The following is a 72,089-nucleotide window of genomic DNA, read 5'->3' as shown; positions in this document are numbered from 1 at the left end:
ACTTGTTGTCACTTTCAGCTTCTATTATTTATGATAGAGAAGATTTTCAATTATCAGAATATCTTTATTAGGTTTACAGGAAATGACAGGAAAATACATAAAAAAATAAAACAGAAATGATCAACAATCACCACTTCTCTAAAAAAAATCCTAAAAATTTCTTCTATTGAAATTCATATATCTACTAAAAAGGGTGGATTTTGAGGGAAATTTTACAACACTTGATTTCTTTCTTGTATTATCCACTTGTGGTATCCCATCCAAGCAGCAGGTCCGTAACACACCCGTTTCATACTTTCCAACTAATTCTCTATAGAAACATTTGAAATATTTCCAATTCTGGAGTGCAGATCAGTCAACCGTGGGCGGTCACACACATAACATCACTGGATATTTCAAGTGGATGTGTAACTACTTGAGAATAAAGGACTATGAATAGATGCGACAGGATAACCTATGGGATTATCTCAAGTATATAATTTTGTTCTCTCTCCTTTTCTTACATCTTCTCTGCTCTTATGAAAGTGGTTCCTTGTTATGCAAATGAGAGAGTTTACGCTCCATAACTTTCAGTCTATAATATCGAATTGATTAATTCGAATTAAACAATTGAATACCTGAGTGGAAGAAGGGCCCAACTCCATCAAAACTGTTTTTGAGATATCAAGAAAAAACTTAATATTTGGAAAAGTTTTATAGGCAGAGTGTTTTCATCTTCAGAGGACCTTTAATACATGAACATACAATATTACATACAATCAAAATTATATATGATGTTTCCATGGCAACGGTACAGGTCTTAATACGACCTGGAGTTGGGCCCTTCTTCCACTAATATACTGCAAGTGCCAGTTCCGTAAGCAGATGTGTTAAAAATAGCTACAGAAATTTGATAATTATCCATTGATTGCACATGTAGAAGCATGTAACATGTTAGCAAGAAAGTTTATTGTAGTGAAAAGCAGATTTCAAGGAAGAACAAAATTCCTCTTTAACCTAATATTTGTGGAAGAAGGGCCCAACTTCATGGAGTTGGGCCTTTCTTCCATGAAAACCATGATTAAGTGTACTATAGAGAGTGGATTTTGGCTCATCGTTCACACACAAGGAAGAACAGTCTCCTGGCAATAAAATGCTGGGTCTAACTCATTTTTGTAAAAAAATGGAGTTGGGCCCTTCTTCCACTCAGGTATTCAATTCATTGATGTTAGCACTGGGTAGTAGCCATTACTGCCAGTAGACAGGAAGTCTAGAAAGTTGACCTCAACGCTGTAGGTGGTCTTCCTATACTTTTGAATGGGACAGCAGTAACCTTGGGCATTTTTTAGACCAAAATTTTGGATTTTTCATATTTTTTTCTAAGTTTGTGAGAGCATAACAAGACTATCCGTCGATGGATTTTTATTTCCGTTGGTAGATATTTTTTAAATTAAGTTTTTCATAACATATTAAAAAGGCAGAGACCCTTGATGTATAATACATTAGCTAGGCAAGTTTTAAGTAACCTTGATGAAAATTATCAAAGAAGTGCCTATTCTTTTGTGTGTGTACGGTCCATCACCTGTCACTTGGTAGTCTTGTAACATGTCTAATGGCGCTGCCCATGGCCACTCGATGAATTGTTTAATTCGAATTAATCAATTCGATATTATAGACTGACTTTCACACAGAGATTCCCCTCTCAGAAGTGAGAGGGACATACACAAGCGCACGATACTTACCTCCCACGACCTGATCTATGCACAAAACGAAGTTTGGGACCACAAGAAACCCCCTGTACCACAGAAAAAGGTTTTGGCACCCCCGGAAGAACGGGGATGACAACGCCCAGGTGTGGGTATCGCCCAACACTAACGATATATTGCCCTCACCAACACAGTGAACACACGTTTCTTGCGACCCTCTACGTGATGAGAACGTATGACTTTTTTCAGAGATGTCACAGGCTGACATAAAAAAATCCTGAACTTGCGAAGCGGAACGAGCGAAGCGAGTGGAGCTCAGGCTATGCGGCGTGGGGTCCAGGGGCCCGCTTAAGGGCCCCTGGTGGGGTCCAGGGGCAACGCCCCTGGCGGGGGTCGAGGGGGCTCTGTTTCTTGAGGGGTGGAATGCATAAAACGCGGGAAGGGCTCAGGTCGTGAATAACTCTAATAAATCTTGGAAAAATTTTCACCAATACAAGTTACATAATGTGGCATCAAATGATCGTCTGGCAATGATATCAATTTAGGGTTGTACAAGTAGTTACAGTGTAGCCCACCACTCACTTAGGGGACCACCACTAATTTCAATGCTGGAACAACCACTCAAAACTTAAAGGACATTGTCATAATAATGAATACATCCTAAAAATGCTCAGTATTGGTCAAATCCCCAGGGTAAAATCTTACTAGAAATGTCAGGTTTCTGTAACTTACTGCCCATTATTCAAATTTTGCTACATGTAAGTGCTAGCTACAACCTTGTTGTCAATGTTGACAATGGTTGAACCTTCCTTCCAGTGTGAAGAGTGGCAAAACTTGCATAATCAATCAAAGAAAGCAAATTCCGGATCTTAAAGGGCTCAGTCCCCCACCTTAGCACAGTGGAACCTGAGAGCACATCAGACACACCAAATTACATTCTGAATACGAGAAATGTCTTGATATCAAATACATGTGTAATTTTGATTGTTTGAAATTTGTAACATTTAATACAAATTTTATGGCAAATTATTAAAATAGACATTCTGACATTTAACAGTCCTTGGGTCTCTCAGGTGCCACAAAAATACTGTGCAAAGGTGGGTTACAGATCCCTTAAGATCTTGGGAAAACAACCCAGCCTATTTAATCCCGCCATGATGGGACAAAACATTGGTTAGATGAGTGAAATATTCTCATACAATTCTGCATCAAATATCCAAAGCACTCAATTTGGGGCAACAAAATATTATTTAATGGGGCAAAACATGGTATTTGAGTTGTGCAACATAGGCATGACCCTAAAATGCCTCAGAGCATGAAAAAAGCATTCCAATTATTCATTTTAATTGAATTCATAGAATCCAAGACCGATCAATTATGTGATGCGATCAAACAAAATCAGTCGGAACTCTGAAATATTAAATATTCAGTTTCTTATAGGATAGTCCAAAGCATTTACAAAGCTGCATTTTGCAGAAAACTGAATTTAAATTGAACAACCAGTTCCAAAGATATGAGCATTTCCAAAACAAGGAAATATTTCCTTTGTTTGGTTATATCTCAAAATCAATATTTCCGAGTTCCGACTGATTTTGCTTGATCGCATCACATATCCCATTTAGCTGAAAATAAGAAATTAACAAGCATGTGCCTCTGTTTGTTACAAATGGCTATTCCAATAAGTATGCATACACCCTACTAGAGAGGAAACTTAAAATCACTGGAATTCCACATTTTCTGTTAATTCTATGAATATATTTGGAATTAGCACAAAAAACACGATTTTAATACATGCATGATTGTTATTTCCTGATATTTCTAACATAATTATGTTGAATATCCTGGAAAAATTCTGGTTTCAATTCAAAACCATCAAAGGGCCTATACCTAAATACCAGTGTGCAACTTTTCCAGAGGAGTCCTTCATTCAGTGGGAGCTTGTAAGCTGCCATTGAATGTTGAATGAGGGACTCCTCAGCCAAAGAGCATTAAAAGTAAAAAGCTTTATATTAAAAGCAATGTGGCTGCAGAAAGCTACAGCCCCGGGGGGGCACATCAAAATTTTTGGTGGGTATGCTCCCCGGAATTTTGAGGTGGTGGGTCTTTGGGAGCTCAGCTTGGCTGGGGAAGGCTGCACACTGGTATGGATTCGAATAGGGATGTGCACATATTTTCTGAAAAGACCCATTAGGACTCGAGCCACAAGCTACAGGGTGTCCCAGAATGATTTATACCGTGTTTGAACAAAATATAAAAAATATATAGTCAACAGTGTATCTAATTCTAATAAGTGCAATACAATGCCACACATGTCTCCTACTTATTCTGTGACTTTCATGGAAATAGCTTGATTCGTTTTGGCGTGACATTGCTATTACTGAAAATGGACGAAAACTGCATGTGTGTAATTTATAGTGCAAAGGCATCATAACATATGGATCCTTTATCATATATATTCAATATATTGGAGAAATCCTACATTCTTTGATAGGAAATACACCAAATTTGGCACAGATGTAGAGCTTAAAATGCTAAATAATTCTTGATATGGGATTAAGTGAAACATTTCAATATGACATCAGATATTTAGGTTGAAAAACATACTTTTTATGTGATTTTTACCACAATTTTTACCCAAAAATGTCATTATTACAGAGGATATAACTTCCTCAAGGATCCTCCGCAGTAAATTTTAATCTTCTTCGTTACGTAGCTGTGGGTTTGTCCATATACTGTGGACATATATATGCATGCTGTGACACTAAGGACGAACCTTCTCTTTACTTATATGAACAATCCATATCTGCCGGCATTTCAAATGATGAAACTCACACACCTCAATAATAGTCTTCAAAACTGCAGCCAAAGAAATAATAGTTTAAGGTCACTCAAGCGTAGCAAATCCTTTATTCCATACAATGATTGCTTCGTAACATCATGAATAAACGATAGATATCGACTATTTAGTAGAAGTATGAACAGGACACATCAATATACTACATAACATTACTTTGTGCTGAACGGTTAGTAATTTTACAGATTTTCAAAATAGGTTGCTTTGTCAAAACTTGTAATTCACCATTTTTACGCAATCCTCTCTAACTTCTACTAGAAACGTCCAATTTTTAAAATCTAAAAAATCTGAGAAAGCTAAATATATGTAGAACTCATAATGCAAAACAATATGACCAATATAAATGCAATGCCGTTTATACCTTAAAAATTCCATCTTTCTCGGTATAAATCATTCTGGGACACCCTGTATAAGAAATACCACTTCCAAGATCCAATTCGAAATTGGATTTGAAAACATCAACCATTTCCTGAATTTGGTTTTACCACTGAATTCCTTCAATAACGAAGGGCATACAATTGGGAGGGTTATTCCAAAATTCTGTAAAGAGAATATTACATGTACTATGTAGCAATTTCTATTACCATGATTACATACATGTACATACTTTATTGTTTTGCCAAAACAAGTAGTTGAATATAAACCCAGTGTCTGCTCTTTGTCAAGAGTGAAACCTTTAATATAAGATCTTTAAAATGTGTAGCCTATGAGTTTGGTCGTTTTCTTTGATCTGGGTAGGTTTGATTTTGGTGTGGGGCTAAGGTGTGTTTGCCAGAGAGGGTATCAAGCTTACTGTAAATGAAATATTCAAGATGTGAAGAGTTTCATTGCAAAATGCGATATATCCGTTTTGAGATGCAAATTAAGCTGCCAAAATACAAAGAAAATATTTAAGTGGTATCTCAAAAAGTATGTACTTTGGGAGTTTAATAAATGAAGGGTCATTTTAAAGGCACACATTTTGTACTGTATGATGGTGATCTTAATTTGAAAATTTCAGAAAATGGCTTTTATTGCGATTTGCGATGAAACTCTTCATATCCTCTTTGATGGTTCCAAACTGGTATGCAAAAGTTTCGATGAAAGTCTTACGCTTGGCAAGTTGGATTCTCTCTATCATCTTTAGATCTGCATAGGGATCATTATTCACCCTTTTTAGTACTGATGTTTAGGGTAATATCAGAGCCTCTGCACTGGCATAAGCATAAGAAGTCCAACCAAGGTCCACAAAGCTCCCACAGGATCCAAAGTCAGAATATCATCCTCACAGGTTAGTCAAAATCAGTGTAAATGTAAGTGTTGCATGATTGAGCTGTCTGTAAGACGGTTTTGAGCTGTCTGTAAGTTGCACTTTTCTTCTGCATAATAACTTATATTATGCATGATGAACACTGACAACTTGCTTCCATCACTATACAAAATATTATCAGGCCCCACGACAGGGTATTAATTCCGATTTCGGAGTCCGATATTGGAGTTATCGGAATTGCAATATTTATTTGTACTTATTCTGATATTATCGATATTATTTGGAACAATCCGCAGTTAGTTGAAATTAGTCGGAACAATTTGGAGTTATCAAAATTAATCGGAACAATCCGGAGTTATCGAAATTAGTCGGAACAATCCGGAGTTACTGGAATTAGTCGGAACAATCCGGAGTTACCAGAATTAGTCGGAACAATCCGGAGTTATCAGAATTTGTCGGAACAATCCGGAATTAGTCGGAATAATCCGGAATTAGCTGGAATAATCCGGAGTTATTGGAACAATCCGGACTTAATGGAGTTAGTCGGAACAATGCAGAGTTATAGGAATTAGTTGGAACAATCCGGAGTTATCAGAATTAGTCGGGACAAGATAGAGTTATCGGAATAGTTTGGAACAAAGCTGAACAATTTGGATTGAATTGTAGAAATTAGCCAAAACAACATGTAGGCTTAGTTGGAATTAGCCAGAACAAATCCAGATTTTTCGATTTAGAACAATAAAAAAAATAGAGGGGACCTTTCTCTATCACATTTTTTATATGGCATGAAAATTTCCAACATAAAATCTTTCCTTGAAAAGGCAATTCGATCTCATTATTATGTTATCTATAGGCCTATAATATAGTAATAATTTACAAGCTAGTTGCTACATGTAGTGGCCATGATTCCAGGTCTGGCTGACCTAATGATGAAACTCCCAATGGGGGTACAGGCGTGTGCCTCTCACAGAACAGTAGTAGAGACTTCAGCTTCATGATCTACATTTAACCACACAGAGCACTGACCCTTCTATTTACTGATCTTTGCTAGAGCATACATGTATATTGTCAGCCTGCTATGCTAATTGCCCAAGTCATTTTTTGTAATTTTGAGAACAAAGTACAAAATATGGTTCAAGCATGCATTTAAACATATTTATTCACCAATATTTGTACAAGAACAAATGATAATGATACAAATGAAAGGGAATAATCCCAAATAATTAGGAATATTACGTAACTGATGCATGCTTGAACCACTTTTTGTTCTATATAGGCTGATATCACACATTATTACTTTAAGTTTATATAATTATAGCCACAGGTAGGCCGACTACAAACACTAATTTTCAGGCCTTCTTGAATTTGGTAAAACTGTGTTTAAAACCATAGGCTTAGGAACTGGGGGCTTGGGGCCTCAGCCCCTCAATAATTTTGAGCCCCCCATAATCATAGGTGAAGTTAAAATTGTGATAAAATAGAAGGTAATGGGTGTTTGTGACCTATATTTTGCACAATTTTCTGACTCCCAGGGCAAACCCACTCTAACACCCTCCAATGTGGCCCACCAAAATGTTTTCAATTTTCAGCCCCCCCCCCCCATGTTAAAAATCTTCCTAAGCCAATGAAAACTGAATATAGAATTGCAGCTAATTACATGTAAAAATTATTTTTGAATAAATTATTATCAATTTCTTATTTTTTAATATAATAAGTTAATTTTCACTCGTAATTTTGCAATCTCTGAATGCACTCTCAGCTGTGCACTCGTCATGTGAGATGAGAAGTTTTTGCCACCCGAGTGCGCTTGTTCATGTAATGTACATGTACTGAATGTGTTTTTAATGTTTCATGTTTACATGTATAATTCACCATCAATGAGATGAGCTGAGCATGCAATCTTAGTCTTACGCATCACTGAGTTTAATGAGTTCATAAAGTTTGCATTTTAGGCAGAGAATTATTATAAGATCCTAAAAATAAGGAGCTTTGTTATTATCAATTAAACTTCTAATCATTAGGGCTAAAAAATGTTTATTTCCTGGTATGATATAGCCTAAAACCAACTTTCACTAAAAATGCAGCCAACTTTTCCACAATATTAAAATGTATTGTATGGAGAAGTTAATTTCCCTCCAAATCCCAACATTTCCCTGGAATGAGCTTCCTGAATTCCACATGTTCTGCATTAAGTGACAGATGAATCTAAATGGATGTGGGATATGAACAGCCCCAATTAATTAGGAAAATGAGTTAGTGAAGTTGAACATTTCTTGATAAAAGTTAATTGAAATAATGAGGTAATTATTTCACATTTGACATATATTTAATTTTTACCAAGTGAGTTCGACAAAAAAAAAGTGAGTCCGAGTCCAGACTCAACTGAATGATATATCACTGGGTTTAATTAGCAGTGCACTACATATGTGGAGTTGCCATGTTTGCCAAATTAATAGCTTCAGAGGAATACGGTATGATAAATGCCAGGAAATGAAATTAACTGCAACATGTCCAGCATACCCCCTGGGGGTGGGGTATGGTCACCCAAAGACCCTTAGGGGCTGTGCAATAATTATGAGCCCGGGGGTAAAATTTCCAAACTGCTCGTCAAAATCGCTTCCCCCCTTCTTGGCTTACCAAATATTCCTTGCCCCCCCCCCACCCCCCTTTCGGCTCGCCACAAAATTCTTGCCCCCCCCCCATGTTACCCTCCCCCAGGGCTCATAATTATTGCACAGCCCCTTATATATTCCCATTTGAACAGCAACGGGTGTTCATGGTCATATATCACTGCTTTTGTTATATACTTGGGTTACATGTTGCCAGTGTTCTGGTTGTAGGCTTGTGTAGGTTTTTTTTTTTTTTTTGTGAGGGGGTGTCCTCATTGTTTTGATCTTTGGTGGGACTGTCCTAGAGGTGCTTTGCACCTGTTAGTCCTTGCCTTTCACTGGTGCAAAATTTTATCTATACTTCCTCTTTTTTTTGTATGTACTTTTGAATATTCATGTGCAATATATTTTGATCTTATATTATAATTATTGTATATACCAGTGATAAAGTGTAATAAATAAAAAATAAAAACTTCTTTTGAAATAACAAAGCCATTTAGAACTAGAAAATCGATTTTCAAGGCTTTTTCTAGACTCTATTTTAAAAGAGGTCATATTCTCACCCAACGCCCAACTAATTTAGATCCAAATGGTTCGTCGCTCACCCAATGACCCTATATTTTATACATTTTGCTCTCACCGAATGCCAAAAATCATGCTCTCACCCAATTACTCCATGTGTTTTATATTTTGCTCTCACCGAATGCCCTTTACTGTGAAAGTGCCAGCCCTACACCTAGATGTCCAATTCATTTTGAAGTCCCCCCCCCCTGGCCCCCGGGAGCATACCCCAGCTCTACCATGTCTACGTACTGCTCTTCAAATGCCGAGTTCTGAGAGAATCATTTGGGGTTCAGTTTGCGCTGGGGTGAGGCTAAGGTTTGGCATAATAGTACAGGATCTTCACTTCAGACTTCAGTGTAGCTGGGCCTCAAATAATAAAAGCCTAGGGTTCATGTGGTCTCATACTCAGATTTGCAACTGGCTAGGCCCCACTCTATCACAAACAGCTTCTTACCATGCTTATTGCTTCCCCATTATCCATTTAAATTTATTCTTCCCTTTATAACTCATTGTTTACACAATATTCAATGATTGGATAGCTTATGGACTTTTAAAACACTATTAAAGACTGTTAAAGCATTATTAAATAGCTTTAAATACTGCTAAAATGATAATAGGCCCTATATAATAACTAGTGCACCTTTAATGGCAGTATACACACGCATTCCATCATCATGTTACCATGTTAACCTCTGGCCCCTGAGCTCGCCCTATTTGATCTTTTGTAGTTAAAAGTGGGAAGTTTGAACTGGTTGTGTACTTGCTAGTATTTAGCATGTTAGCCATACTACACAGTATACACATTATTTACACATGCACCGGGCACATGCACTGTAAATAGTTTATAATAAATTATCTGATGAAGTAAATACAAAATCCTGGTACAAAATCTTTATAAAGAACATGGTATTGTGGTTATAATTATTTGACTTTGAAATACACTGCTTCTGGCTTTGCTTCTAAAATATATGTTTAGAGCCCAAAAAAACAAGTGTATACATAAAAGTATGAGTATAATAGTGATGAAATTCCTAAGTGTTGTTGCCCGGGGGCCGGGGTGTTGTTGTTGTTCCTGATTTTCCTGTCATTGTTTTTGGGCATGCTATATAGGCCTATCAGTGCGTATTGGGCAATAATATTTCTTGTCTCACACTGTTGTCTGCTGACCGACATATTCAATTGAATTAAGTATTAAAAGCCTTTCATCCTCAATTTCTTAAACCGGTAGCTTCAATTTTTTTACAAATGTTTTAATTACAGTATTTAGGCCTATAAGAATGCAGGAAGGGTCACTTATATTGAGCAGTTTTTGAATTAGTATTACCACCGGCGCCATCTCTTCAAAAGTAACAAAAGAGCTTTTAAGAAATGTATAGGGCCTACATGGTATGAAAAACAGATTCAACATAACAATTTGGAAAATTATTTACACATGCTATAGGCAGGGCTGTCAACTCTCACGCATTGGCCGTGAGTCTCGCGCATTGGGTCACTTTCTCACGGTCTCACCCCAAGGTAGTAAAATCTCACGCCAATGTAGTAAATCTCACGCAAAAGCTGGAAATTAGTAAAATCTCACGCATCGTCAAAATAATTTGCTCTCGGCCCTCCCTACCCCCCCGCTTTTCAAATTATCGCGAGCGCCGTGGCTCCAATAATGAGTCAAAATGAACATTGTAGTCGGTAAATCCCTGTACGCCACGTGTCTCACGCCAAGCAATTCCAAAAAGTTAACAGCCCTGGCTATATAGGAATAGCTTGTAATAATGTGTAAATTTGGATAAAAAGTCCCCAAAATGGGCTAAAGATAATTTATTAAAAGTACGGACATTTTGACTTAATAAAAGAAGGAATTCAGGCATGAGAAGGAAAGGCAGCATCTCTGATACTGGGAAATACTTGTAAACATTGAAATTAGTAGTACTGGTTTTGCAATAATTTATGTATACATTTTAGAAATAGTTTGTTCATGTTTCAACACATTTTCATATTCTTATCAAATAATTTCAATACATTTTAGAAAATGCCATTCATCCAAAACAGGTACACTCATAGAAATTGTTCGTTGGCATTACTCAGTAAGTTGATGTAAGTTGTTGCGTCAACTTTCCGAGTAATGCCAACACGTACAATTTTGAGTAACACTGACTCGATATCATTATGTTGGTCGCACTCATTTGCACTTACCTTAATATTGAGTTGTTACAACTCAGAAAATGAAACTAGGTTAACATAATTTTCTAGAGGTGTGCTACAGTATACAAAATTTTGCACTGATTACAAAAATAAATATTTGAATACTGCTAATTGTGCAGAAAATGATCCAATTACGTGAATTAAGTAACAAAGTACCAAATTGGAATAACTCAAATCAATAAGTACCAGTAACTTAATATGAACGAGTTACATCAACTTACATGTTGAGTTACAATAACTCAACTAATTGGTTCTTTGAACCTTGTTTATTTTTCAAAGTTCCCTGAACTTGAATTAGAAGTTGGCATTACTTAAAAAGTTGACGCAACGACTTGCATCAACTTTTTAAGTAATTAGTTGATTAGTTGACAGAATTTTTTGAGTTTTTTCAGCATTTTTAAGTTCGGATAACTTAAAAGTCATTACTATGAGTGTATAATTAAATTTATCATGTGAGTGATGTTTGTCTGTGACAAACAGTGTTCGATTTACCTGGATTAGCGTAGCAAAATGCTACTCAAAATTTTGGAATTGCTACTCAAATCTGAAAGTGAGTAGCAGTTTTTGCTACACAAAAAAAATATACGAAAATCGATCACTGGCCACTGCATTTGTCTACGAACTTGCAAGAAGGAGAAAAAAGATGATAGATACAGTTAGGTAGGAATTCCCCTGAAAGTAGGAATGTTTTGGCGATGGTAAAAGGTAGGCCTATACAAAAAAATCCACAAAATATGGTGAAAATAATTGCGACTCACAATTTTGGAATTGCTACTCAAATCTTAAAGTGAGTAGCAGTTTTTGCTACACAAAAAATAGATGAAAATCGAACACTGGACTGACAAAGAAGTTACAGAGTAAAAGGCAAAACATTATTTCACTGTAAATACTGGATAAAAACATTACCCTTCCCATCTATATAACTTTACTGCTTTTTTTCTATAGGAGTAATGGTGAGTGATAATTAGAGTAAGATTTTTAAATGTCCAAAGTGAATACGATATATAATTTTTCTTGAAAGTTGCAACATGAATATGTTAAATATCTATTAAGATGCATTTCAGGGGGGGGGGGGGTAAAGTCCACTTTTTACATGAAAGCCAACTTTCACACAAAACCAGGTCTATATTTCCAAAAATCCAAATACCTGGATGCCATTAATTATATTGCTGCCCACCCAGTAAATTATTTTCCCTAATTTGAGTGCAAAAATAAATTATCCTTATACATTTGTACCTCCGTGCAATCCTTATGCATAAAATGCCTACAATTTCAATTTCGCTTTTTAGAAAAAATTAAAGAGATCAAGACAACAATGTTATATGTCCAGTGGAATCAGAAACATCTTGGATCACAGAAAAACTTTACTTGATTTCTTTTATTTACTAGTTCAGGCTCAAACGCTATTCTCAATTAACTTAAAATCCAGAAAACAAGTTAACTGGGCCACTTTTGACAGTTTCTTTTTTTTAATGTCTTTCTTCCATGGTACAATCCATCTGCGAACAAATTAACTTCTATATAGGCCTAAATGTCACCATTGTCATAGCTGTATACATTATAGAATGTCATAACTTCATGCATCTTGATCCACATAGTATATGGCATTTGAATTACCCGGCCCTGTGGTGAACCTGGCTAGGGGTCAAAGGCTAATAGCATTTTCAGAGCCATGGTAAACCATGGTAACATGTGCAAATACTGGGGTATATTATAAATGAAAAGTAAATTTCCTTTTTCATGTGATGAAAGAAATAACTTTTGAAAATATAACATGTACGTATGCCTATAATCCCTACAAAAAGTAGTAGCTATTGGGAAAAAATATTGGGAAAAAAGAACATCTGTAAGTATATTGTCAGTCATTGACTGGCAATTAATACAGTTCTAACTTACACAAAAATTGCACTGTGTTTTTCTAATATTGGGAGTTTTACTATTGATGATAAATCAAATGGCACAGACAATCTGAAGAAAATGATATTAGACTAGATTTGAATTAGTACATGTACTGTTTTTGTATTCATGAATTTCATATAGGTCTTACGTAGTTATTTGTAGGTCAAGAGTAAATAATTATGTTGTTGCTCTTCTGGGCCAAGTTTTCAACTTGTTGTTGACCCCCCTTTTTCAACTGCCTCTCATCAAATGATCCCCGGGAAATGATCCCTTCAATCAATTCATTTCGTGCCCACTCCTCAATTTCTGGGATCAGTCCATATTTTTTTTCCTCAATTTACATATTTAATTTTAAGGTTAGGCCTATAAACAAGTTAAATTTTCACCATGAATCATTTGCAAGTATTTTTGTAGAACTCTAAAAGAGTCTAACCCTTCATAATCTTAAATATAAAAAGGGCCTCATCATTTTCCTGTTAGATACTGAAAACTGCTAGCACTGTCAATATCACATGGAAACTGCAGTATTTGTTTTCATTTAGCAAAAAAATAAATAAATGTTGGGACGTGAAACAAATTTTCAATTTATGTAGCCTCACCAAACACCCCCTCCCCAATTTCTGATACTCTAAAAAAGTATTTTTCTTCAAATATTTCCTCCTAAAACTTTCCATGGCTTTTTGAAAAAAAAATCCAAACTTCATCAACTTTTATATTTTGACCTCATTGTCCACACTCCGACAGAAAGACCTTCATTTTGATAAAATGTTTCCCATGACTCTCACACCCCTTCCTATTTGGGCCATCTCACGCTAATGACTCCATCTTTTGGTGTCAAGTATCTCATTGAGGCCCCTAGTTTCAAACTGGTGTCTGTGCACATCCTCGTATCTTCCAAACTGTTTTGATTAAAATAAACAACAACAACAAAAATAAAAAAAACAAACAAACAAACAAACAAAAAAAACACGAAACCTGTCAAATCCTTCCATTTGTTCACCATGTATCATAGACATAATGTGTTATTTTAAAAGGCTTCTATATTCATAAAAAGTTGTTTCTTAAATTTCCTCTATGATTACATTCTTGCTAAACTTCTCCTCCTACCCCTCATACAGCCCTCCAACCACCACCCTATGCACCCCTGTGACCCTGTCAATGCATACATGTATGGGCTTATTATCATTATCCCCAAAGTATTGGGCACCCTTATCATTTTTACTGTAGTGGGGTAGTGGGGGTGATTTATGTTTGTATATGTCTGTGCACAGCCTATTCCCCACATCAAAATGTAGATTTTTGTTTGCATCAGTAGAAAACTCATTATTATCATTGACCATATGAATGCTATGTGAAAGTGAAGACCTGAGCGCAAGAATACTGTAAGTCCAAAAATGATATATCAATCAATATTATAGATATATATTTGGTTGATATACAAAATGATTCTTCTTGCCTATAAGTTTAAACGATCATATCTCAAGATGCCAATATGGACTTACCATCTTCTTGCACTCAGGTCTTCAAGTGTAGACATGAATTAAAGAAGTGTTGTTTGAATTTTCAAGCCAATCCTCTGCAAGTTATTTTAGGGACTGTGCATGATTATGTGTACTATACTATAGGGGGTGATTCTTAAATGGTCTGTTAAAAATTGCTTGCTCCTCCCTTTCATTATGCCAAAAAAATCCTTACTGCCCTTTTTGACATGCTGAAAAATCTATGCCACACCCCTTTTGACATGCCAAAAAATCTTTGCCCTTTCATTACACATGTTAGAGTTTGGGGAACCCCAATTAAAAAAATTTAAAACCTGAAATTATCTTTAATCATGTGATCATGTGAGTGCATCAAAAAGAACATTTCATAACATGTTTTTACACCTTTTTAAGGTTTAGTATCGAAATAGTGCCAAATATCTGTGCCAAAAATAGCTTGCCTTCCCCTTTAGCCTGCCAAATAATCACCCCCGGCCCCCCCCCCCCCGTGGCCTGCCAAACAATCTTTTCCTCCCTCCTCCTTATTCACCATCCTAGGGGTATACGTACATTATTATTGAATCACCCCTAAATGCAAGTGCACTGTGCACGTATTTTGGGCATAAAAGGTGAAAACCGCATGTCTGTGAAGAAATCGTACCATCCTGTCAATTAAAGGTGGGTAACCTGATTGACAATCTCATCCCCCACTTTACCTCATCAAAATGCTGATTTTGGTATCAGATATGAAAGCTCATATTTTCTCATAAATATATTGGAATTTGACATTCCAAATCGGTATATTTCCGAAGATATCATCAAAAAACTGCAGAATTAGGCAGTTTTTTGATGATATCTTCGGAAATACACACCGAGTTGGAACTTCTAACTTCAATATGTTTATGTGAAAAATTGGCCTTGCACTTGAAATCAATTATATGATCATGATGAATAGCATCATTAAATAAAAACACTGTAGATTACCAATATCACGCTGAATGTCGGCAATTCCATTAGGAATTAGTCACATTTACAAAAAACATTTACATATTCTTTTTGCATGAGTGCTTGAAAGGGATGACATTTTATGTTACACGTAAGTTTGAAAGAATTTGATTTTCCAAATAAATTATATCAGGTCACCTTCCTTTAATTGTCAGGTCAATCAGGAGATATTGGTCAAATCAATACTTTGATGTAAACACATCATAGCAAACATGACAAAAGTAGCCCTAAACTTTATTGTGGAACATGGAAGACCTATATTTCTAGCAAAATGACGCGTTTGAATACCCCCCCCCCCATTTTTCTCGCCAATTCACCTGTGAAAAGTTGATTAGTGCATGAAAACCTGTATGGTATTTTGAGGGCAGTGAATGTGACACGCGACCAACACAACACCAGCACACGACTGGGCTATATAAATACTATCAATATTTCCCAATGGGACATTTACTCTAGGTCAAGACACTGGCTGGATTTTTATATTCCACAACTGACTATAGTAACTGAACTCATTGACTGACTCATTGACTGGAAAGTAATTGTAGATTTGAAAATAGCTATGAAGTTAAGAAATGTAAATCACTGTAAACATTGACTATATAGACAACATGCTCCTACTTTTTAAATTAATAAATATGATGTTTACAAAAGCTATATACAAAAATACTTGACACTGAGTTGAAATTTAAAAAGGACATTTCAATTAAAATTTATGCAATTTTGGATTCACTATGTATTTGACACCAAGGAATACCAATAAGACAGCGTTAAAATTTTGACTTTCATTTGGCGGACAAATGTGTGAAAAAAATTATTTAGGAGTAAAAACAATAAAAATTCTTGATTGTTTATATGTTTCCAGGATAAAATATCATCTAGTTTCAGATTTTGGCATTTAAAATTCCCTATTTTTTATATTTTTCGAGGAAAAAAAATAATTTTTTGTCCGATGTTGGCCGAAAATTGTCGTTTTGGGGTGACAAAAATTTTGACTTGCTAATTTCTTGTGAGTGTATGAACATGAACACTACCAAATAGTGCCTAATTTTCTATGCTAATTGGGCAACAGCAGTACAATTTTGATATTAAAAGCATTGAATGGGATCCATGTATTGGGCTATTCCAGAAAATAAGTGCACACCCCCTATAGAGGAGTGAATTTAAAATGAGAGAAAAACTCGGATTTCCAAGCTTATCTCTCTACAAAAGTCTGGATTTCCAGTCACAAATAATCAAAGAAAAACCCGGATATCCATATTCTTCATTAGAATGTGAAAAATAAGCCGGAAATTTTATCCACTTTAATGCTGAAGTTGCGGAATTTCAACTACATATTGCACAGATGGGTATAGAGGAGTGGCATTAAATATGAGGAAATCCGGATTTTTTAGTGACAAGTGGGTAAAAGCCCGGATTTCCAAGGGGTATAGAGGAGTGACATCAAATATGTTGAAAAAATCCGGATTTTTTAGTGCAATGTAAAAAAGTCCGGATTTCCAAGGGGTATAGAGGAGTGACATGAAATATGTTGAAAAAGTCCGGATTTTTTAGTGACAAGTGTCAAAAAGTCCGGATTTCCAAGGGGTATAGAGGAGTTACATCAAATATGTTGAAAAAGTCCGGATTTTTTAGTGACAAGTGTCAAAAAGTCCGGATTTCCAAGGGGAATAGAGGAGTGGCATTAGATACGATGTGGTATATTTAATAGAAAAAATATGTTCTAATTGTGATAAAAGCAACAATGGAGAGGGGGGGGATTGAATACAGTATTTGTATTATATTACTTTAGCTACCATAGATCCCGGGGGATTTATCACCCCCCCCCCCAATATTTTGCCTGGGGATGGTCTATACAATCATCCCCCTCCCAATGTTGACGCCTGATAATGAGTTTATGACCAAATTAACCCCATATTTGCCCATTTTAGCCCCAAAAGTGCAAATTTTCGCGCGCTTCGCACACATTTATTCTACTTTACACCATATTTCATCAGTTTAGCTTCAAAATAGTAAAAAAAAGCTTATTCTGTCGCCAAAAGGTGCTGGATAATTGACTATACTTGAAGATTTTTTTTCAAACTCCACCCCCCCCCCATGTCAAAAAGAAATTGAAATGCCACTGTTAGCTACAGCCTAGGCCTACATGGTTGATTTTTTACTGGTTTAAAAGTTTAGGACTTTAGACTAAAGCCAAGAATTTTCTGCTTTACAAATGCTAAATTCCGCTTTTCTCCGCTTTGTAATTTTAGCACATTTCTGACATAATAAAATAATCACCTTTAAATTGCGGGTTGGGTCTTTAAATGGCGTTGTACGGTAAATCTATGACGGATTTTACTTCATTTTGATGAATTTTGAAGACCCATTTCATTTAGTATTTTATTTATTTCTTTTCAATTGTATTTTTTTCTTTTTCTATGTAATTTTTGCTTATTTTTTAATTTTTTTTTCTCAGAAATGCGTTTTCCGCTTTACCTCCGAATTCCGCGATTTTCGCGGAATTTCCGCAACGCGGAAAATTCTTGGCTTTACTTTAGACCTATAATTTATCTTTATTTTTACAATAAATAAATTCCATTTTTATTTTAACATGATTGTGAATTTAATAAATGTATGTGTTGTTTTTTATTCAAGTTATGGGCTACTACTACTAAAATACTATTGAAAGCTTTTTGAAATTCATAAACTGCATGAATTTTTGAATCACTCTTCTGATCTGATAATACATTTACAGGGTTTTTGGCTGTATCTGATCTGGTGTGTAGCTGTTTAATGTTTTGGAAATGGGAGCAGTTGTTTTGCAATGTTTTAACCTTGAGCCAACCACTATTTGACCTCTGAAGCTCTTTGATACTTGTAGTGGGAAATTAAATTTTTTAAGGTTGGGCCCTACAGTGTACTATAGTACTATTGAGTATTGCACTGATGCAAAATACAATGTACATAAATATGTACTTTCTATGATATATAGGGGCCTATTTTAATGAAATGAACAATGTCCATGACATTATGCTTTTGGCATTTTGCATTAATATTTTTTATTTATTTACTCCAGTCCTAATATAATGTTATATGAATTTGTTTGGAATAATTTCCATGAGGAAGTTTTTTGCAAATTGGGGTTTTATAGAAGTTTCAGAGGGAAGTTCTCATTGCTTGAACATGAAGGGTAGTGGCAAGTTTATTTTTAATTAAAATTGCATAACAGAAAGTGCATACAACTGCATAATTTAATACAAAATGGGATTTGGCTTTGCAGACTAAGGATGAGGGGAGTTATTCATCCCTATATGAGATACTATTGAGTCAAAATGATCTCATCTCCTATGGCAAAGTTCAATAACCTCCATTCAATAAATATAGCTCAAAGTTGACCTCCAGTTAGAGAGTATGGGATATTTTACCCAAGAGACTCAAAGGTCATTCTATGGGTATACAAATATATTGGATTTAAAGAACTGTGTACTGAAAGATGTTATTAATATTATGTTATGTGACTTGTGGTATATTTTTGTTTTAACAAACATGTTTTACCCCTGTCCCAAGGATGTCTGTGTTTATATTTATCATTTCAGAATGTCATATAATATGTCTCAATTGAGGAAATGTCTGATAGTGGAAAAAGAAAGGTGTTGTGTTGCACACTTTTGGAGTTAGTCAATTACCGAGGTCAATTAGACATGAAATTGTAGAAGTTCAAGTTTAAAATGTTTTTGTATTGCCCGCCTGCCTGGTAATACTAGTCTGATATAATTGGTTTATGCAGTTTTATGCACATTTTGTCATGCAAAATAAATTTGCAGTCAAGCCTATAGTGAATTGTACATTCAGTCTATAGGCCTACCAGTCTATCATGAATCATGATATCATCAATAATGTATGTTAAGAAATGGGTGTTTGAAAATAATATTTTGTAGAGAGTCAAAGCATATAAAGAAACTAGTGGAAATGGGTCGAAATGTGAAGTTATAAATGGAAATGGGGTCCAACTATTTACCAAATGGAAATTGGTGCAAACATACTAGTAGGTATTTGAGTACCTATGGTGCAAATGACCTGAAATAATTATTATAATAATTATGATGACGATGATAAAGTTTTGTAACCTTTAATAGGCAGAGTAAAAATTGTTCTTTCTGGTAGGTAAGCCCCCTGTAATGAAAAAACCTTCCAAAGGGCGGCTATATTAGGGCGGCTATAAAGCATCTCAACTTCCTAGACATCTTTAAAAAATGTTATAACTCAATTAAAAAAAAAACAATAAACAAAATTGAAGCAACCTAAAAAAGGAAGCGGTAGGGGACGAGAAACATGTTTTAGTTTTTATTCGGCTTTATACTGACTGATATAAAATGAACATTTAATTTTAAAGTTGATTTATAGTTGAATATATGAACTGACCACAAAGAAAAGGTCCATTGTCTTCCCCCGGGTGTTCCGGGGAGAGCGGGAACTCCCACTTTGGAGGTGACGTGTAGGGGAGACTGGGGTAATTGTGGCCTGGGGTTAATGTGGCACCTTTGTCTTTATCAGGGTGACTTTTTACTAAGCATTGGTCTAGGTGACTTAACTTTGTATTGTATGAAAGAGTGGTCTTTATGTTACTGTTTGGTGAAAAAAATATTCAAATAGCATTAAAATTTTTATGAGGGTAATTAGTGGAGCGACATCGCAAATGGCTTTAAAAAAGTGGCAAGTCCACTTTTTATTCATAGGGGTGGTACTTATTGGCTGTATCACTGACTTTTTTGTATGTGTTTGACATGAAAAGTAATCATAACAGTTCCCATTGATATAACAAGTAAAAAAAATGTTTATTTAATGAGCTAAATTTGCATATTATGTAATACCCGGCTTGGGGTAAATGTGGCCCAGTTCATGTCTTATGCAAATTACTTGCATCTGACCCCCCCCCCCCCTAAAAAGCTATTTTTGGTCATTAATCTGTTATAATGTTAATCAAATTAGTCATTTGGGGGTCATTATTGAAATAACAAAAAAGACATATTTAGTAAGTTTTCAAGTCAAAACAAGGAAGTGTAATGAACAGTCAGATCCGGCCGCAGTTTCGGCATGCAAAAATTAGCATAATAACAAGTATGTTACAAAATGCCTTAAAACGCCTTTTTTCTGGAAAATAAACCAGTTCAAATTGCCTAGAATTATTGCAATGACTATAAAACATGTTATTAATAGTTATCAGGAAGAACAAAAATTCTTTATTTTGTTCGGGGGCCACAATTAGCCCCAACGCTTGGGGTACTTGTGGCCCGTAAACTAATTAACAATATGTTAATTATTATGCAAATTGTAATATATTTTCCAATTATATCTGTCACATTATTATAGGTACCCATTGCCTCTATCCACTCATGTAGAAATTTAACTTGAGTTCATACTTAAAGAACTACATGGTAAAAATGAAAAAGGGGCCACAATTACCCCCAGTTTCCCCTATGTATTTGTAGAGCTGTTAAGACCCCTTTTTTCAGCATCGCTGTCACCCAAAGACCCCATATTTTGTTATGAGCACATCATGCTCTGTCACCCAAAGGCCATTAGGGGACCCTAGTTTCCATTTGATCTGTCACCCAAAGAACCTTAAATTATTATAACAGCAACAAGTCATCTATCAACTAGAAATTCAAACTCACATATCATAGGGAATTTCCATAACCTGACCACCTTTTCGCCAGCCCATTCGGGGCTGGTACCTGTTTCAGGTTTGGGGTCAGTTTACTCAAGAGATTATATTTTAGTGGTATTGGATGATTTTTTTTTTTACTTTTTGTGGTTAAATTTTTTTTATTTTTTTTATTTCGTTTTGTTAGGAAATGTAAGTATGTTTTGCCGTTTCAACGAATGAAAACGAGTGAGTATTACCAAAGTTATGTTTGAATTAATATGACTTTAAAAGTTTTAGGTATAGGCCTAAAATGTAACAATAATAGTTAATATACAGCATCATATGGTCAGCAGAAGAAAAGTATGTCATTTCAGTGTCTTTGACCCGGGGTCCTTGACCACTGAACAGCGTGATATCACAGATGTGGTGATATCATGTTGATAACAGATCTAAGAATCAAAATCTTCATCATATGGACCATATTGATGTCAAAGTAATTATCTATCCTATCCTGTGTCGTTTTATGGATAAAAATGACTCAAAATGCTATTGATGAAATAGTTGCTATCATGAACATCAGTTTTGCCTTTTCAACGGGAAAAATCCGATGCAAAATAAAGTTTTTAGGGCCTAGCTATAATATGGGCATAATTTATGCATGTAGGCCTATAGTATTGAACAATGTACCCATTTGACATGCACTTATAGATAAATAAATTGTCTTACTTTATTAATTTAATAACTTCTATGTTATAAATAAAATGACACATAACGTAAGTGAAGCTACTTTCTATCTTTTTTATTTGATTCATAAACTTACAGTCAAAACACACAAGAGTGAAGATTGCAGTGAGTAATCAGTCCTTTATAAATGTTCTTGCCACCATCTATCATATAGTAAACTATACATTGCGAATTAATATCAAATTATTTTAAAATAAAAAATGTACATGTAAGGTGAGTTTATATTATGTTATATGGCGAATTTAAGGAGTATTTCGTGATCCTAGCATCCTCTTTTTATGACATTTTCAGTAGATATCCACAAAAAAGCTTATTCTAAAAATTTCAGTTGATTCCGATTTTGCCTTTACGAGTTATGCATGGTTATGTGTACACAATGTGTTGCAATTTTGTTCTGGTATACCAGAACGAAATTCAAATTTCACGATTACTTTGCTAACGAATTAATCTGCAAGAAATATTTTGTACATAAACATTATGTAGCCAGAGGTTTCCAGTGATATAAAAATCTCAACTTTTTTTGAGAAAAGTTAGGGATGATGCTGTGGATCACGAAATGCCCTTTTAACTAAAACCTGCAGTCAGTGCAGTGTAGTATTTGTGACGTGGTATATCGAAAGCAGACACTTTTGGGCAGGATCGTAAATGGAGAAATAGCCAAAAATCTACCCGGGGTGATTTTTTCACGATTTGGGTTTATGATGTTATTAATGTTTAAAATATTGTCTGATCGTTTCAGACCGGAATATAACTGGCATGTTGTATTTTTGAGACATTTTTCAAGGTAATTCCTATACTCTCAACATTGTCAATAATATTTTTAAAGGCAGCTTATCTATTATTAATATTAAAGGCCCATTCAGTGATTTGCTCATCCGGACGATCGTAAAAATCATCAAAATTTTGGTACCGTACCTTTGTTATTACATAGATGTGCTAAGTCTGCGAATGGTTCAGCCAAAAGCCGTGTAGGCCTATTTAAGACAAAATAAGACATTTTACACGAATCTGTATTTTTAGATACTGACAGTATCTAAAATTAGCTACAAGTATTTGAATGGCGGGGCTTGAACTTCGTCAGTACTGCTGTTTTCTTCATTTTTGCCAAATTTGGCATTTCAAAAATACCAAATGACAATTTGAATGACTTAGGCCTATCCTTCTCTTTTAAGCAATTTATAAACAATTTTAATTTTTTACTCTTGCACTGGGATCACTGAATGGGTCTTTAAGAAATGTGGCGTATCATGTCAAAAACAGACATCTTTTGGACAGCTTATAAATTTGGAGGCTTTCACATAAAGAGCTATTTTGCTCCACAACGCCGTTTTCCCCAATAAAATCGGACATTCCTAAGCGAAGAAATTGAGTTCGTAAGTTATGGTATTAAAAATTGGAAATTGAAATATCGTGGGTAAAAAGCTGAAAAGACAAATAAAACCAGAACAGAACAATTTAGAGAACAATAATGAATTAATAATAATGAACAATAATGAATTAAAGAGTTGACAGGAGATTAGGAGTTAATGTTTTCTGCAGTTTCAGTGTACATCTTCTCACCGTTGATGGTTTGGTGGACTGTCATGTAACATGGATGTAGTAAGCCGTGATCCTAAAAATGCCTTTCACATTGACCAAAACTAATTACAAGACCTCTTCTACATTGAGGCTGGCTTTCCCTTTTAAAGGGAATTTTTATTATGCAGCAATCTGTATTTAGCAATTTAAAAAAAAGCAAAACGCCTAGACGTTGATCCACAAGCCTCAGCACACTTTACAGGTTGTCGCTGACCACTACGGCCCCACATCATTCCACAACCCATTAAACAACAAATCAGGGACTTTATTGCTTCAAGAGCGCACACCATAGACATTCCACAAATAACCATTGCAACCAGGTTCACTCAGCCCCCCGAGTTCGTACGGTTACAACGAGACAAATTAGCAGTGAGTTCCTTGTCCAGAGGAATTTCAAGCGTACTAGGCACTGCAAGAGTTCGAACCCGCAACCTCTCGCACCACAGTCGAACGCCTTATCGATTGAGCTAACTTGACTACTTTGCGCGAATTTTGGACTATTTTCACATTTTTATAGCAATTTTAGATTAAAAATGGCAATGTTCACAACATTTTTACCCAGAAAGTTATTTTTCAGGGGTCAATGACACCAAATTTTTAGTGCTTGCACACATAACATAATGAACCCAATTTTCTTGGAGCCGCCACTTAAAGCCTTAATTTTTACGTCAAATTTTAATTTTGTTATTCTCTATTCAAAATGTTGAAATTATATTAGTAATAACTATGGGAAGGGTTGCTGTCCATTTTAAGTTGAAATAACATTGTAAAATGAAAGAAACCCCACTGGTTATTTTGGACATTTAACATGCAGTTCTATGGGAGGAAGTAATTAATAAGTTTTTATACCTCATCCAGGGATGAAAATTGTGCGGGAGCGGGAAGCACCGCTCCTAGGAAATGAGAGTCAACATTGAGGAAATAATGCCATGGGAAGAAAAAAGGAAGAGAGGAAAAAGGAAAAAGAAAAGAGAAGAGGAAGAGGAAAAAGAGGAAAGAAAAAGAAGAAGACTGGGTACAAGATAATAGGGGATGGCTGTGAGGAAGTGAAGCTACTGAATGAAAGAGAGGACATCTTTAAAGACACTGGTTGTGCAAAATTTGGAGGAATTCACATTATTGTTCAAGAAATAAGAGCAAACAAGAGGAAGGTGTTGGTGTTAGAATATGGAAATGGGATATGAGAAGATTTACAATTCATCACCATAGCAGGTACTCAATGTAATTTAACAGAAAAAAAAGAAGTTGAATGAAGACAGGGGGAAACATGGCACATATCACATAGAGGCGGCAATCATACCTGAGGAAATTTATATAGAGGTAGGCTAGGTAGCAATGAGGATTTTATGGGAACGAAAGTCATGAAGGAATTCAGTGTACTTAGTATCAATACTAATGCCACTGAGAAGAAGAAGACAAAATGGAAAATATTAAGGAAATTTCAAAAGAAGAACCATATAAAGCACTAAATAAATTGTGCTCCTCTGACAAAAATGAAAGAGGGAAGGGGTTAAAGGAAAATAAAAGGGGAAAGGAGCCTCTGTCCGACCAAAATTGACCCCAAACTAGTGTAAAATACCAAATTTTTGCTCGCTATGCGCGCACATTCTCATCATAAAGCCATTTTGAAAGCTCGAAGACCTAACATACAGTCACTCTAACAATTCACGCAATGTAATAACATTCTTATCTTTGGAAGTGCAGAATAAAGCTATTTTATGCATGGTATGATTGAGGAAATGTTGAGCCTAAAAACCTTGCTCCTGAGGAAGAAATCACAATTTGCACCCCTGCCTCATGCCTTTTTAAAGATCTTAAGCAGTAAACTAAGAATTAATTGTGAAAGGCCTTAATATTATTTACTTCAATAAAATATTTTGGGTAGAAAATACAAATAATATTATGCATTTGCCTCTCTTCACTACTGTGAAATAGTAGGTATGAATAGTTGAGTTGGTAAAAAATATTCCGACACGCAGACCCACCAGATTTGGGGGCAACACAACAATTTGAGAAAAAATGATACTTTTAAAAATTGTGTTTCCAAAAATTAAAATACATAATCTGAAATTACTTTTAATACTAGGCTTGATTGCCCGCTTGTAAAGAATTGTAAAGCTTGTAGCTATTTGCCAAAACAGGATATTATTTATTTTGCCAAAACAGAATAATATTTATTCTATTACAAAAAAATTAGTATTGTATTTGTCAGGAGTCCGGGATTATTGGGATTTTAGATTCAAAAACTCAACATGGACTGTAAAAAAGAAAAAGGTCTAGTGTAGATTCATGGCAATTAAAGCCACAAGACATTCTGGGAATTTACTGTGTACTGAAGGGCAAAAAATGCAAATTATAGAAATTAATACAAATAAGCCTGATCCAGGGGGCGAAGCACCCAAAAGGCCTGCCCGTAAACTCAAGTCCTTAAAAAAAAAGAAAAAAAAAAAAAAAAAAGCGCAGGGATTTATAGTGCGCTACGCACAGGCACAACGCCTAGATGTTGATCCACAAGCCTCAGCACACTTTACAGGTTGTCGCTAACCACTACGGCCCACATCATTCCACAAACCATTAAAACAACAAATCAGGGTCTTTGCTGCTTCAGAGCGCACACCCTAGACATTCCACAAATAACCATCGCAACCAGGTTCAGCTCCCCGAGTTTCGTACGGGTTACACGAGACAAATTAGCAGTGAGTTCCTTGTCCAGGGGAATTTCAATTTTCTTTCCACGTGAGCGTACTAGGCACCGCCAGGGTTCGAACCCACAACCTCTCGCGCCACAGTCGAACGCTTTATCGATTGAGCTAACTTGACTGCTACAAGAACGGCTTTGTGAGAAGTTGAAGTGGGATATATAAGCAAATTTATATATTACAATTAGGCCTATATATAAATATTCTGTTATTAAGTGATAACATTCAACTTTTGTAACAGATAAATCTAAATATTAAGGGGCCGTCCATAATTTTCGCCATTTTCACTTACGTACAAAGCGTACGTAAGAGGGAGGGAGGGGGTAAAAATCCTGGGCATGTGTACGTAAGAAAAATGGCGATTTATTTGAGCAAAAATTATGGCATTTTCCAATATTTTATTCACAATTTCTATAATTAATAACATGCCATGCAAACAATAATTTTCTCTCTAATTTTGAGTCTAATATGCACAGTTGTCCTATTTTACATTATGCTTCATTTATTTCATTTATTTCATATCAAAAAACTTACAAAAATAGTATTTTGTATATGCGCTAGGATCAATGGCAGCAAAGGCTCTAGTGCGGATTGTTACTGTTGCGACAAAAGACATGAAACCCATAGTTGAATTGCAAGAACATACACCAAACATGTCAAAGGGATGTCCCCTGTCCCATCCCCCTATTATGATGTGATCCCGGTGGTTCTTAGTGGAAAAGAGAGTATAGGATGTTCAGCAGATTTTGGAGTGCATTAGTAATTAGGCCTAAGTTTAGATTCGGGCTGCATTTTAAGCTATATTTTAATTTATTGATGGCTTGTTTCAAGAAAATATGGTTTAAAAGGGAAGTTTTTCAGCATTTCTCAACTTATCTGTAAAAACATAAATCCAAAACCAACTGTCATCATGGAACACTAATATAACCCTAACCCTAAACCTAAACCTTTAACTTAGACTTTAACCACAACCCCAATCCATCTCAATTTTGCTATTAGTAGTAGGCCTACTCTTGGAAATCCTTCGCCATTTTATTTGTACGTAACTCGAGGGAGGGAGGGGGGTAAAAAGTTACGTACGCTTTGTACGTAGGCCCCTAAGTGAAAATGGCGAAAATTATGGACGGCCCCTAAATCATAGACCCCTTTGATTAAATTTAGTGGATATCTAAATAGAAAATTGGCAAATTAAAGTGAAGCCAACCAATTTAGGATCAAATGAGTCGTCTCCAGTGGCGTAGCTGGGATTTTTTCCAGGGGGGGGCAAGCCTGTATGGGGTGGGGCCCAAACCACCAAACAAAAATTTGCTGCCCTTCCTCAAAAGGTTGACCCAATTTTTTTCGGTGGTTTGAAAAGGTGAAGAGCAAAAAAAAAAAAAAAAAAAAAAGGAATAATAGGCGCTATAGCTAGTGCCATTTTTTAGCAAAATTTTAAAATTGTTGAAATTCTATCCGCACCTTATATCGTTGGCCTATGGATTCTCTCTTTCTCTTTCTTTTCCCCTTTTTTTCCATCTCTCTCACTCCTTTATTATTTTGCCCTGCGCTAGGGGGGGGGGGGGGGGGGGCCCAAATAGGCATTGCCAGGGGGGCAATTGCCCCCCCCGGCAGCTACACCACTGGTCGTCTCTGAGTTTGGGTAATTTGTTGGGTGATGGTGGGGGAGGGGTGGTGGTCCATAAATAGGGATAGTACAGGGCCACTATTTTTATGATCTTACCTGTTTTGAGCCCCCCTGCAGATACTATATAATACATTTTTATGACCCTTTCAATACACAGACACAAATACCCAGTTGACTATTTTGGTCAAAAATTGTGCTGGGATAGGTCGTTTCAACAGACCACATTTGCCTTGCGTTATCTGTTGACCTAATGAGAAAAAGTATTTATAAGAGAATCGTTTTTGTAGTCAAACCTTTTCATATTAAAATGACTGCCCCCTTGTGTCCGAGTGTGAATCTAGCCAGCCAAGTCTGTTTGTGTCGGACGGAGTCCGAATCCAACAAAAAGTCTGAGCCCAGACTCAATTCCGGAGCTTGGATATATAGAAAAAGTCTGGATATCCAAACTCCTCTATATAGGTCGAGCAAATGGCTATGAGGGGAAAATGTTTGAAAAGTCCGGATTTCCGGAGCTTGGATGGACAGAAAAAGTCTGGATATCCGAACTCCTCTATAGGTCGAGCGCGGCCCTATCGAGGGAAAATGTTTGAAAAGTCCGGATTTCCGGAGCTTGGATGGACAGAAAAAGTCTGGATATCCGAACTCCTCTATAGGTCGAGCGCGGCCCTATCGAGGGAAAATGTTTGAAAAGTCCGGATTTCCGGAGCTTGGGTGGACAGAAAAGTCTGGATATCCGAACTCCTCTATAGGTCGAGCGCGGCCCTATCGAGGGAAGATGTTTGAAAAGTCCGGATTTCCGGCGCTTGGATGGACAGAAAAGTCTGGATATCCGAACTCCTCTGTTTGAAAAGTCCGGATATCCGGAGCTTGGATGGATGGAAAAAGTCTGGATATCCGAACTCCTCTATAGGGGGTGTGCGCTTATTTTCTGGAATAGCCCATTTCTATATTTTCGTAGCATGAGTAGAAACTCAAAGGTTCCGGTAGACTTCTCCGTAGTCCACTTGCCCATTTTGCATACCGGTACTCTGGCTATTACATTTAACCATAAAACGCCGATTTGTATTAATTTGTTTGTGTGCAATTGATAGATTTTAACATATCTGATATTTTCAGTCACCGTACTCCCTCTGTTTGCTAGCTTCCCAAGTGGGATTTTTTACTCGGGCTTTCGCGATCAATTTAAACTGGTAGATTCCAAGATCAGAATTGTTCAATATTAAGTGAGCAATTATAATTATGCAAGATATGATATTCAATATTCAATATAACTTTTATTGTCACTAACCATCTAATTATATAAACTCTTTATGACCATTTTACTATTGAACAATTTAATTTTAATAAACATCAGTATAATTTTGAGTTCAACGGAATGCGTTCATCATGATTAATAATAACATATTTTGTTATCAAAATTCGACTATGGCATAGTCTAAGGTTCGGGTGACAATTGATTTGGAAAAAAAGTATTTCACCTCATTTTCGATTTGAAAAGGCCATATCTCCACAATGGTATAAGCTATAGGGATGTTTTAAGGGTCATTTTGCTCAGTATTTCAATAGCTAAATGGTGATATAACAAATAAGTAAGCTAGATTTAAAGAAAAGAAAATAACTTGCAGTATGCTACCCCCACCCTAAGAATTGTGAGGGCATGAAAAAATTAATGAATTTTGTTAAAAAAATAAGTCCTTCAAAACTGGGAGGTATAAGGCTAAACAAAGAACATGTTGCTCTTACCAATATCTTTCTCTAGAGCAACATGTTTTTTGTTTAGTCCTAAGTATCTCCATTTTGAAGGACTTATTTTTTAACAGCAAATTTTCGCTCAAATTTGAGGATTTGGGGCAGAAATGTGCCTGTACAGTGCTATTTGGAAAATTTTCAAGTTGATAATTATGCATTTTTTATGTTAGATTCAGTTTCTACACAAAATTTCACCCTAGAAAATGTTCCTTAAGTAGGATATCTTTCACTTTAAGTTTCCACCACTCTGTCTGATCTGCCAAACGTAAGTCAAAGCTTGAACGCTGTCATAAGTTGTCAGAGAGATTGGAGATTAAAATAAGGATATGATGTCACAGAAGTCATAATGTGACACGATCTGGTCCATATGGGCCAAAGGCGGCAAATTTGAAACGGAGATAAAGGTAAAAATATGGAGTAAAAAACATTAACATGCATAAGAAAATAAACATCAAAAATTGTCATAACTTGAAAACCGAGTATGCTAGACCTTTGGTGTTTTCAGTAAATGATAGAGTACTGTATGCATACGAGGGTCATTCAAAAAGTTCTACCCACTTGTCATAACTTTTGTTTTGTTAAAGGTAGCTACTTGAACATTTGCATACATATAGTTCGTAATGTAGGTGACGGCCTGAAAAACAGAGTAAGATATGGTTCACCAGAAATGGTCAAAATATGTACAATATTTATAGAGGCGTCTCAAGTACAGTGTGTTGAAGATCCCATAATTATTGCATTTGGTCATGATACTGTAAAAACTGTACAAAACACAAGAATAATCATACAATTATATATACTAGTTAAAAGGTTGCCACAAACTGAAAATGATGGGCATTAATATGCACACAACTAATAGAACAAATAGCCAGTGTAATAAAATTAGTATAAATGACCACAAACCCAGTTTATGAAGATATTGACTTTAATAAATCATGCTGTAAAATGGTGGCATTGTGTCGCTTTCTTTGGAATAAAAAACCCCAATAGATCACAAAGGGAATTAAATTTACTTTTTTGACTGAAAATGTGTTATAGTAGCTTTAACTTTTGTATTTTATCTAATAGTGCAGTTAGAAACTCACACTGTAGAGATGGACACTATGCTGAAGCTGATTATCATCACCTGAGATGTTACAAGATATCCCTCCACAAATTGGAATTCTGGGTAATTTCTGTCCATCAAAATTTTACTTTTTCAGTCACAGATGATGTTTTGGACTGTAAGGTGTATATTCATTCAAAATTTATATTGTTACCAATATGATTTGTTTGTATAAGAGGGAAGTTCGTACATTGGCTGCACGCATGTTTTCAAGTTCAATATCCAAAGATGCATCACCGTTTCCGGTGTACCATATCTTACTGTGTTTTTCAGGTCACCTACAAAAATCTGAAAATGATCTTGACATAATTGTTTCACCACCTGTAGAAGACATTACGTACTATATGTTTGCAAATTTTTAAGTAGCTACTTTTAACAAAACAAAAGTTATGACCCAATGGGTAGAACTTATTGAATGACCCTTGTATTATGTAATAATTACAGTAAATCAATTTTCAAAAATGCCTCCTTTGCCCCCCATGGACCAGATTGTGTCACAAATTACATGTATTTCACAGAAGTCAAAATGACTTCCCAGAATTGCATTTGAAGGTCCACATGTCCAGGACCCCAAATTAAACCACTTGGACGTGCAAACTTCATCTATCTGTATCTGCAGTAGATAGCAAATACTTTCCATGTTGTTTCCGAATGTACTACCAGGTAGAACCACACCCTACAGTCAAGATTAATAGGTAAATTTTCACGGGAAAATTTTCTGGACACGTGACCAATGCGTATCAATGTGAGTGTAACCTCGAGCCTGATATCTGACCCCGGCGGTGACCTCGCTATTCAAGTCTTAGTAATTTTGAATTGGAATAGTATTTTTGACCGCAATTTTGATAGAAATTTGTGCATTGCAAATTTATTAAATATTATGTTATCTTAATTTCTTCACAATATCATCAAAACGTAATTTCAAAAATATCTATCTACGGAAAAAAATATTTATCTACGGAAACTCTTACCATAATATTATTAAGTTGCGACAAGTAACTTATTTTGCACCAATGGAGGAATTCTTCCTATTTAAATACATTGGAAGAACACCCGCTGTGCTCGGGGTCACAGTCCATAATGCTAATATGTCTGCGCCCATGGGTGTCACGTGTCCAGAAAATTTTCCCGTGAAAATTTACCTATTAATTCTGACTGCCCTACCCCATGTATGTATTTGTGAGTATAAAATATACAATGGTGTCAGATAGGGCCTACCCATCTCAGGGTGAGACTTTCATCCTGTACCTATATGTGACACGATCTGCTCCATGGGGGCCAAAGGAGGCATTTTTGAAAATTGAGTTACAATAATTATTACCTTACACAAACATTAGGCTATCATATACTGAAAACACCAAAGGTCTAGCATACTTGGTTCTAAAGTTATGAAGTTTTGCGATGTCTATTTTCTTATGTATTTTATTGTTTTTTACTCCATATATTTGCCTTTATCTCCATTTCCAATTTGCCGCCTTTGGCCCCCATTGACCAGATTGTGTCACATATGTCAATCGATCAATCAATGGAGAGTGCTATCTTGGGTAGATAGCAAGTTCACTTCACTTGTAGGCCTATTATATAGGAGTCTACAAATGTTACCAAAACTTGCAGGTTCACTACCTTCCTTTTTTATCATTACAACCACTTGACCTTAGAGTAGTCTATACTAGGCCTAGTGGTAATGGTTAATACATTGAAAACAATATTGAACACAATTCAATAAACAGACACATTATGGAGGAAAATGCTGGAAGGTGTATGGCAGCTCTTCCGTAGATATTATAAGTTACCAAACAATGAAACTTGAAACCTAAATAAAATGCAAGACAACAACCAATTTGAGACAATGATGATGCTCAATGAGGACAAATTAACTGTGTTTTATATTCATTAACCATAACATGAGACAATGGTGCTCAATCAGGACAAATTAATACATACAAGTGAATACAAATTTGAAAGTGAGAGTAGATCTACTCTCACTTCCCAGATGCATGTTAACTCCTCTCCTCTCAGTTACTGATCATAATCAAAACAAATAGGATGGGTTTGGGTGGTGAGTAACATATGGATCCACATGGATAACTCTTCACATGGATCCACTATCCATATAGCAAGTGCCCTAAATTTTAGGGCCCAGGGCCCAGAAAAACTTAAATCTAGCCATGGCTGCACAAAATGTACATATTATGCTACACTCTGTGTAGATTGTGACAGTCTCCACACTGCAGTGCACACTTTATGCCATGCACCCATACATGTATACATGTCGCATTCACACTCTGATACAGAAAAAACCAGCAAACTGGAAAAACATTTGAAGAATTGTCCTTTGTGGTGAATTTCAAGTTATCATGTTTAATATCATTATTATAGCTTTTATTCATCATTTTAATATTCCCCATCCCAATACACTCTCCTGCATGCACAAGTGCACACATGAAGAACTACATGTCAATGTTTGTGTGAGCATAGCTCTCCGCCACATGCTTGTGCATCGGAGTCAAATGAAGAGTTCCTTTACCGCCATGTTTACAGAAATTTATGATTTACAGAAGCTAATAGGTAAAGTATTAATAAAACTTGGATATAGTTGTCCAGATGTGCATAATTAATGATATTATTAATCATATTAAGCTAACGGATAATAAGGGATGTGTGGATGTGCATGAAATGAACATGATGAAAGGCTCTTTATTCGGAAAATTGACAAAACAATTAAATTAGATGAAATTACTAAATGTATGTTGAAATTATTATTTGTGCAGTCTGTGTGTCAATACACATGCAGACATAGTTTTTTTTTCACATGATGATTTTCACATCCCAATATATGGCTCGATTCACTAAGACCACATCAAATCTCTTTTGTACTTGATTAATTCCACCACAGATCCTGGAAAAGGATCTGATTCCACAAAATTAAACCAGTTCTACATTTTTTTGTAAATGAGAGTACTTAGCAAATAAAAATGTCTCAGGAACTCATGGTTCACAAAACAACTTAAAACTTACGTTGCATATGATTATGACATAATACATTTCTCTTTGTAAATGTTTGTTGGTGCGGAATGTAGTTTTATTCATTTATGACATCAAGAGTGTATTAATAGCAATTAACAACAAATTAATGTTTACACCAATAGCAATAGTTTTGTTTATACCCATACCCATAATGGGACCCATACAAGTATTAAGTCCCAATTTCCGTACCTGATGTACCCATGGCCTGTATCCTTACCCATACTGGGACCCGTGAGGCCTACCTGCACCCGTACTTTCGAGTCCCAATTTACGTACTCCATACCCGTGGCTCCGTATCCGTACTCAAGCACCCTATTTTGGGTTCGGACCTGCACCCGTGGCTAGGAGCCGCACTCCATGGCCTGGGACCTGTACCTGTACCCATGGTCTGGGCCCGTGCCCATACCCGTACTCATGGCTTGGGACCCATACCCGTTTTCAGGGTCTCAATACTACAAGTCTGTGACATACTTTCCCATGACCAATGATACTGAGTCAGTCATCTTGTGTCATCTTTTTTTTGAAGTAAACACTATCCACTTGAGGTATATGCATGTCTATTATAATGCTGCAATTTAATCGTTGTAAAGAAAATCTGATGTTGAAACAAAACGAGTTTATATGTTTCCTCATTCCTTTCTCAACAACACAATCATGTTTCTTCTTCTTCCTTATAAGTGCCTCCCTCATATGTATGAGTATTATTAAGACCGCGCATACAGACAAGCTGTACTTATTTTTTACTCTGGAACCTAGAGTACATGAGTGTACTTTTGAAGTACAGTCAACAGTACCGGATGATCCCCTGCACTTTTCGAATAGCCTGTGACGTTCTTTAACGTTGTTTGTACTCTATGATATTGAAACTGAAGAGAATATTCATCATTCCTCTAAATTGATCAATTAAAAAGCCCATTGAAATGTTTTTGAAACGGGCAAAGCAGTGCACATTGCGAATATTTAGAATCATGACCATGTCCATGTAGCCCAGCTTGCTTGCGTAATGTATGCCTTATTTGACAGGTAATAATTCGCTGTTCCCATCAACAATGTAATCCATTCTCCTCTGTCTTCAGCTGTTCACTTTAACCATAGACCCTGCTTTTCAACTCCACAAGCGTTCTTAATCCCTTCCCTCCTTCTGCTGTTCCATCTATTCCAGTCCAATTCTTCTTTCTGATTGTATATACATATTATCAACCTCTCTTTCCACAGTATTGAAAGAGAGATGACAAATGGGTAAGTGTTAAAACACTTAGTCTTCTGTCTTTCCAAAGTACTTTTTTCTCCACACCCATATTTCACAAGCTTCCAGTTTCATAACATGTATCCTCATTCTGCAGTGTCCATGTCTCAGATCCATGTCAGGCCACACTCCAAACTACTGACTTTTTACAACTCGCATCTGTTTATGTCCTTCTTGTAAGCTTTGGAAAGCAGAGTTTTCTTTTGTTTGTCATGCCAATCTTTGCTCTAGTATTCGGGCTCTAGTACGACTCTTCCCATGCTGAGTTACCTGCTTTTTCTGCTGTCCATTTAATGGTGATGCTTAAAATTCGGCCCTCATCATGTCTCCACTACTTTGAACTTCTTTACATGAATTTTCATGTCATATTCTTTTAATCTTCCATTCAAGCCTTCCATCAATCTTTGTAGACCTGTACCATAGGACTACCATACTTGCTTGCATGGCCATCTGCAAATAGCACATCATCCAATAACTCCCCTCCAAAAGTACACACTCTTGTGTTCTCCCCATCCTATATACTCTATTTACATCTATCATCAATTAATAATATAATGCAGAAGAGATCAGTTACAGTCCTGGGTTACAGTGCACCCTTGACACACTCTTCTCCCATCTACTTGGGTTTGGAACTCCGCTGCCACTTGTCCCATGTATTGTTGGATTTAATATATTCTGCCATGCACTTCAGTCAACATGGCCAACTCCAATCCCCTTCAGAATGTCAGACAATGGCTTACAGCTACTTGTAAACATGTGCAAAGTCCCATTGTAGACATAATACTCCTCATGGGTCCCGTCATGGGTATACAAATGTAGATGCATTAATCATGACAAGTTTTTGAAAAATATCAATATCAGACAAAACACTTAAAAAGTTTAAGTGTTTTTTCAGGTTTTTTATGTTTGAGTGGTTTGGTGTACCTTAATTTTTGTTGGTGTCCCCGTATGTTAGCGTATGTGTGCAATGAATGTGTGCGTATGTTAATGTTGGTTGTGAGGGGGCGGGGTGTAGCGCACATGTGTACTGTTTGTATTGTGGTGTGTGAGGTTGGGGTATGTGAGTTTGTTGATGGGGTGTCGTAAGTTGATGGGTTGTGCAGGGTGGGGCGTGTAATATATGTAAGTCGATATCCCATTGAATTAGACCTATCAATGCATTATTTCAGTGTAACCGTAACCTTGGGGGAATAATACAGAACATGAAATGCTTTATCTAATTGGTAAGACATGGTTGGGTGTGTCATTTTGGGTGCCCGAGTTGGGTGTGTCATTTTGGGTGCCCGAGTGTTTTGTGTACACCGGTGTGTGCACAACTATATGACATGTAAGCTTGAATTTTTAATCACATTAAACATACAGAGATAATTGATAAAAAAATGTGCCATTTTTTTCAGAAATAAAAGATATCGGTACTTTAAATGATGTCTGTGTATATGGAGTGGGGTTGTCAACTTGTCTGTTGGGGTGACGGGTGGGATGGATGTGTGTGTGTGTGGGGGGGGGCTGAGGTGCGACGGTGTTGGGGTGACATGTGGGGGAGGGGAGTGTTTTGGGCCCATGTATCTGGGTATGTTTAGGGGTGCATGATGTCCCTGTGATGGTTTGTTTAAATTGCCTGACTCATTGAGATTCAAAATTTTGAATTATATGGACTTTTTTGGAATATTTGGGAATTAACATGGACTTTTAGGGACTTACGGGATATATTAGGAGTTATTTGGAATTAGTTTGAATAATACGGACTTACAGGGATTTACCGGGCTTATTTGGAGTTACTCAGAATTAGAGGGATACTTGGGAATTAAGTGGACTTATATGGACTTACTGGACTTATTAGGAGTTATTTGGAATTAAGTTCGGAATAATATGGAATTATAGGGACTTACCGGACTTATTTGGAGTTACTCGGAATTATATGGACTTACTGGACTTATTAGGAGTTATTTGGAATTAGTTCGGAATAATATGGACTTATAGGGACTTACCGGACTTATTCGGAATTAGTTGGGAATAATATGGACTTACAGGGAACATTTCGGAATTACTGGAATAATGGGAATTACACCCTGTCATGGGGCCTATTATCATTAGAGTATAAATACAATACTAAATATATTTGAGTTTCGTGTTATTTTCCTATTCTTTGGACCATCCATTCTTGTTGACATAGCGGGCATCTGTTGTTCTGTTTCACCCAGAGTGACATACAGCAGTTGTGAAATGAATGGTTGCACTCTCCCCATACCACTGAAAAAATAAAATATAGAGAAAAGATTGTTACTGCTGTACTGCAAGACTGTTAATAAACTTTTTGGAATTGCTTGGCGTGAGATGTCAAACAGGGGCATACCGGGACGGAATTATTGTGTGCTGACTAAAAGTGTTAATTGTTGACCCCCGATTTATGTCGTCAGGGAGCTCGAGAATAGTGGGGCGGGGGTGATATTTTAAACATTTTCTTTTGATGATGTGTGAGATTTTGCTACCTTGGCCCGAGAGCATGAGAAACTCTAAATATGTGAGACTCGCGTCCCATGCATGAGAGTTGAGTACATTTGTCATGGTTGATTGAACTGCTCTGATTGTGTCCTAAAAGATACACCCCTCTTTTCAGATGTCGTATTCAGCCTGAGGTAGTGTCCACAGGGTTATCAACTATCACAATGTTTGTTCCTTTTTCTACAGAGCAGTTTCTGTTTTATCTCATTGTTTTATTTACGGTACTTATTTTTATACTAATCTTTCCATGGGTCATTATGTAAATTACGTATGGTAGCTCTTTGTTACTTTGGTCCACTTTGTGTGACAGATGTTTTGTTTCTTGAAGGACTCAGAAAGTACATTTTCCTAGTATGGTATCTATTAAAACAAATTTCATACATGTAGGGGCTATTTTATTTTGTGATATTAGAGGGGGGGTAAGGAAGCAAATTGCCCTTCAAAAAATAACACATGTACATGTACTCATGCATGCCACAAAACAAGATATGTTTGGTACAGGAAAATGCCTGAAATATGATAGGGATTAGAATTCAGAGCTGATAATTTCAAGAAAAAAATTATTTTTTTGATATATAGACATGATAGATGCAATTGCTATGGGTGTTCCATGCCTTGGTTCCCACACAAATTAACTTCTGTAACTTTGGACATATTCTTTAGCACATGAATGATGTGGTTGCATTGTTCAAATGATGTACCGGTAATAACAAAACTGCATGCCTGCCCTCGTAATTAAGCCATATTTTTTATACCAATTATTAAATTTGTTTACTATACCAAGGATATGAGACTGACTATAAGGCCTACTTACCTACACACTCTTCTTGTTTATTTTCTGTCTGACATCTTAAACATGCATCTGTTAAAAAAGAGAACATATATAATTCAGTTATAAGATATTGTAATTTCTGTAAAACTCCTAGGAGCCAAATACTAGTGTGACATGACTAACATTTCCAAATTGATTGTGAATTTCAAAAATTTTGGGAATCATTTGATTTTTGCAAATCAACTTCTGTGTAAACTACAAACGTTTGCAGGAATCAACTTTGATTCACGCAAAACTGTTTACGAGAATCTTTGCGAGAATCGATTCTCTGATTTACGCCGAAAATTCTGACCCTGGATTTTTCAATGTATCACTGCATGCTCTAGCCTTCGTACAGAGTGGAGAAGGCTAGACTAGAGAAACTCAGCTACAAATGTCAAATTTCAAGACGTGAACCATGAGCATGAAATTACCATCACGGACCATGGGTCGTGAACTATGGTGAGACAATGAATACTATTTTTTTTTTATTTACATGTGTAGGAATTGCAATTGAATGAACGCAGCTTTCAACATGACAACAGCTACTCGATCCAACCGTGATCGTATTATTGCGTACCGTAAAATGGGGTGACTTTGGACACTGGGGTGACTTTGGACACACATGGGAAAAACTATTATTTCATGTAGGCTGTTTTACCTTTTAATATTTCTAAGAATATTTTTGTATGTTCTTATGTGGTAATGTATGGACATAACAAATGACTAAAGTTTTCCAGTATAATGTGTTATCTTATATGTTTTTCAGAACTTTTTAGCGGGGTCCATAAAATACAGGATTTTTGTGGTGGTCAAACTTTCGGTACTCCACCGGAACATAAGAGTGGAAACTCAAGCCTGTTGGTTGGATAGTAAACACAGATGAATCAAGAACCTACCTGGACAGTCATGATATCTAGCCACTCTTAAGAATTTAAAAGCAGGCTGTGTCCAATGTCACCCCAGGGTTTGGCTTCCTTTCCGGGGTGACTTTGGACATAACAAATGAATACAAAAAATTTGACACTTTGTTAAAAATACACCACAGTGACCATGCCCTACCACAACAGTGTCCTCTGTGCTCCTACCCACCGCACAACTGCTTCCACCCGCTCCAGTGCTCTACTCTTCAGGTCGGGGTGACTTTGGACATGCATTTGATTACATGGTGTCCAAAGTCACCCCAAACCCAGGGGTGACTTTGGACAAACTTTGCCCCAAAAAAATTATCGTAAAATAAAATAAACTCGAGTTGACCTTATGGGCATGAACTAGGTATGCTAGGTGAATTCAAATTTGCCATCAAACTGCATCATTTCATATATCAAATTAAAGCCTTTGAGTAAACAAAGCCAAAACTGAAAACCATTTTTTCATAGCACTTTCCGTAGCAAAGTTACATCTTGTCAAAGATTGACTTTCATCAAAAAGTTTCAGTTAGCAAAATTCCCCAAAACGGCATTTCGGGGTGTTTCTAGATCTTAAGTCTCATTATGATAGCAGCTTTTTTTTAATGGAACTGCTATCCAAATCCCTCTAAAATTCCATGTGCGGGTGACTTATCACCATAAAAAATCACATATTTGGGTCAAGTGAAGTATAGAAAACATATTTATGTAGGTTTCTTTCTTCGGGCACTTGTTTTAAATTTCTATGTAAAAATGCATTGACATTGTCGTGAATTTGGCTGACTAGCAAATGTGTTAACTAAGGTTTGCCTGGGTTACCTACATGAACTGTCCTCTATTGGTACTTGCCAAACCCAACATGAAACTCAGAATTCTACTGATCATTATAAAAATATTTACGACAATACATCAAAATTGTCCAAAGCCACCCCATGTTACGGTACCGTATTTCAAACTACAACACGAACGCACAATCTTGGATACAATGCTATCCAATTACGAGTGTGTTGGCATGGTTGGATTCACTTCCGTTAAGTTCCGTGTTACTCACGCACAGTTGAACACACTGGCAATGGCATATACCGCGCAGCGCGCAGCAGTGTCAGTGACACACACAAAAAAATGCCACTGAATTGAAAGCTGCGTTAATTCCTACTAGTAAGAACTTACCCATTACTTGTACTCTACATATTGCACATGTATCACATTCTACATCCCAGCTCCACATCGCTACAATGTTCCATTTCTTCAAAGTAAATGGTTTGTCGGATCCTGGTGGTGGTCCGGCGGCTATTCCTTTATCAGCTGAAGATTTTTGGGCACCGGGAACTACGCCAGTTTCATCCTTCATTTCTACGGAATCATTCATTTTTGAAGCGGAATGAATTGACGACTAAGTTCACGGGAGATTACAGATTAATGTACGTGTTTTTCGTACCGACTTTTTCACGGAAAGTTTAGTAAAATTAGTTGATAAAAGTGGCACTAATTTTACTTCCTATTGCGAAAAAAATAAACAAATCTATTACCTTTGACCTCACCTTTGACCTTGGAATACAAATTTCGGCAGAGGGCGTTTTTATACCTGTTGATTTCTGTTAACAATATTATTCATTAATAAATAAGTTATAATTTTATAAATTCTCTATTTTAATAACATTTATACCAGATAAAAAGGTAAATTTATTGATTTCAAAATATTTATAGTTTTTTTAAAAGTTATCTTGGATAGATTTATAAATATTTGGAATTACTATATTTTGAAATAATTGGCTAGAAAGAAAATATTCACTACGTACTCCGTGTTGCTTGACAACGAACGTTGAATTGAGGCAGGGGAGTTGAATGAATGTTTTGCCAGCCTGGTTTTGCACCGTAAAACTTCAATAAAAGATCCAAGGATATCCAGTAGTTCTGGGGTGTACAATATGGTAATATTTTGTCTTTATTTTCGCTTATGTTATAAATATGTACATTTGCAGTTTAAGACAAAAACTTCGTAGCAGAATACCTGTTTTCACTTGTTTTCAAAAAAATTATTTTAACCTTGTTTTTTTTTTAGTTTTACGGTTTACCCCATAAAAAACAATTTAAATTTCCCTCATTCATGCATTATTCGAGGCCCTGCCCTCCTTCATTAAACCTTGACTTCCTAAGTGTTTAGCCCAACACATCATGGCCCTATTGGTTCCTTCCTCGCCATAGGGCCATGACTTCCGTAGACCCCCCTCCGTAGTATTGTAAAATTGCGGGGCACGTGGAGGCAGCCGAACCCCGGGGCCGAACCTAGCTCGTTCATGTAGCGTATCCGTTACTGCGTATTGTTACTGCTGTACTGCAAGACTGTTAACTTTTAGGAATTGCTTGGCAAGTTCACATACCTGTATACCTGTAGAGTTGGGCACTGCAAAAGGAAGGCTTTTTAGCCTTATAACGCCCATCCATATTCACACATAACTTAATGCAATTCTGTCGGTCGGACATCTGGGCTATCGCTAGTCTCGGGGCCCAAACTGCATGTGGCTCACGGTTTGTTGTGAACAACAGAAACCGGCTGTGAAGGAGGCTACATAGCGATGTTGCTGGAGTGACATTCAATTTCGGAAAAACGACACTTTCGACCATGGAATTTAATTTTAAGTTTGTCAGTATATAAACGGTAAATCAAGTAAGTTTCTTTCACTCTGAAGACTTAGAAACGGTTGTTTGATTCCACTGACTATTTGCGATCGACATTTACATTACACCAATGACAGAAATCATCAACAAAAATCGAATCAGGGACTTGTTTTCACTCGAACATCATCAACCGGAAGTGACGTGACACGGACCGACAGAATATAGTACTGAATGCAATGGAAGGAGGGATATGTGATGTGAGAGCAGGATTTATCTGGATGTCCACATAATTTGGTCCTGTGCTGAAAACCCGGAGAAGCTAAACATGTCAATATGTTTGGTGAGAAACTCATCAATACCATTCTTGAAGATGTTGGTGGATTGGGCATGAACAACAGCTGCTGGGAGTTTGTTCCACACATTACACACTCTCTGTGAGAAGCAGTTTTGCCGTAACCTCGAAAAACATCTCTGCTTATTAATCTTCAGATCATGACCTCTCAGGCCTTCTACATTTCTCGTCATATCAAACATCTTGAAACTTCAATATCTTGTAGTTCATGCAGAATCTTGTATACTTGGATGAGATCACCCAAGTCTTCTATAAGCCAGTGTCGGTAGATCCAAAAGAAGCAGTCTTGTAGCATATGGTATATCACGTAGTGATGGTACAATTTCGTTGCCCTCCGCTGTACTTTCTCAAGTTTATCAATATCTCTCTTCAAGTAGGGGCTCCATACACTATTCGCATACTCCAAATGCAGACGAACCATGGACTTGTATAGTGTCTTGAATACATGCTCATCCATGTGGTCAAAAGTTCTCTTAATCACACCAACAACTCTGGTTGCCTTATTTGCTATTGTTCCTATGTGCTTACCGAAGGTCAGTGTCTTATCAAACTGGACTCCAAGATCTTTTTCCTCATCAATTATCTTCAGGTCTCTCTTATCACTGCCATCATTCATAGTGTAGGTGTAGTTTTCAGCATCTTTCCCATAGTGCAGTATGCCACACTTACTAACATTAAACTGTAACTGCCATCTAGCAGACCAATCACAAAGATGATCCAAATCTTCTTGCAGTCTATGACGATCAGCATCATTATTGACCGATGTGAACACCTTGGTGTCGTCAGCAAACATCATTACTAAACTGCTCACCACATTTGGCAGATCATTGATGTAAAGTATGAAAAGTATTGGCCCAAGGACACTGCCTTGTGGAATACCGCTTTTCACTGAGGCCCATGCTGACTTCTCTCCATTTACCGATACTCGTTGTCTGCGTCCAACCAGGAAACTTTCAATCCAGTGAATCAACTTGCCGTTTATCCCATGTGCTTTGGCTTTCTTCAAAAGGCGCTGATGGGGAACTGAGTCAAAAGCCTTGCGGAAATCTAAATACACTACATCAATGTTTATTGTTAGCACCTTCTTCTAGTAGTTTTGTCCAAATCTCCATAATCTCTAGAAGTTGAGTTACGCACGAACGGCCTTGCCTAAACCCATGTTGCTCGTCTTTGATGACATTATGCTCCTTCATGAATGCCATGAGCTGGTTTCTTATCATTGATTCCATTATCTTACACACAATTGAGGTTAGACTGACTGGTCTATAATTTCCTGCATCAGCTGCACTACCTTTCTTAAAAATAGCTGTGACCTCTGCTTCTTTCCAAGCTTTAGGAACTTCTCCTGCATCCATTGACTTCCTGAAGATTACACTCAGTGGATAGGCAATCTCATTGCTTACTTCCTTCAACACTCTAGGGTGTAGGCCATCAGGCCCCGGCGATTTTGCAGGCTTAAGTTTCTGTAACTGCTTCAAAACTTCTTCGGCTTTAAAATCTACATCCTGGATTTTCTCTTCGCTAAATATGATATCAGGTTCTGGCATGTCATTTAAATCTTCATCAGTATATACACTTGCAAAAAATGAGTTCAATATCTCTGCCTTTTCACTGTCTGCATGAGCGCATTGAACCATCATCCTTTTCAGGTCTTTTACACCAGACTTCACTTTACATTTTGACCTCACATATTTCCAAAATGCTTTGGGGTTATCCTTGGTTTCCTTTGCAAGCTTGCTTTCGTACAATCTCTTGGCTTTCCTTACAACTTTGGTCGCCTCATTTCTTGCATGAGTGTAATCCACATAGTGCTGGTAGTCCTTTGTTCTGGTATAGCGCTTCCAGGCATTGTATTTTTTCTTAACCTTCTGCATAGTATCTTTGCACATCCATAGTGGCTTGAACTTCTTCTGCTCTTTCTCACATCTGTTAGGTTTGGTCTTAGGAATGTGATTATCCATTGCATTCTTAAGTTTATTCTCAAAGAATATCCACGATTCATTAACATCAAGGTTGCATAATTCTTCGTCCCAGACAATATTGCTTAGGTCCTTTCTCAGTGAATCATATGCACCTTTGTTATATAAAAATCTTTCTTTATCTGTTTGGTCAGCTTCAATAGAGCAATCCATCGTGAAAAATAGGGTGACATGGTCACTCTTTCCAAGTGGGCTGCCGCTGGTAAATTACTTATCAGCGTGTCGTCATTGGTAATAACTAGATCCAATAGGCTGCTCCTTTGTCCTATGCGGTATCTAGTGTCAAAATTGGTTATCTGGTGGAGGTAATTATCCTGCAGGCAATCTAGAAACAGAGAGCTTTCATGGTTGTCTCCTGCACTTGAAGTCCAAGACTCCCAATCAATTTCTGGGTGGTTGAAATCACCAACAACAAGTAGGTGGGAAAATGTCCTTCCACATACATCATTGATGAGATCCCATAATTTCTTATTATTTATGTCAGTAGAGTTTGGGCTTCTGTACACACATCCAATAAGAAGTCTATCTTCACCTTGCAGTCTAACTTCACACCACACATTTTCCTCAAAATCTGAAATCGTCAAATCTTCAACTAGCTTTGCATTTAAACTCTTGCTTAAGAGCCAGTCTCCCTTATTATGTACATGAATAAGGGGGGTTGTGATACAAAAAAAAATAGAATTGTCTCTAAAAAATAATTTTGGTACATATTAGCACCAACAACTCACATGTAAAATATGAGCGTGCACAGCGCCTCGTTCAGCTTAAAAAATTCTTGAAATTTCAGCCTCTCTGAGCCTTACTTGCAAATGGTAAACTTTGGAGGTGCATAACATCGCATGCGCCATCATCATCCCAACCTGCATTTTGCATTTTTTAAAGTACCAAATGGTTACATTACAAAAACCAAGAAAAAAAATTGGGATCTTGATGGCGCACAAAATCAGCAAATCCAATGATTTGATGAAAAGCGCCCTCGTGCAAACTTTAAAGCATCATAACGGGCTGCGCCATCAAGATCCCAAGTCCGAACAAGTTTGAAATTAAAGACCTCCATGGCAAGTTTAATTTTTCAGCAAAAATTTTTTGGGATTTCGTTGGCACACCGAGTTAACAGAGGTCAAAGGTCAAAATGTCCTATTTTCGCACATATTTGCATGCCTGTATTATCGCGCGCAACGCCACCTGACTCTCCGAATAGCATTTCATCAAAGAAGAGGTAATTCTCTGCAAGAACTGAAAAAATTAGCTTGGGATCTCTTGATCTTCATATTTTTCTGATTTTTTGAAAATGGACTTAGCCTCATTTTGGAGGTCAATTTGACCTCTTTCCCAATCGAACAATGACGCGCAGCACAATGTGGGCTTTTTACTGCATCACAAAAAGATGCGCCAACAAGATCCCAATTTTATTTGTCATCGTCTAGCTTCTTTGGCGACCAGTAGATAAAACACAAAGCAACAGCTAATTGGGATCACGTGGGCGCACTAATATAAAAGAGGTCAAAGGTCAAGCTTTGTGCCAAAGTGATGCATATTGCCTATGTGCAGCACGAAAGTGAAACTTTGACCCGTAATAAAAATTGTGCGCCAACAAGATCCCATCTTACTTTTTGGATGATTGGATAAAGGGGCTTATGTATAACTGATAACAAGTAAAAAAAAAAGTGGGATCATGTGGCGCACTAATTCAATAGAGGTCAAAGTTCATACTTTGTGCGAATTGGCATTATTTTGCCTATATGCAGCACAAAAGTGGAACTTTTACCGCAATAAAAATTTGCGCCAACAAGATCCCATCTTACATTTTGAATGATTGGATAAAGGGGCTTATGTATAACTAATAACAAGTAAAAAAAAGTGGGATCATGTGGGCGCACTAATTCAATAGAGGTCAAAGTTCATACTTTGTGCCGAATTTTTTTTCAATGGGGATCACCAGACATGTCTCATAGAAACTTGTGTGAGTGCATTTCAAATGGTGCTGATTCCATCATGGTAGTTGGTGAGAGTAAAAAAAAATTTTGTCAAAATACTTAGTCATATTTTGCACAATTTGAGTGAAAGGTTGCTGAATTCGGCAACTTTAGGCTAAAAATCGGTTAATTTTGTATGAAGTATGAACTTTGACCTCTATTGAATTAGTGCGCCCACATGATCCCACTTTTTTTTTACTTGTTATCAGTTATACATAAGCCCCTTTATCCAATCATCCAAAAAGTAAGATGGGATCTTGTTGCGACATTTTTATTATGGTCAAAGTTCTACTTTTGTGCTGCACATAGGCAAAGTAATGCCAATTTGGCACAAAGTATGAACTTTGACCTCTATTGAATTAGTGCGCCCACATGATCCCACCTTTTTTTTTACTTGTTATCAGTTATACATAAGCCCCTTTATCCAATCATCCAAAAAGTAAGATGGGATCTTGTTGGCACACATTTTTATTGCGGGTCAAAGTTTCACTTTCGTGCTGCACATAGGCAAATATGCATCACTTTGGCACAAAGCTTGACCTTTGACCTCTTTTATATTAGTGCGCCTACATGATCCCAATTAGCTGTTGCTTGTTTTTTGTCTACTGGTCGCCAAAGAAGCTAGACGATGAAAAATAAAATTGGGATCTTGTTACGATCTTTTTTTTTTTTTTTTTTTTTTTTTTATTCCCTGTGCTTGGAACTGATGGAGGGAGAAAAGACATACATAATGAGCCATCAGTTCCCAACGATCATAAACAATAATTGCATAATCAAAATATTCTTTTTGAGCAACAGGTACAAAGAGAGACAGACGAAGCAAAGACTATGGACGAAGACAACGAACACTCACACTCAAACAAAACATACAAAAGAACAGAAGACAAACAAGAAAAAAAAACGATTCATATTCTACTCACACCCTTAAAAAAAATCTAGCCATGATACATACATAATATACATAATATAAAAGTTGCTTGAAAAAAAAAAAACACAGTCAAATTTTATCGATGTCGAAAGAAAACTTTTTAAAGTGCTTGCCAAGATTGCCATTTTTCTCGGCAATTTTGTACTCAATGTTGAATTTAAGCTTAACAAAATTGCGGAAATTCTGAAGAGAAGGAGCCACCTGTTGGCGCATCTTTTTGTGATGCAGTAAAAAGCCCACATTGTGCAGCGAGTGGGAAAAAAGAGGTCAAATTGACCTCCAAAATGAGGCCAAGTCCATTTTCAAAAAATCAGAAAAATTTGAAGATCAAGAGATCCCAAGCTAATTTTTTCAGTTCTTGCAGAGAATTAACTCTTCTTTGATGAAATGCTATTCGGAGAGTCAGGTGACGTTGGCGCGCAATAATACAGGCGTGCAAATATGTGCGAAAATAGGAAATTTTGACCTTTGACCTCTGTTAACTCGGTACGCCAATGAAATCCCAAAAAATTTTTGCTGAAAAATGAAACTTGCCATGGAGGTCTTTAATTTCCAACTTGTTCGGACTTGGGATCTTGATGGCACAGCCCGTTATGATGCTTTGAAGTTTGCACGAGGGCGCTTTTCATCAAATCATTGATTTGTTGATTTTGTGCGCCATCAAGATCCCAATTTTTTTCTTGGTTTTGTAATGTAACCATTTGGTACTTTAAAAAATGAAAATGCAGGTTGGGATGATGATGGTGCACGATGTTATGCACCTCCAAAGTTTACCATTTGCAAGTAAGGCTCAGAGAGGCTGAAATTTCAAGAATTTTTTCAAGCTGAACGAGGGCGCTGTGCACGCTCATATTTTACATGTGAGTTGTTGGTGCTAATATGTACCAAAATTATTTTTTAGAGACAATAAAGTCATAATAAAAAATTATGACTTTATGTCGGACCAACAGAAAATCGTCCCGTTTTACTACAACTCGGCCGAATTTGACAGTTTGCTCAGAGATTTAAGTTAGAACATGTGTAAGTATTACAAATATGCCAAAAAATCGATTTTGAAAAAAAAATAAAGGTATAAATTCTAAAAAAAGATCGTACATTATGACTTTAATGTAGCCTTTTTTTTTAAATTGAAAGTTAAACATAACAAGATTACCTAAATTCTCTCGCCAGCTTTTGTTACTTTTCAGCTTCTTTAAGCAGAAATAAATTTTTAATGACATCAATATTTTCACAGACTAGAAACACGTGCTATTACGTAATTAATGGACTTAGGCGAAAAAGCTGGCGAGAGATTTTAGATAATATTTATTTACAATTTTTCCAATAGTAAAAGTTGGAATCAGAGTTGGAAGTTTTTGCTAACAGTAATTATTAGTCGTAAAATTAAGGTTAAACTAATTAATTGATATTCATTAATTGATGCAAATTAGCAGCTCAAATATTTTGTGGTTTCAAGCATTGGGATGTGTAGTTTACTCATAAAAATCAAGAGGTGTGCACCAGGAGGCAGAATATTTTTTATAATTTTTTCCTTGCCGACGTGTGGGAACCGAGTTTCCTACCTTAACGTGCATAGTTTTTTACCTATGCACGATCCTGGAACCTAGGATTGATTGCAGATATCAGAACCGGGGATGGTCCCCCTTCTCTTTTCGAATAGCTCTGACCAGTGTTCGAAATAAGCACTTATCCTCTTGTCCGCTTGTCCAAAAATCACTGGGGATAACCAAATTGAGCTATGTACTTATCCCCTGGACAACCACTATATTTATTACCTCCAAAAATATGACACCTTTTGGGGACAACCAGAATGCTTGGAGGACAAGCAGAATTTAAGCTTTAGTTGTCCTCAGGACAACCTCCATAATTTCCTTATTTCGGACACTGGCTCTGACACTTTAAACGTGCACAGGGTTTGACTCTTCCTGTACACGGGACCAACGGCTTTACGTGACTTCCGAATCACGGACGAAGCACATACACTACCTACCTATATCTGCACGTGATAAGCAGTGTATGGGGGCGAGAAGAAATTCTTCAAGGTCGTGCGTCATGAATTGGGGGCCAAATGCGTTACATGCTCAAAATGAGAAAAATAATCAAGCTTTCACACAAAAATTATTGTAATTCATCTCGTGTTTGTCAGAAACCTACAATTTTTATATCATCATAAAGCTGAAAGTGTCAGGAACACAATTTTGCAACTTTTAAGTTGATATACAGGGTGCCACAAATATCATATAGGGTGGAAAAGTTATATTTTGGTTCAAAAAGTATAAAATTTTGTTCCTCTCTTACTTCCTAACATAAACACTTGTTCTGATAAAACCTTTTTAGATGTGCTAATAACATTGTAGGCTTTCAAAAAAAGCTAACTGAGATACTTGGGTGTTCAAAAGTCGTACATAATTTTTATGATTTTTATGACATAATCAATCAAAACTTTTTTCCTTCATGCCCTACACAAAAAATAATGGCATATTTGAATTCCTCATCAAATTTCCTTCTAAAAAATGTTAACTTTTACAAAAGTAAGGTTACTTCTTCAAGAAATATGACAATCGGAACATTTTGGAGCATAAATGCATTAGTACCGTACACCTAGAACCCATGACACAGAATGCAGCACACTTACAACAAAACTAGCATGGAGTAAAACTGGTCACATTTCCTACCAGACATAAATACTTTCCACAGTTTTAGCTAGATAAATTAGCAACAAAATGAGACCATTTCTAATTCACTACCCCTCAACATTCTTGACATCTGGGACGAAACATCCTGAAAAAAATTGAAAAATGTAACGCCACCACCTTTTCCTATACCCCAATTCATGACGCATGACCTCAATTAAATTCTGAAATTAAATAACTGAAATTAATTTCTGACCATGTATAGGAACTTTTTGGGAGGGAAGAGAATTTTCACCTAAGGCAAGCCCAAGGCTCGAACCCTCGTCGATCGTATCTCCCGGCCGGCAGCGCAACGCCTTAGCCACTCGGCCATCTCGCCCACAGCGCATGTTTTAGCTTTGTAGCATCAACAACACGTTAATTTAAAAAAAGAAATGCGGAAGTAAAAGTATGAACGAAAATTTGCTTAAGATTGACAGACAGTGTCCGAAATAAGGAAAATATGGAGGTTATCCCGAGGATAACTAAAGCATAAGTTCTGCTTGTCCTCAATACATTTTGGTTGTCCCCAAAATGTGTCACACTTTTGGAGGTAAAATATAGTGGTTGTCCCAGGGATAAGTACATAGCTCAATATGGTTGTCCCCAGTGATTTTTGGACAAGAGGATAAGTGCTTATTTCGAACACGATTCGGACCAAAACTGACACAGAAATTATATGAGAAAAATTATCATAGCGAATGGAGATGGAATATCACGGCAAAAATGCACTTTTATTTTTTTTAACAATCAACATTTGATGAGGTGTAGACCCAGGGTATGTGTGTATCGTGAATTTCAGATGGACGCACAAAAATCTTGCGTCACTACGGGCGCACATTTTTAAAACCTTAACGGGAACCCTGGTCCCCGTATAATCCTCGATCTCCCGTGTGAATTTAGACTATGCCATAGTCGAATTTTATTAAAAATATGTTATTATTAGTCATGATGAACCCATTTCGTTGAACTCAAAATTATACTGATGTTTATTAAAATTAAAGTATTCAATAGTAAAATGGTCATAAAGAGTTTAAAATATCAGACGATTAGTGACAATAAAAGTAATTGAATGCAACATTATCTTGCATAATTATAACGGATCACTTTAATACTGAACAATTATTCTGATTTTGGAATCTACCAGTTTATTGATAGCGAACCCCGAAATTTCGACTATGAACTTTGAATTGTAAGCAGAACTTTACCCCTGGACTTTGCTCTCTAAAAACACACTGTCAAGCATACTTGTTTATCAGTCCATTAACCACAAGTACTAAGCATGGACGCGCTAGATGTTTGATGAGAGATTAACTTTCGCGTCAACACAAAAGCGCCGCAAATACCACAGACAGTTGTTTACGGTGTAGTTAATGGTAATGGCGTGGGCCCAGACGATTTAAACCATAGCGAGGTATGGGCGACCAATCACAAGGCAGATCCATTTAAAGATGCATTACATCCACAGAATTTAAAACCAGAGAACCAGGACTCGACCACCATCTTGATACAGGCATAGGAGCAAAAATTGGGGGTATTCGGTTTCCCTCGGAATGCGCCGAGGCATTCGTTGTCATGCAAGCGACATGGATGAAGGGCGATTTGTGAGACGCGACTCGATGCGACTCTGCACGCGAGTACCAAGACGCTTCAGATGAGGCGCAGAATTGTTTTCGTTCGTCTCCGCGCACCGGCGGCAAGGACCCGAATACCCCTCATTTTCTCCCCATAGCTGACGGCGCGATTGTACGTGGCGGTATAGGGAGTCCCGGTTCTCCTTCTCTAATTCTGTGATTACATCATGGACAATTTTAGTTAGGCCAGAAATTGGCCTAACTCTCCATAGAGTCCCGTGTTAAAAATCTTAACCGCAAGGCAATGTCAGTAGTCCACTTGGGAAGCTAACAAACAGAGGGAGTAGGGTGACTGATCAGATGTGAAAATCTATCAATTGTGCACACATTAATTAAATCAGAGTTTTAAGCTTAAATACAATATCCAGAGTATGCACAATGGGCAAGTGGACTACGGGGTAGTCTAGTGTGAATTTGGCAACATTGGGATCGAAACTGATGGAGCCTTTCATTCTTCATACTAACACACTAGCATTTGATGCTAGAGTGCGTTGCTATTCTTTTTCGGTCGGACAGCGGTGCAATTTTTTGGACCGAAGGTTATTTATTTTGTTAATGTTGAAATTTGGAAGTTATTTCGATGAGTCAACTGCATCTTTTGAGCAAGATTGCCTATTTTGGACAGTCTAAAATTTTGCTGAAGTGTAATTTTAGCAATATTTTTTATTTTTTCGCCTGTCGTGATCGGCTGTGTTTACTTCTGAACCTCCATTGCTTTACACGGTGTCATGCTTCAGCGAATCCGACTAGATTTTGAATGCAAAGGTCTCTAGCCTAGAATGTGAAGCTATCGGTGAGCAAATTCTTGGCTAGACTTCTCGAGCAACTTGCGTCCACTTAATTTTATAAATCGCCAGGAAACAAAATAAATTAAATTTAAAAGATATCTAAATGCATATTTATTTTAGAAGCAACACCCGCACCTATAATTGGCGAGTCGAGGTGGAAACCTCGCACTATAGTATATGCTCGCGCGTCTGTCAGCGTTGCTATATGGTAGCTCCGCGTCCGTCCGTGCAATGGAAAAATGGCTATCGCACGTATGCGGCATGCAATAGTCCTTTTGCCGCTAAAAGTAGCGGAAATAATAGTAGTTGGCCAATCAAATGACAAGAAGCTTTGTATGAGTTATATAACATAATTTATCAAGTATAAATCTTGTTGGTGTTTTGTTTTGAATCCAAAAATCACCAGCCCCATCATTTTCCCACATTCCCAGGATCAGCGTTGGAAATAGCTGGTATCGCGTAGCAAAATGCTACACAATATTATCAATTTGCTACACAATTTTGGAGTTGAGTAGCATTTTTATGCCATAGACTTACACACTGTAGTATGTGAATGAACCAAGAGAAAAGTAATGAAAGCAAATTCTCGCTATTACTTAATAAGAAGTTGCGATAATAATCGTGATGTATCATGGGAAAATTCGACATCAAGTCCGGCATAATCTGAATATTACCATGCTATTACATAGGAACATGTGACAATATTTTTAGTTTGTCAATATAACGGTATTACACGCAAATCGATAGAGAAAAAATTAATTGTGCACATTTCAAATCACATTATTAAGTATTATTGAGTATCGATTCGCGTGTAACACCTTTATTTTGACAAACTAAAAAATATTGTCACGTGTTCCTATGTAATAGCATGGTAATATTCAGATTATGCGGACTTGATGTCGACCTTTTCCCATGACACATCACGATTACATCGCAAACCGCTGGCGGCGCCCTTATTGCGAATAGCGAGAATTTTGCTACGCATAAAAAAATGCTTAATTCCAACACTGCCCAGGATGTGGGTGAGGAGAAGTATAGTTGAGTATTGCATACTTTGTAAGATATTTTAAAATCAGGTTTTGTGTGTTTCTTTTGTTCATTGCAGGCTCAAGATACTAGATACGCATTCCAGGCAGAGTGGTATGACCCAAATGCCGCCATCATACGCAAATATCAGTTTCTCTTCTATCCAAATGATAGCACAGCGGAAATGGTAAGTGCTTCACCCTGCAAACTTGATTTAGTTACCGTACTGATGCGAGTATAGTCCCACCTTCGAGTAAAGTCCCACCCCAAATTTTTGAAAAATTTCAGAATTAATTGCATTGAATTTGTATGCATTTTGAAATCATTAATAGATAATTTTTTTTTTTTTTTAATCAACCATGAATGATCCTAGCATTTAGGTCTAGGTCCAGGGACACTCCAAAGCCGAAAAAATAAATAACTTAAATTTTTTTGTTTTTGTTTTTGTTTTTTCGAAATTCGAGTATAGTCCCACCCCCAATTTTGAAAAATGTTCACCCAAAAACGGGGTGGAACTATACTCGGGTCAGTACGGTAATTAAGATCTGGATTTAGACAACCTCTCTCAATGGTACAAAGCAACATTGAACAGAGCCCAGAAAATTTCAATATTACATCCTTGGGATTCGTTCTTTGTACATTTGCTGCAGATGGCCAAACCACTGATTGAAGCCATGCAGGGCAAATGGGGTTTGAAATAATGATCCTCCATCAAAGTACATGTATGTACAAACTTATTTGATGGGCAATTCAAGCGGGGGAAAGGGTTCCAATCAAGAGAGGGGAACAATCAGGGGAGGTTTCTGTCCCCCCTCCCACTATTCAGGTTCAGGTTATATCTTTCTCAGAGGGTTTATGAAATTAAAATGGAGGTGAAAATGTGTTCATTCCATTTTAAATTCATACTCCATCTGTAGTGTGGCTTTTAAATGGAATATAGTATGTTATGTGATACAGATGACGCTAAAATATGACTACATTATGCTCTGCAATGGGAATAAAAAAAGCCTTTTTGAGTATATATCCGGCACCAAAGGAGAGGGATTACCTTGATTTGGGTTAATCTTTTGTCAGCTGAGAAACCATACAAAAGATTACCCTAATCAAAGTATGCCCTCTCCTTTTATGCCTGCCATATATCAAAAAGCAAATGCTTTTTTGTAAGGGTTGTTTTTCATTTCGCTGTTTTTTTATTACATTGTTTTTGCTGCTTTAATTACAGTATGATATCAAGAATAGACGGATGTTCCTAAAAAGAACTAAGTGTGATTCAGTAAGATTTGAAGACCTGTATGTGAACAGCACCATCAACCTTCACTCTAGACAACTAACCCTGGTAGACTATGCTGATGACTTCACAAGGAGAGCACTCAGCACAAGGAAAGAAAAGTAAGATCTTGGGGAGTGTGTTTAATTAGCCATTCAAGTTGAAGTACATACACCCCTATGGAAGATGTGATCTTTATCATCCACACAAGAGGTGTACACCTTGGTCTGGGGCGGACATTTTAAAAATGAATTTAGGAGAGCAGCAACGGCATCACTTGCATTATATTCCAGATGTTAAGTCTACATCATATGCAAAATTTGAGGAAATTCAAGACGAGTCCGCTTTTATTTTAGGGCCATTTGTCTATAACTGGTCTTTACATGTAGCCCTATGGAGAGAGTGCCCGTTGAGGGCGCTTATAACCCCATTTTAGGAACAAAATGTGATTTAAAAAAACGGACTCGCATGAATTTTCTAAAATTTTCAGAGTATGTAGTATGAACATGTAGAAATATAATCAAGTAGTTGCCCTATCTGCTCTCCTCCAAAAAAATAAAAAGTCCTATACCTCAATGATAATGAAACCTAGGTGTGTAGATTTCAAATGGAGTCCCCCATTCAGGAAACCCCATTTGAAATTAACACTGTGTGGAAGACTAAGGTCATGTCATCCATAAAGGGTGTTTGGATTTCAACTGGAAATAGGAGAGCAGGAGGGTATAGTATTTTACACTTGAGGAGTATGTTATTGCTTAAATTTCATCGGGCACAAAGCTCTTCAAATTGCATTTGCACATTTAAAGACGCCACATAATTGTGCGCAAAACAGCTACCTGAACTCAACATATTGACATCAATGACACACCTAGAGTGAAATACTATAGATAAGTTGTAGCTCTTTTTTCTTTGTGTGCTCAATACCATATTTCAGATTTCTGATGGCAAAAACATTCAAAAATAAAATTTCATTTCACAATTTTTATACTTTTTTTAAAAAATGAAGACAAATTGCCTTTGGTAAGACATAATGGGCCAAAACTGGTGCGTTTACTGAGTTTTCAAGGGGGTAAACCCCTGAATACCTGATTTATTGATAAAATAAAATATAAAAAATGCATACCGCATTAGATTTCAAACTCCCATGGGACATGAACCACACTCATCATAGCATGTAATCAGTTGTGTGATGCAGTTTCTTTTTAGTGTCAAACCATTCCATACACAAATGTGACACGATCAAGGGAAATGAGTCGCATGTCGCTGATATTGATTTTGAGATATTGGCAAAGAAAGTGTTCTAATTCTTTTGTTTTACATTGTTTTCAGCGATTGATAAATTGACATAACTTCGCAAAGGAAAGTCACATCAACATGGGGTTTTCAGTTTCTGAAAGCTCTAAATGTTCTCTTTAGGAGCCTATGTAAACTCATTTTCGACCAGGGCCTATATGTGACTCATTCCCTTGATCATGTCACAAATACACAGTATTGTAGACCAATATGATGTCCTCTCATAGTTCCAACATTCAAAATAATACTTTATATCACAATAGTTGTGACACTCAATTCTTTCAACCAAATGTGCATTTATAACATTTTGTTATGATTTCCTCTTTTCAGAACTCTTGCAATGATCAAACCGGATGCAATCTCAAAATTTGGTAAGTTCACCATTTCATTATGCTATCAGGATTCCATTTTCAAATATTCCTGGAAAACAAGTGTCAATTTGTCCAAATCTAAATTGCAGAATGATGATGAGCATCTGAACTCCCATATGAGATCAAGTAAATAGAGAGCATCACCATGATAGTTGTTGGACATAAAATCATCTTTTTATGATAGTTCTTCATTTGAAGTATCTGTGATTTGCACTCATGAAATGTTACCAATGTGATTCTTTCCCTCCTTTTGATCTTTCCAGTTTTCTGACCTTTTTTTTCTTGTCCCATCATATGAAGCTAAAATGAATGGATCTCTGTTTTTAAAATCTGTATTTTTAAAAAAGGCAAACAATCCAGGGGTGTCAACTTTTTGGAATAGCTTGGTGAGATACAATGAGTGGCGTATTGGGACTGAATTATTGTTTGCCGGCTGCAATTGTTCATTTTGATCCATGATTATTTGAGCCAGGGCACTCAAGGATCTTAAGAAATGTGTGTGTGTGTGGAGGGGGGGGGGGGTAGGGACCCCGGGGGTAGGGACAACAATTAATTTTGATGGTGCTTGAGATTTTGTGAGATTTTACTACCTTAATTGGCATGAGATTTTCTACCTTCGCATGAGAGCGTGAGAAAATGCCTGAATGCGGGAGTCTCCCGGTGAATGTGTGACAGCCCTGAAACAATCATTGATAAAGTTATTCTTTTAGAGCTCCAATTATAGGCAAGATATATATCAGTACACGGCAAGTATGTATGGAATTAGCCAATTTTTCTTTTCTGAATTTACAGGTCCAATTATAGACATGATATATCAAGGTGGCTTCTACATTACCAATGCCAAGATGACCAGATTATCACGCAGGGATGCTGAGACATTCTATGCAGAACATGAGGGCAAACCATTCTATGAGTAAGTCACCTTTTGTGATGATAATGGACCCCAGTTTGAACTTTTAAGCTATTCCATACACCTCTTATTTAAGCCATGACCTATGGTGATTGGGTGATTTCGTATGACAACTCCTAGTGTGTAGGGGGTAAAGACCTGTATTCCCTAGGGGATAGTCCATTGTGGATTAAGCGACATACAAGATTATTATAATTTAATGATCCATAATTCTGAAGTACAAAAGGGTTTGTTATTCAGAAAGGTTGTAATTTTGAGAATCATAATCCCATTAACCTCAGGAATTACTCACTCTAGAATGTTCAAACAAGTAATTTCTATTCTTGAATGAGGACTGAAAAGAAGGTAGACAAATAAGGCCAGGGAAATGCATAGAAGAGGAAAATAATGAAAAGGGGAAATAGTATAGATGGTGGAATTAGGAGATATAGGGAGAAAAAGAAAGGCAAAGATGTTACATTGGTTGATTGGAATGTCTTGATTTCACTTCATCTTATGGCTTCCCTACCCCAGTTCAACATGTATCACATGTCCTTGTCAAAATGACTTGGGAAAACTCAAATTTGGCAAATTCTTATGTTGCATTCGCTCTCACTTCTAATCCATTTCCCATGCAGCAACTTGGTTCGTTTTATGACGAGTGGACCGATCCTAGCTATGGAGTTGATGGGTGAGAACACAGTGGCAGCATGGCGTAACTTACTGGGACCCACAGACAGTAGCAGGGCTAGAAGTGAAGCACCAAGAAGTATTAGAGCCAAATTTGGAACAGGTATGATATAAATCAAGAAGGAAAAATGAATTATTTATTTATTACTTATAGCAAAAAAGCACAGCCAATACCCAATAGTGCTTAAATCCAATTGAAGAGCGTTTTTCCAAAACTCACTCAGTCCACCACCTGAGTGAGTGAGTCCACCACCTGGACTGAGTGAGTTTTGGAAAAACGCTCTTCAATTATGTCTATATACAAAGGTTACAACATAGCCGTGACAGTAAATTTTGCTGGTGTACGTGCCAATATTTCTCATTTGATTTTACCAAATCATTCCCGCTGCTGTTTTGACCTCACTCCAACATCCTGGTACCATGATGGAGGTCACTATTGTATGCTGAAGAAGCATCCATGTATGCTGGAGAGGCGTCTGTGTGCGAGTCCGTTGTACTCGTTGACACGGTAGTGTTCCAAATACGCAATGACATGGTAATGGCACTTACGCTTGACTAATGCGTTGTGTGAATTTACACAAGTGTAAGTCCAGACTTTTTTGACTTGTGCAATTACAAAAACCAAATGATTTTTGCCAACTTTAAGCTGAAGAAACTATTATTAGTTAATGGCCATTGCAATGAGAATTGCTTGATGTGAATTACCCATAAAGGTTTAGGCTGATTTATGCTGCTATTAAGATCACCAATATCATCATTTTACCCCCTCACTTCTCTGTTACATTCCACCCTATAACTATTGTGTTATTTTTCAACCCCATATAACAGATCAAACTCAGAATGCATGCCATGGATCAGATTCATCCATGTCAGCTGACAGAGAGACCAACTTCTTCTTTGGACCTGATGCCCCTAAGATGAGAAACACAGCCAAGTTATCAGAATGTACATGCTGTGTTATCAAACCCACTGCAGTCAAAGAAGGTAGGACCATTACATTAGGAACTGAATCTAAAGAAGAGGTTACGGGATGTGCAATAATTATGGGCCCAGCAAGTAATTTTTATCAGGTCGGGGGCATCTTTTGGCATGCCATGGGGGGGTCATTTATTGCACAACCCCTTATATTGGAGAGTGCACTCCACATATCTCACACTATTGTGCCATAAATTGAAACATACATAATTTGTAATGTAACACTAATACTTCATAGAGATGTTGTCGACAAGGCTGTCAACAAAACAATTTTCCTGATTGTCAACAAGCATTGACTAATTCTCGACAAGGAATAACAAAAAAGTTAATCCTTCCCAAGCCTTTCGGCCATTGGGCGGCGCCTATCTCCGTTTCATAACCCTAGGCCACATATGTCTGCAAGCAGAAAAGCTACAGTAGGGGGTTAGTCCACTGGTAGCCATGTGTTTAACTTTCCCTACTCCATTCTTTCAATGCCGAATGCCTGGCAAGAAGGCAGTAGGTACCATTTTTAAAGCCTTTGGTATGGCCCGGCCAGGATTCAAACCCGCGACATCCCAATCGTGAGGCGGACGCTCTAACCACTAGGCCACGACGCCGGAATAGTCATTTAAAAATATTAAAAATATTAGAGATAAGCTTATGATCAGCATTATTTACCATGAAATAACTTCTAGGTATAAAAAAGCTAATAATTGAGCATAAAATGACAATGATATGTTAAATTAACAGACTTCATTTTGTAGCTGGTAAGTTTTGATGCAAATTGCATAATGTGGTCTCTGAACTTAATATTTGGACTTTATTGATGTATTGCTCTGTCGACAACTTGCCGACGACGGATTTTGAGTTCTACTCAACAAAAATAAGAGAGCTTGAACCAGGGGCCACTTTGATAAAAAAAAACTGGCCCTTGTTCACCAAGATTTGGAGTGAACCAGTGTCCACTTTGGATGAAGCTCGGGGCCCTTACCCGGTATGAAAATAAGGAGTCGTGAACCAGGGACTTCTTTTACATAAAATGACACAGGTGGTTCAACAAATTTTAGGAACCAGGGTCCATTTTCAATCACCAAGGGGCCAATGAAACTAAAGATGTGCTGGATGAGTTAAATAAGCATTAGCGCATAAGCACATACGCTTTGAATTTGATATATTTGGTTCACTAGCCAGGGGTCCAGTTTTGTGAGAAAAGAGTCCCCTGGTCAACTAAAATTGAGATGGAACCAGGGGCCATTTCAGAGTTTCTGGGGTCAAACAGCTCCCACCTCCCACTTTATTTCACTCTTAGCCCTAATACTTCTTGTATCTTAACATTATCAGGTAAAGCAGGTCAGATCATGGCAGCCATCGTAGAAGCAGGCTTTGAAGTGTCAACAGCTCAGATGTTTCACATTGAGAAGGCCAATGCTGAGGAATTCCTGGAGGTCTATAAGGGTGTGGTGGCAGAATATAAGGTAATTAACTGTTTACTCTGTTAAAGTTGATAATCTTTCCTATGCCTTCAGGGGAACAGGCATGTAGTCAGCCTGTTCGTAGGTTAATGGGCTAGTTGAAATCAACTCCTATATGTTTAACCAGTTGGTCACCTAGCATCAGAGTAATTATGAGAAAACCACAACAATATCATATGTACCTCAATTAATTTTGTACTCCAACATAAAATGACTTTCTTATGAATCCTATATGCAAAGATGATGGACAAGGATTCTCCCAATGTTTAGAGTTTTACTTGTGTATATTTAAGAAATAAAGGGTAATGCATTATCCTTTACACGCAAATAAATAATGTGTCCGAGGCAGTAAAAACGTAAACAATGGGTGAGGCGCAGCTGAACCCATTATTTAAACGCTTTTACTGCCGAGGACACATTATTTGCGGTAAATGATAATGCTGCACCCTTTATTTCTATTCTATTACCACAAAATAGTGCGATTTAAAGAGAAAATGTCACATTTTTTGTCCAAATATTTCAAGTTGTTTACCTCATGGTGGAGCGCCTACGCGTAGCCAAAGCGTAAGTGATAGCGAGTATTGCAGAACACGTAACCAAGCGTAGTGCTTTGCGTAGAATACGTAACAACGCTAATATACGGCATCGCGCTTTGCTGTGCGCTGTGATGCGAGAAGAACATACAGTTTGTTGCCCTGGCCACTTTATTGCTAATTAATGGTCTTTCACGTGACGCGTTTCAACAAATCACAGTGCGCGATTTTGAATAATGGGTCGTGGGGGTAATAGAATATTCAATAATTGTGCTTTTATTCCTATTCTGTACAGGAAATGGTATCAGAACTCTGCTTAGGTCCTTGCTTTGTCCTTGAGGTCACAGGTAAAGGAGCAAACACAGCACAAGCCTTCAGGGAATTTGTCGGTCCGCATGACCCCGAGATAGCACGCCATCTGCGTAAACACACCCTCCGCGCCAACTACGGGATCGACAAGGTGAGGAACTCCGTGCACTGCACCGATCTACCGGAAGATGGACTGCTTGAAGTGGAATATTTCTTCAGGATCTTGTCGGAATAAACTGATCTTACATAATTATTTTGTGTTGTTGTTGACTAAATTCTACAAACTATGTTCTACATACACCAGAGGTGCCTTCAAAAGTAGTTGCAGACTGTTCATGGGGTGGGGGGGAGGGGGTGTATTGGATCTTGATTCACCTTTTCAGTTAATCCAATAAGCCTTTCTGTTTGGACCCGATGTTGTTGTGCCGATGCGCACATTGTTATTGCACACTTCACCGCATTGAAATGTGCAGTAACAATGTGTGCTACTCATTGGCATAATGTCAGGTGATGACATTGGAGTTCAAAAACAAAGGCTGATGGAATTAACCGAAAAGGTGAATTGGGTTAAAATTGGTGATTTCATTTGAAATCCACACCCCCTGTGGGAGATTATGTGGCTATCTCAATTGGGCTGTTCCAGTTAAAATCCATACACCCCATAGGGAAGAGATGACCTTAATCTTCCACACAAAGAGTGTGAATTTCAAATGGGGGTGCCTGTATGGGTGGCTGCATTGCAATAAGCTGTAAGCACCTCCTGTAGGCCCCTGTGTGGGAGATTAAGGTTGTGTCATCCATTTTAGGGGGTGTATGGAATTCAACTGCAATAGCACATTCTATTTGCTCAGGACTATGATAAATTCAGGTAGAATTTGTTGTTCATATTTTAAGCTAAATACAATTTCAGTTAACTTAGTTGGATTTTGCACCATTGCAAAATCTTGCACGACCTTTTTCACTGCTTTTAGATGAAAATTGTTGGATCTGGAAATGGCTGAACAGGGTCGTAAAATGTGGTCATTAATTCTGCTGACTCTTCCAGTTGAAATCCATACACATATTACACCCCTTATGGATTACATGACCTTAATTGCACCCAAAGCGAATGTAGATTTCAAATGAATACACCCATTTGGGTAACCTGCTTTGAAATTCACACTCCCTGTGTGGAAGATTAAGGTCATGTCTTCCATAGGGGGTGTATAGATTTCAACTGGAATAATCCATGTGAAGTAGATCCTCACAAATTTTATTAGGTTTTATTACACTTGTTAAATGGAAGAGAATCAACATATTCTTGAAAATTTAAATTTATTAATGAACCAATCAGACATGCTGTAACAAAGGCAGTTGTTCTTAAGTGGTTAATATCAAGTCACATATTATTTGTATTTTCCTCCAAATTCTCAGATGAAAATAACAAAGATCTTTCTTGCTTTAGTTTGCCTTACTTCATTATTCATCTGATCACAGAATAATTTTCTGTTAAAATGTCTGATAAAGTTAAACACCTCAATGAACTGAATCCAATGGTTACCTAATGTAAATAGTTGAATACATTTTAGTACTTTTCTGTATATAAGATATTGTATCTTTCTGTATATAAAATATAAAGATGTGTTTTGTGTAATATGTTGAATACATTTCTTTATCAACATTTTTAAGTTGGGCTATTCCAGTCAGTGTTCGAAATAAGCACTTATCCTCTTGTCCAAAAATCACTGGGGACAACCATATTGAGCTATGTACTTATCCCCTGGACAACCACTATATTTTACCTCCAAAAGTATGACACATTTTTGGGACAACCAAAATGTTTTGAGGACAAGCAGAATTTATGCTTTAGTTATCCTCGGGATAACCTCCATATTTTCCTTATTTCGGACACCGATTCCAGTTGAAATCCATATACGCCCTATGTAAGGCATATGACCTTAATCTCCAACACACAGGGTGTAGATTTTAATAAAGTCACCCATTCAGTAAACCCATCTGAGATTAAGGTCATAATGGATTTCAATTGGAATTCAGGCCTTGTCTTTTAAAAATTGCTGGCGAGTGACAACTGACAAATCACTCTCCTCAAAACTTGTCAGGAGAGCTATAGGTGAGTGATTTTAATCACTTGTATTAGTATTACACCAAATGTAGGCGAGTGATAAAAAGCTCTCCTCATCTTCATTTTAGGCGAGTGATGGCCTCACTCGCCTCAAAAGACAAGGCCTGGGAATAGTCCATTCCCTCCCTGTCTGAGAGCCAGATTTGGAGGGGGGGGTTCTCAGTACAAACAGTTTTGTGGGGACTTGACTAGGCACATTACGAGGTAATTATTGACCAAGATAAAACATACCTGCTGCGTCCATGTAGCGTACTAAGTGTATACAGAGTAAAACGTGTGCATTCAATCTATTGGACCATGTTATACGGGCATGTTTTTATTGCCCAGAGCTACAAGTGTGCCAACTATTCAAGGTTGGCCAAAAATTGCCTAATGCTGAAGTTTTCTGATAAACAGTTTAATCCTAACCATGCTGAATCTCTAGTTACAAAAATCAAACAAAGCAAAACCATTGTGCAGGCATGCATCCCACATGATGGGGTAACACAATCACCATAAGTCATAGGCCTATACATGTAGAAGTACGGTTTTGTTGGCTAGCGGACGGAGATGTACTGCTTGTTACACGAGGGATCTTGGGGTTGAAACCCAGGGGTACCAAGCATATTCTTTGTTCATTTTCTCTCTTTTTCAGTACCGTGCTTTAAAATGCTTTCCTTTCCGATCGCAAAAAACCACTTGGAGGGCTAGGGTTAATAGCTTTATTTCTGGATTCCGAGATACTGCAGTTATACTTGTATCACATCAAGAATGAACGAATGCTGGTATTAAAACCAATTTATACACTAAACACTGTAATTTCTTGTATGATTTTTTTTTATTTCGAGTTGAGATAATTGAAACCATTTTTGTAAAATTATGGTCTTTGTGTTCAAACAAACTCCTCATTGCTGTTGGTTGGTAATGCAGCATAGAATTACGGTCTTTGTGTAAAAACTAACTCTTTATTAGGCGTGCTGTTGATTGGTCTTGCAGCATAGACGTGTAGTGCAGTTGTTTCAGTTGAAGTTGTAAGTTTCCCCCCTTCCCCACCCTCCATCCCATCAAAAATACTTGCTGCACCCATGAAATTTAACCGGTATATAAAAAGTGATGTATAAATAATAGTTGGTCCATTTTGTCAGTCTTTTCAAGTCTATATACAATTTTGTTTCCCACTCAACCTGAGTCAAGTGCGTCCGGGAGTGCGTCTCCCATTACTCATCATATTTCTGTAGAAGTAGGTGAACGACATCTGAATCACTATAATTTTTATCCCTCGTCTTATCAAAGGCTGCCGAAGTATTCGTTCAATCCTGGAATAGGGGTGTGAAACAGACGAATGTCAACGATTAATTTAACTATTTATATCCTAATGTAACTTATGCAGTTAAAGAGGAAGTGCTGCCAGAGCAGTTCTTCTGGGGTGAACCAAACCTGACTGGTTATCAAATTAATCAGTGACAGGGTTATTTTTGAATTTGACAGGTGCTAATTGATGTTTAATGTTATTGCATCAATTAGCACCTGCGAAATTCTGAGATAACCTTGTCACTGATTAATTTGATAACCAAGCAGGTTTGGTTCACCCCAGAAGAACTGCTCTGGCGGGGCTTCCTCTTTAAAGCCATAATGAACGATCTTTTGAAATGAGTTTGGTCAATTCTTTTTCCAACCTGATTTACACATGTCCTAACTTACATCTTATTGGATTCAGCCAAATTCATTGTTTTAGGACAACAGAGCAAGTCATAATCCACACTACCCTGTGGAAGATTTAGGAAATAACTCTTCCACAAGGGGAGCATGAATTTCAAATTAAATGGACACGTTAGGCAGCTCCATTTGAATTTCATACACACTCCGAGAAAGATTCAACATCAATCTTCCACTGAGGGAGTGTGTGTTTCAAATGGAGCTGCTAATGTGTTAATTCCATTTGAAATCCATACTCCCTCTGTGGAAGATATTTTCAAAATCTCCACAGGGGTAGTGTGGATTTTAAATGGAATAGCCCATTATGACTTTAAATCCCCCATAGAACACCACAGTTAACTGTGGCTAAGATAATAAGTGAGTTTTCTTTCATTTTATCACATTAGATTGGCTTAAAAACACCAGAAAACTTTCCTGACAGTAATTTGTTACTAACAATTTATTAATAATACATAATTTTATATTTGGCAACAAATAACCAAATTAAAATTTGACCAAAATGGTACATTATTAAGGCTTTAAATGTTTCAATACAAATATGAAAAGTGTACTATTTTGAAATTACAATAAATTACAATCAAAATTAAATCAAGATTTATTGCAATGAAATTGATTTCTTTTTATGAAATGATGATTGAGTTGTGATCTGTTATTTGTTCTTTCAATGACAATTTGTATGATTTTTCTAATTCAATTTCTGTTATATCTTTCAAAAGCATGGCGATTACAGTCATACAAGAGTTAATTCGTCAAGTTTGACTTCTTTCCATTTTAACCCTATGAGAACTACCTGCCGATTGGCCAAAAAGAAGTTTTCATTATCAATTGGACCAATCAGCAATATTGTTAGTTAGAATAATTTCACCACACAAAAAATTGGGGTGAATAATTTGCAAAGCTTCATTCTGATTGGTGATTAAAGTGAAGATATAATGTAATTGACCAATCAGAGGCAATGTTTTAGAGTGATAGACTTTCTTACCATGAGATAGTTTGGATAGTACCATCTTCATCATTGATCAGCGCGCCAGTCACGTTCATGTCATTGATTCCCATTTGAAGACCCAAATCAGCTGGGCATGTCTGCCTATCCAGAAACAAGTCAGCAGAATCCTGCAAAAGTATACATTTAAATGCTGTTTAATCATTCTGAGCTTTTCACCCGCAATTTCACCCCAAAACGGAATAGAATTATTTGATTTAAACAAAAGCATCAAATGATTTCACCGACTAGTGTTCTTGTCAGGCATGTCATGCCAGTCACTTTCCATGGACTTGGGTGGGTTTTGTATACATGTATATTCAGTTGGTGGAGCGGGAGCAGCTATTTACCAAAAGACCGGTCAAGTGTGCCAACAATTTTTCCGTGATTGTAGCTTAGAGTTTGACCATAAGTTGTGGAATATGAATTGTTACACTCATTCGAAGGTCATATTCTAAGTACAAACATACCAGAACTACAGAACTTTGCCCAGACAGATGAGCATGTTTCAGATCATGATTATATCTGCATCCTTGAAACATCTAAACCCTACCTTCACACAAAATCCATCTCTATTCTTGTGAAGACCGCCAATATCATCAGTCGATGAGCTGGTGTTGAATCCATTTCAGGGCCGATGTCCTCCTTGGCTTCAATATCATCAGTCGATGAAGTGGTGTTGAATCCGTTTCCAGGGCCGATGTACTCCTTGGCTTCAATATCATCAGTCGTTGAACTGGTGTTGAATAAGTCTCCGGGGTCGATGTCCAAGTCTGCATGGACTTCTTTCTTCATGGTCTTGTTGGAACCACCTGACTCGTTTCTGTAGGATATATCTCCAAGAGCCGATTCCAGTGTCGACCGTGCGGGTTCCATCATATGGACTTCCGCGGTCATATTTTTATCCACTTCGCTCCGAGTTGTTCCATTTGAAAAGGAGATTTCCTTCACGAGGGTATCTGTTCCATTGCCATGTTCTTCGTTCTTCTTTAAATAAATATTGATCTCTGTAAGTTGTGATACATGATGATCATAAATTGGCATATGGCATAAATAGCGCAAAATTATGGAATGTCAAGAGGTCCATTCATTCAGCGGTTTGATGTGCTTTATTATAGTAGGCTATCATGTATGTGATACTGCTAACACAGGACATTTTACTGCGACCTATAAAAGAAATTAGCTACATATATTTGAGTGAGACTGAGGCTTCAACTTAACACTACTGCTTTCCCTGTTTGTTTGTGTGGTGTTTTTTTCATTTAAAAAATACCTAAAATTGTAAGACAATTTATGACTTGTCCTTCACTTTAAAACACTTTTTACACCATTTTATTTATTTTTTACACTTTCGTTGGGATCACTGACTGGGCCTTTAAAATTAGACTGTATCAAATGAATGAAAATATCTTTTTTTGCCAAATGCTTTATTTAAAAAATACCTAAAATTTTAAGACAATTTATGACTTGTCCTTCACCATTTTAAGTTAATTTTTTTACACTTTCGTTGGGATCGCTGATTGGGCCTTTAAAATTAAACTGTATCAAATGAATAAACAAATATCGTTTAAAGTAATACGCTGTATTGTTGGTCGAAGCAGCAGAAAAAAGGTAGTTCACAGCATCCCGGGACAGCATCTTGCGAATGGTAGTGAGCTTTAGCAAAAATTGCATTGCTCAATTCATAGCGAGCATGTAGAAGAATTCAAATATCACAGATACACTTTTGTAGGTCCTGTGGTTCTTGAGCTATGTTGTAAAGAGGGCTGAAACAACAACACTTTTGAAAAACGTACATAAACTCATGAACAACATGAAGTACCGTAAAACCCCGTCTACAAGGATATACCCAAGAAACGCCCTCAATAAAATTGGTTGCTTGTTGTATTTGGAGTTTGAGCAAATATATACTGGCACTGGGTGGCTATGCATTCCATCTAAGTATGTTGTAACACCAATCAATTGTATTGACATAATAACGACTGTTTCGTATATCAGGATCGTATAGCTCAATTGATAGAGCGTCAGACTTTGGAACTGAAGACATGCTGAAGAGAGCATGGTCCGGGCACCGGTTCCGTTTTTTCATTCTCGTTTAATTTTTAACTTTTGACATGTTCTTTTTATCTTTCTTCAAATCTACCTTTCTACTTTTAATTTTAGGTGCGTTTTTTTTTTATAGTTTTTTTATAGTTTTTTTAGTAATTTTGTGGTTTTATAGAAACTAGTAAAAGCATTTATTCTAAATAATAGCGAAACCCACGGTTAGACAGATGTGTTGTAACTACTTGTCTGTCCTCGTCTTTGCAATAAAAACTATGTTGCACCTTTGTGCCATCCCAATTCTTGAGGTAGGGTGGTGCGTTTTTGGCTTAAGCACGATTTTGTTTCTACTTGAAATGAAATCAAAATAAATATTGTTCTGTTGTAACAATTGCAGTTTTTTTTTTTTTTTATTTATGAGGAATAATAATTATTCCATATTTGAATCTATTGTCCCATCAAGAATAGAGTGTCTTCAAAACTTCAATCAATTCATCTGACAAAGGAAACTATTCTGGTCATTCAATTTTGTTTCGCTTGCACCTGTTATATCACAGGCGTTGGTAGAGAAGGCACACTTCTCTTGTCTTCACCGAAGTAGTGATGTAAACACTAACATGATTAATTACCATAGCTAGCAATGGACATACACTATTTTTGTTCCACTTGAACCCATACTATAGGCTATTCGCTGTCGATGTGACGTAATTAATCGGATTAACTACCATAGCAATTGATGAATACAATTTCGAATATATAGCCCTGCACTTCATCGTTCACGTGGCACCTATGCATTAAACCATAGTTGTCAAAGAAATGCTAATCACTCGCCATGTAAGATTAGTATTTATGAAAAGAGTGGTATTCAATCTATGTTTGGTGACATACGCGGGTGATTAGTGCAATCTGCTTGATGGTAGTTATTGCGATTATTACGTCACTTCGACAGCGAATTGTAGTATAGACGAATCCAACAAGCCAAGTGATGGTCAGAATTTATTCGGCCATTATACGCTGGTGAAGTTGCGTAATTAATCGGATTAATTACCATAGCAATAGGTGAAAACAATTTTGAACATATCGCGCTGCGCTACAAGCAGGTTACACTCATCACCTGTACTGTGTATGTCTGCAATCATAGATTGAATACAATACTGGTCTTTTCAAAGATCTTACAGGTGCAGCATGATATGGTTCAATGAAGAGGTACCGCCTGAACGTATCAGTGTATAACGCGGTATATTCAAAAATTGTTTTCACCTATTGCTATGGTAGTTAATCCGATTATTACGTAACTTCGCCAGCGTATTGGAATAAAACAGGAGGATGTGAGTTCATAAGGGCAATGTCGGGGATAGGTCACAATCGATGTGGAGAGATGAGAGGTCCGACCAACAGCCATAGCGATTCAACTAATTCCAGCGGACGGTCTGTGGCTAGTAAGGAATCGTCTTTGACCACATGCGCAGATCTGTCTCGTCAGGAAGATATTTAATATCCCGAATTTATAATAGGCCTATGCCTACCAGTTCCATCGTATAACCGATCTGCTAGAGAATATTTGTTACCATGTTTAATAAATTCGTATTTATCGTATAATAAAATGTAGCCAAATGTATATTATGTGTCACACGGTTTTCTGCTGAACCACTAGCAGGCTATGTTACCACATCTATGACAATGACAAAGGTGAATTTTGATGATTTTTACGATCGTCCGGATGAGCAAATCACTGAATGGGTCTTTAGTTCCTCCTCTCCTTATCCTGCCAATATTATATGAATCAAAGAAAAATAAAGAAAAAATAAAATTAAACAAGAAAAAAAAGACAAAGAAAAGAAACAATAAAAGAAAAACAATAGAATAAATTAAACTAAATATGAAAAAAAAAAAATGATCACGAAAGGAGTCTTTAGAAAATGCAAGAAAATATAAATGAAAAGTTTGAACAATATTTTGTTTATAAAAGTTCGTGTGACCGTGATGAGGCTCGAACTCACCATCTTCCGATCTAAAGAACCAAAGTCTTATGCCTTGCCAAGTGAGCTATGCTCGTGAGATGCGAAATAAAGATAAAATAATACATTGTATACCTGCTTGTGTCGGTAAATGATTTGCTCAAATTCCATAATGATATAATATTGTGGAGGCGCTAGCGTGAAATATGCTATCATCACAGTCGCTTCTATTCCTTATAGACGGGTTTCTACGGTATATGATTTGTAGAATGAACTTTTGCAAAACACCTAAGTGTTATTTTTCAATAATAAAATTATTGATTCAGATAATGAAAATCGACTTTTTTGGCTGCTTCGACTAACAATATACCTCGTATACCCTTAAACGAGGTAAGATATGGATATAGGAAAATAGGCGCTTGCCTTATCACAGTAAAATTTATTTTAAGCAACCCGGTTGTTCAGGTTCACTATACTTCAACAACTTGTTTAAAAAATAAACTACATTTATATTTCAAAAAAACTTGTTAATTTACGAGGTGTTTGAAATGTAGGTTTTTAAAACAATTTGTTGAAGTAAGCGAACCCAGTGACGGCGCCACGCGAAGGGGGGGGTTGCAGGGGGAATCCCTAGTCAGAACTCTTGTCACCCCCCGAAAAAACCCAAAACTACGAAAATGTCCAGTCTAAATATGATGTTGACTATTTAGAAACTGTTTAGAAATTAAACACTTTTCCAAACGCATTCTTGCCTTTAAATAATTCAAACTTTAAAGATCATACCTGGCAATTTGGTGTCCGGCATGGATTGATTAAGAAAACCCGCACTCTTATTTGCTATTTCAGTACGATTTGTACCGTTGCCATGGTTGCGGTTGATTCTTGTGCGTCGGATGGCCTCTGCCTCTGCAAATAGTGCCTCTGCAAGTATAAAGTCTTTACTTTAGAATAAGCTATTACAAACATTACGAAAGAAGGAAGCGATCGATATTTATGGCAGGGGGATGGTAAAATTTAGGGGGAACACGAAATTTTTTTGGGGTCTGGGGGGACCTGAAATCTTTAGTGGAACCAGGAGGGGGATTGTTGAGTTTTGAATGGGGAACGCGAAATTTTTGTCGATATTTTTCCAAAACGCCCATTACCTCCCCCGCCATAAATAACGATCGGTCCCTCAAATAGAAATGACTGATTTCGGGGGTCCAAGCTAAATGGAAAGAGATGACTTCAGGTCGTAATGCGATTTAATTATAAGCCTACGTTTAGACATCAGACAAAAAAATAATAGTATAATAATTATTTAAGAAAGTCGTTAACTTAACACTTACCCTGCACCTGGGGGTGCAAGACGAACCAAACATAATAAAGCCAACCAAACGTTACTAGTAACGCGAAGGCGAGCTCGTTAGTCATCCCGAAGGGCTTCATGATTCGCTATAACTATATTATAAGCTATAGAATAATGATATAAAAATCTCTGACAAATAACTTCATGCAGCAGTGTTACAAACAAAAGCTGAAATGACAATCCTCTTTAGTTTGTAACCACAGTATTTTAGTTACTAAGGTGCCAAGGTTACAGATGCGCGAGCGCGCGGAAATAAACGCCCGCGCGCCTTTTGCAGGCTGACGCGTGGCCTGAGTTGCGCACAAGCTGCGCAAGTACAGCCATGGTGAGATGCGAGAATTTGACGCACTGCGGAAATCACAGGAATTGAAATCCTTGAAATATTTTTTTTTCTTACGACGAATTTATCGTACTGGTCATATCTTTCGAAGTATCTTACAAAAATCTCACAATACTTATAATAATAATGTAAATTGGTCATGATTGCCACCTTTTCTGCAATTTATACAGGCAGAACTTTAGTCACCAGTTCTTTCGTTTTGCAGTCGCGCTAAAAGTCGATAGATACATGTTGAAATCCCATTACCCCCCCTGCCATAAATAACGATCACTCCCTAAAATAGAAATCGGTTGTCCAAGCTAAATGGAAAGAGATGGCTTCATGTCGTAATGCGATTTAATTATAGGCCTAAGCCTATGTTTTAGATATAGACAAAAAAATTTTTGCGAGGTGAAATTATTCTAACAATATTGCTGATTGGTCCAATTGATAATGCAAACTTATAAATCAAAAGGTTGATCCCCCCAAAAAAGCTCGCAGGCCAAGTTGAAGAATTATATCAAAATCGAAAATCTTACACTAAATGGCTGAATTTCACGCCTAAGTTTAACACTAGGATTTGAAAAAAAAATATAGTATCAAGCATTAGGCCTATAGTTTTTCATGACATTTACTGAAAAATTAAAATTATTGCTTTTTATTTGGCCGACAAAAATTAATTTTACATTAAGGTGCAACTCAAAATTTT

The 72,089-nt window shown here is 37.0% G+C and overlaps 2 protein-coding genes across 2 annotated transcripts; one reads left to right on the top strand and one right to left on the bottom strand.

The window, feature by feature from the left end:
• Window positions 1–37,025: 37,025 nt before the first annotated feature.
• On the bottom strand, window positions 37,026–40,666 carry LOC140143808 (RING-box protein 2-like). Its single transcript, XM_072165620.1, has 3 exons — window positions 40,329–40,666; window positions 38,254–38,301; window positions 37,026–37,187 (listed from the first exon to the last, which is right to left on the bottom strand). Exons 1-3 carry the CDS (start codon window positions 40,525–40,527, stop codon window positions 37,069–37,071), a joined length of 366 nt encoding a protein of 121 aa, XP_072021721.1. The 5' UTR covers window positions 40,528–40,666; the 3' UTR covers window positions 37,026–37,068.
• A 305-nt stretch (window positions 40,667–40,971) lies between these two features.
• Window positions 40,972–64,041, top strand: LOC140143843 (nucleoside diphosphate kinase homolog 7-like). The gene is made up of 9 exons (XM_072165654.1): window positions 40,972–41,089; window positions 53,212–53,319; window positions 54,355–54,521; window positions 56,023–56,063; window positions 56,856–56,976; window positions 57,591–57,745; window positions 58,471–58,626; window positions 59,941–60,074; window positions 60,900–64,041. Exons 1-9 carry the CDS (start codon window positions 41,087–41,089, stop codon window positions 61,146–61,148), a joined length of 1,134 nt encoding a protein of 377 aa, XP_072021755.1. The 5' UTR covers window positions 40,972–41,086; the 3' UTR covers window positions 61,149–64,041.
• Window positions 64,042–72,089: the final 8,048 nt, after the last annotated feature.

Source organism: Amphiura filiformis, unplaced genomic scaffold, assembly GCF_039555335.1.
Source record: "Amphiura filiformis unplaced genomic scaffold, Afil_fr2py scaffold_29, whole genome shotgun sequence".
Lineage (NCBI taxonomy): Eukaryota > Metazoa > Echinodermata > Ophiuroidea > Amphilepidida > Amphiuridae > Amphiura > Amphiura filiformis.
The sequence above is the reverse complement of the archived record's forward strand: the minus strand, read 5'-3'. Positions and strand labels throughout refer to the sequence as shown.

Coding starts and splice junctions, on each gene's coding strand:
- LOC140143808 (XM_072165620.1), bottom strand. CDS start 40,527: ATGAATGATTCCGTAGAAATGAAGGATGAAACTGGCGTAGTTCCCGGT. Junction 38,302..40,328: donor ATGTAGAGTACAAGTAATGG/GTAAGTTCTTAC, acceptor CTTTTTTAACAG/ATGCATGTTTAAGATGTCAG. Junction 37,188..38,253: donor TAAACAAGAAGAGTGTGTAG/GTAAGTAGGCCT, acceptor TTATTTTTTCAG/TGGTATGGGGAGAGTGCAAC.
- LOC140143843 (XM_072165654.1), top strand. Junction 53,320..54,354: donor ATGATAGCACAGCGGAAATG/GTAAGTGCTTCA, acceptor CTTTAATTACAG/TATGATATCAAGAATAGACG. Junction 56,977..57,590: donor GAGGGCAAACCATTCTATGA/GTAAGTCACCTT, acceptor TTTCCCATGCAG/CAACTTGGTTCGTTTTATGA.